General features: G+C 33.3%; 7 protein-coding genes, 1 long non-coding RNA gene and 1 pseudogene across 10 annotated transcripts; 6 read left to right on the forward strand and 3 right to left on the reverse strand.

Moving 5' to 3' along the window:
* Positions 1–2,630: 2,630 nt before the first annotated feature.
* Positions 2,631–4,131, forward strand: LOC146925868 (F-box/LRR-repeat protein 16-like). The gene is made up of 2 exons (XM_085703089.1): positions 2,631–3,208; positions 3,677–4,131. The coding sequence occupies exons 1-2, from the start codon at positions 2,631–2,633 to the stop codon at positions 4,107–4,109; spliced, it is 1,011 nt and encodes a 336-aa protein (XP_085559215.1). The 3' UTR covers positions 4,110–4,131.
* Positions 4,132–6,708: 2,577 nt separating this feature from the next.
* Positions 6,709–9,220, forward strand: LOC146925869 (F-box/LRR-repeat protein 16-like). Its single transcript, XM_085758296.1, has 2 exons — positions 6,709–8,246; positions 8,941–9,220. Exon 1 carries the CDS (start codon positions 6,762–6,764, stop codon positions 8,205–8,207), a length of 1,446 nt encoding a protein of 481 aa, XP_085614422.1. The 5' UTR covers positions 6,709–6,761; the 3' UTR covers positions 8,208–8,246; positions 8,941–9,220.
* A 3,471-nt stretch (positions 9,221–12,691) lies between these two features.
* Positions 12,692–16,381, forward strand: LOC146925870 (uncharacterized). Of its 2 annotated transcripts, XR_015033966.1 has the most exons (5): positions 13,730–13,910; positions 14,011–14,369; positions 14,454–14,599; positions 15,429–15,595; positions 16,146–16,381. It is a non-coding gene; the product is annotated as an uncharacterized LOC146925870 (long non-coding RNA). The 2 variants fall into 2 exon arrangements; XR_015033964.1 differs by having other exon boundaries at positions 12,692–14,369.
* Positions 16,382–21,132: 4,751 nt separating this feature from the next.
* Positions 21,133–26,325, forward strand: LOC146925871 (deSI-like protein At4g17486). 2 transcript variants are annotated; one of them, XR_015033963.1, is made up of 4 exons: positions 21,133–21,504; positions 22,255–22,542; positions 24,284–26,058; positions 26,141–26,325. XR_015033963.1 is itself a non-coding variant. In XM_085758298.1 (3 exons), the coding sequence occupies exons 1-3, from the start codon at positions 21,336–21,338 to the stop codon at positions 24,547–24,549; spliced, it is 723 nt and encodes a 240-aa protein (XP_085614424.1). In that variant the 5' UTR covers positions 21,133–21,335; the 3' UTR covers positions 24,550–26,325. The 2 variants fall into 2 exon arrangements, 1 of the variants encoding a protein (XP_085614424.1); XM_085758298.1 differs by having other exon boundaries at positions 24,284–26,325.
* Positions 26,326–28,947: 2,622 nt separating this feature from the next.
* Positions 28,948–33,681, reverse strand: LOC146925872 (defective in cullin neddylation protein (DUF298)). The gene is made up of 10 exons (XM_085758300.1): positions 33,520–33,681; positions 32,537–32,621; positions 31,105–31,179; positions 30,983–31,019; positions 30,439–30,522; positions 30,268–30,328; positions 30,062–30,168; positions 29,886–29,951; positions 29,484–29,623; positions 28,948–29,192 (listed from the first exon to the last, which is right to left on the reverse strand). Exons 1-9 carry the CDS (start codon positions 33,590–33,592, stop codon positions 29,525–29,527), a joined length of 687 nt encoding a protein of 228 aa, XP_085614426.1. The 5' UTR covers positions 33,593–33,681; the 3' UTR covers positions 28,948–29,192; positions 29,484–29,524.
* A 4,554-nt stretch (positions 33,682–38,235) lies between these two features.
* LOC146925873 (methyl-CpG-binding domain-containing protein 5-like) lies at positions 38,236–41,952 on the forward strand. The gene is made up of 6 exons (XM_085758297.1): positions 38,236–38,373; positions 39,059–39,181; positions 39,851–39,925; positions 40,850–40,972; positions 41,151–41,279; positions 41,633–41,952. Exons 1-6 carry the CDS (start codon positions 38,236–38,238, stop codon positions 41,846–41,848), a joined length of 804 nt encoding a protein of 267 aa, XP_085614423.1. The 3' UTR covers positions 41,849–41,952.
* A 2,489-nt stretch (positions 41,953–44,441) lies between these two features.
* LOC146925874 (F-box/LRR-repeat protein 16-like) lies at positions 44,442–46,193 on the reverse strand (annotated as a pseudogene).
* A 10,640-nt stretch (positions 46,194–56,833) lies between these two features.
* Positions 56,834–60,053, forward strand: LOC146925875 (methyl-CpG-binding domain-containing protein 7-like). The gene is made up of 6 exons (XM_085758299.1): positions 56,834–56,938; positions 57,755–57,877; positions 58,199–58,273; positions 58,637–58,759; positions 58,939–59,067; positions 59,429–60,053. The coding sequence occupies exons 1-6, from the start codon at positions 56,834–56,836 to the stop codon at positions 59,639–59,641; spliced, it is 768 nt and encodes a 255-aa protein (XP_085614425.1). The 3' UTR covers positions 59,642–60,053.
* A 1,590-nt stretch (positions 60,054–61,643) lies between these two features.
* LOC146925876 (F-box/LRR-repeat protein 16-like) lies at positions 61,644–63,506 on the reverse strand. The gene has a single exon (XM_085758295.1). The coding sequence runs from the start codon at positions 63,366–63,368 to the stop codon at positions 61,644–61,646; it is 1,725 nt and encodes a 574-aa protein (XP_085614421.1). The 5' UTR covers positions 63,369–63,506.
* Positions 63,507–71,601: the final 8,095 nt, after the last annotated feature.

Raw genomic sequence — 71,601 nt, forward strand, 5'->3', positions numbered from 1 at the left:
TGAAGCAGGGACACAAGATGAGTATATTGCTCTTGAGTTATACCAGCACTTGGAAAAGATGAAGAAGCCTCAGCACCATTGTTCACAGGCTTAACATCAGAAGCTTCATGAATGGAAGCATTTGCAGAAGGCTTGGGCTTGTTAAATGGAGGAAATCCATGCTTTTGGTAACAAGTCTCTACAGTGTGATTGGTACGATTGCAGAAAGTGCAATACCTTGAACCTTTGCCACCAAAATTATTCTTGCCACGCCCATAACTTCTGGAAGTATCAGTAGCATTCACCAAGATATTGGATTCATCAACAGAAGCAGGAGAAGTAACCTGAGTATTGTTACTTTCTTCCTGAACTACTAGAGAATAGACTTTATTGATAGAAGGAAGAGGATCCATCAATAATACTTGAGTTTTAACCACTGCAAATTGTTCATTCAATCCAGTTAAAAACTGAATGATTTGATCCTCCAAATGAAAATTACGTGCAGAACGCATAGCTTCACATCTGCATTGATGAATGCAAGTACATTGAAGCATAGGCCTATGCGAATTAAGCTCTTCCCATAGAGTTTTCATCTCTGTAAAGTAATCAAGAACTGATCTGGAACCTTGTTTGAGATTGTTGATAGAAGAACGCAACATAGAAACACGAATTCTATCAGCTTTGGAGAATCTATCCTTGAGTTCGTCCCACACATCAATTGCACGCACATGAAAAATAATAGTTTGAGCAATTTGTGGAGAAACCGAATTAAGGATCCAAGAGTGGATCAAATGATTACACCTTTCCCACGCATTCCTATTCAAATCATCTGCATCAGGTTCAGGAGTGGATCCATTAATGAAGGCAAGCTTGTTCTTGGCGCCAAGTGCTCGTTGCATGGATCTGCTCCAAGCAAGATAATTGGAACCGGTGAGAAGAGGCGTAATTGTTACTGTATTAGGACCTTCACTAGGATGAACGTAGAAAATTGATTCAGTATCAGCTTGTTGTTGATGAACCATGATGAATCAAGGAAGAACGAGAAAAACAGAGATGTTGAAGAATCTGGAAAAATTCCAGAAAATTGCACCAAAACTGAACGAAAATCAATGAATTCACAACGAATTCAAAGAAAAGATGATGAATTCACAATGAATTCAACGAAGAAACTATGAATTCACAACGAATTCAACAAGAAGGAGAAGAAAAATGCGCGAAAAACTCAAGAAAAACGCGCGAAAATGCAGCGGAAAAGGTAGTTATGGATCATAACAAACTCTCTTCAACCAGGCTCTGATACCATGTTATAAAACTGAAGAAAATGGAAAATGATTCTTATTACTTGAGAATGAAGTAAGTACAAGAGTATTTATACAAGCTAGAAACTGTACTACACTTAAGCTAATTGTACTGCACTCAAGCTACTTGTACTAAAGCTAGTTACTTGTACTCCAAGTAACTCTATGTTTCACTCTCTTTGGATAGCTTTTGCTCATGGTGTAATAATAATGAGTGAGAATCTTATACGATTGGTGATCAAGAGGAATTGTTTGGAGACTAAGGAGAGGCACATGAAGTAGACACGGTTGTTGCCGTGGCTATTGTCATCGTTGGATGGAAAGAACAAGTGTTCGTTCGGCCAGAGAAAACGCCAACAACACTTTTTCCCCTGGATTGTTACTTATAATTCTTTGAGGCTTCGGCCTTTGGTGTTTGACAATGGATATGTCACTAATGCACGTTGCACAAGTAATAAAACCATTTTATTTATTTCAAAATATATCCAAGTTAAATTTTAAAAATTATATAACAACTAAAATGTTTTTTGTCAAAAAAATATATCTAAGTTAAATTTAAAAATTTATATAACTACTAAAATGTTTTTTGTCAAAAAATAAGATTAAATAAAATGTTTATATTTTGAATTCGATTTCTACATTATTCAAGATCAACCTTTACTTTCTTCAAAAAAAAAAATCAACCTTTACTTATCTAACTGTTAAACTACTAATTACTAGGGCCCCTTCTCATGGGAATCAGAGAGTTAATACAAATAAAAATTACCAAACACCGAAGACACTAAAGACACTAGCTAGTAATATAGTTTAAGAGTTAGTTAAAGTGTAGATGAGTTGGCATAGAATGTAGTTGAGCTGGCATAGTTTGTTAGACAATTAGGTTAGTTCTTTTGTGTGTGTATATATAGAGGCTGTTAATTTATACACATCTAAAAATACCAAGGAGTAAATGAGCAAGCTGCACTAACTAAAATTATATATAGGATGCTGTTAATTTACACCCATTTAAAAACATCAACGAATAAATTAGCAAGCTACAAGAATTCTTTTACCCAGAGTACATTTTTCGTACAAGGGTTTTAAGTTTTAACCATATTATATTTTCAAAAATAAATTCAAACTCATACATTTTTTTGAATAAAAAAACTCATACATAAGTTAGAAAGGCAACAAACCCAACTTGCACAGTAATATTGTAATCCTTTTTTTTTTTTGGGCGTACGTCCCTCAAATCTAACCTATTTTTTCCACTGTATTTGTTAATCAAATTTAATAAACAAACCTAATATCCTAACCCCTGCTTGAAATAACAACCGACGTCACTGGAAGTTCAATCCAACACCGACATCAACAATGAAAAGGAAGAGAACAAACTCTCTCAAATCTTCACACCAACAATGGCTTTCTTCAAAAAGACCAACCACAGTCACTGATAGTTTATATTTACCTGACGAGTGTTGGGAATCTATCTTCAAATTCCTCATCATCGACGGCGACCACATCAACAACCGTCGCTACTTGAAGTCATTATCCCTTGTCTCCAAACAGTTCCTCTCCATCACCAACCGTCTCCGATTCTCTCTCAATGTTTGGAAGCCAACACGCCCTTTCCTTCGGCGCCTTTTCAAAAGGTTCTCCAACCTCAACTCGCTTGATTTTTCGTGCTACAAAGGTTCGCTTGACTTTCTTCTCTGGCAAACCTCTCGTTTCTCATCAAACCTCAAATCGCTCAAATCGCTCAATGTCTCCTATAGACGTGGAATTCCCATGATTGGGTTAAAAGAATTCTCCCAAAACATTACAACTTTGACATCTCTCACATGTTCCCACATTTCCCGTCCCCAAAGCATTGACATGTTGATCATTTCCAATTGTTTCCCTTTTCTGGAAGAACTCGACCTTAGTTACCCCTCATATTGCGAGAATAGGATGTTCGATAGGGTAAAGAATCTTTTATTGACACTTTCCAAACTTCGGAAGGTTAATCTCACTAAGCATTCCTACATCAACGATCAATTTCTTTTTCACTTGTTCAACAGTTGTAAGTGTCTTGAAGAAACCATCATATTTCGGTGTCCTGAAGTAACCAACGTTGGTATTGCTTCTGCTCTCGATGAGGCACTAACATTGAGGTCTTTATCCTTTACCAATTATTTTGAACCCCGAGAATGTTCAATGTTGCTTGACCTCATTAAGAACAATCCTTCACTTAGTGAGATCAGAATGGAATACAACTTTGAAAATAGTTTTGAGACTTCTAATTCTTTGATGGACCTTGTTGTAAGACCTCAATTAAAGTCACTCCGTTTGACTAACAATTCACGGTTAAGAGATGAAACCATCAAAATATTTTCTTTGATTTTTCCCAATTTGCAACTGCTTGATTTGAGTAATTGCAGTGGCATATCAGACGAAGGTATTTGTGAAGTTTTAAGATGTTGTAAGATTAGACAGTTGAACTTAGCTCGTAGTTTAAAAGTGAAGCTACTTGGACTGAACTTTGAAATTCCCAAACTGGAGGTGTTGAACTTGTCAGATACAAGTATTGATGATGAAACGCTCAGTGTGATCTCAAAGAGTTGTCGTGGGCTTTTGCAGTTGTTACTAAAACGTTGTAAAAATATCACAGAGAAGGGAGTGAAACATATAGAAGAAAACTGCTCGCAACTGAGAGAAATTAATTTAGAAGGTTGTTTTCAACTGCATGATGATGTTGTTGCTTCATTGGTATTTTCAAGACCATCATTGAGAAAGATAACAACTCCAGCTCTTATTCATTTTAGTGACACTGAGATGGAACTCTTCTCGCATCAAGGATGTCTTGTTTGCTAGTATTCTAAAACTACTCTTCTGAAGTTTGACCTCTAAAATGTACGTTTTTTGTTTCCATTTTTTCTTCTCTGAGAAATTACTTTTTTCTTTAATGTCAACTTACAAATGAGTATTTTTCATTAGTCCGTGCATGATATATAATTGCCTAAATAATTATGTCAGATTTTTTACATAATAATGTAAGTTGGGTGTTCTATGTTTTGTTACATTGTATTGTTTTTAATTGCTTTGCCTTGAATTATATTAATTGGATTACGCATATTTGTTGCAGCACACTTTTCTCCATTGATACTTTTCTTAGTTTTCTATGTGTCCTATCAACATTCAAAAACCAACTTTATCTTATGGAAAACTTTCCAACATTAATCTATATACTTTTAGTTTCTGATTTTTCCCTGTCATATTATAAGTAGTGGCCGCTATTAGCGGTTGAAAAGCGGCGCAATCGCGCTACCATAGCTGTCTTCTGCAGTCTGCTATACTGCTACAACATATTTTAGGTACAGACATACCCTTATTTTTTTATGCAAGAGAGTTTTATGATTGATTTATGTACTATATGTAAGAGATTCAGTGGTAGTCTGGATAGGCATATGATTTGAAATTTCATACATCGTTGTTCGAACTGAATTAATTGACCACTGAATTTTGTAAATATTACATACAATTTAGTTTAATTGTCAATCTTGATTTCTATTTGGATTACCTTGCAAGCTGTGAATATTTGCCATAGTTTGGTGTTTATTTTATTTTATTCTACAAATTATTGAACCATTGATTATCTGCATATAAAGTGCAAGTTTAATGACTTTAAAATTTGAAGATTTTGGTTTGAATCAATTGTGCCGGTGAATATAATCGGAGGGATTATGCCACATTTTTTAGGTTTTTGATAATATGTACTATGAACTGAATTGAGATTTATGACTCCTTTGACATATGGCAGGGATTCAAATTTACTAGAAGACATTTGAAGGAGTTAAAGGAAGTTAAAGATGTAAATGCAACTTTGGTTTGATTTTGCTGAATTGTGAGTCATGCTTCGATAGCGGAAGATTGTTGTCGGCAGGCAGCTAAATGAACATTTGTTGGTTCTAACTTTGATTCTCAGGATTTTTGAAGTTTCATTTGGCTATTTGACTTTTCAAGTCTTTTTTCCTCGCTACAAAATGTTCTATTACTTATTTTGAAAACGTAAACACTTAATACATCCCTTCCCAAGCCAAATTGCTCCAAAGGTATATATGAATAAGAAACTTGAACTAAAAGAGGCCATAAAAACCAACAATAACACTAAAGAACAATGATGAAACTTCAATCACTTATGCCTGAGCCAAGTATGGAAACGGCGAGGTAGTTCTAAAGTTGACACGTTGAGATTATATAAAACTGGCTAATGTATACATGTGTTGAATGAAGTGTGGCTAAATTATATATTGACATCTGCATTTAGAAAAAGAAAAAGTGGCATGCTTAAGAGGTATAAGAAATATAAAGGGTTCATGATGTTCTCGCCAAATACCTCTCGCGATATATAGCATCCCTCTATGACTCATTCTCCTAACTTAAGCCATAAATATAGGGAAAAAAAAACATTTTTTTTCTCCTCTCTTTTGCATTTATGTAAATAGTTGATTCTAATCTTTTTTTCAATCTCTTAATCTAACTAATTTACATATAAAATAAAATGAAATCAAAATATTCCGTGGAAACATTGTTATTGATGTTGATATCTTGAAAATAATACTGGTTTTCAAAATTTAATCATGTCATTTTATTTCTAAATTGCTATCGGTATTCAATAACTCAATTGAAGTCTTTTTTCTCCATTCTCTCCTTTCAAAACTCTAGCTATCACCACCGTTTTCTTCTTGTCGACCGAAAAGGGTGATTTAAGGTCAATGTTGATCTAAAATAACCCCTCTGAACTTATTTTCCTTCTTTTTTAGTTAAATAAGCGATTTCACATATTTTTGGTATTCTTTCATTTGTTTCTATGATTTCCTATCTTTGTACAAATTGTTTTTCCTTCTTTTTTAGTTAAATAAGGGATTTCCAAGTATTTTTAGTATTTTTTTGTTTGCTTTTGTGACTTCGTCGTCTTCGGATGATTTTGTTTCTTTTGAGTTCCAGTCTTTGTACTTGTACAACAACAAAAAATAAACTATGAGTTGCGGATAAGTTCCACCAGAAGGAAGGGAGGAGGTAGAAAAAGTATCATTCATTACCCCTTAAGTAACGAGTGTATTATTTTAAAGTCTTCATTTCTTGTTTTTCTTCACTTCTTTTTTCCCAAAGTGCATTTTTCTTAGAAGAGTTTTAACCATATTATATTATATTGTATTTTCAAAATTAAATCCAAACATATACATATTAAGTTCTGTCAAAAAAAAAAACTTATTAAGTTAGAAAAAAAAAATCAATGATTTTGAGGTACAAAAATTGATTTTGATTTGCATTTATCATATTTAAACATAGGCGTGGGCTAAAATTGATTTTGTTTGGCAGCAAGCCCAACTTTTACACAGTAATATTGTCAATCCAATTTAATAACCAAACCTAGGTGCTCCGTACCCTAACCCCTGCTTGACAACAAAAACCGACGGCACTCATCCCATTCACCAGAAGTCTGATCCAACACCGACATCCACAATGAAAAGGAAGAGTAGAAACTCTCTCGAATCTTCCAAAAGAACAACGATAGTCGCTGATGGTTTATTCTTACCTGATGAGTGTTGGGAATTTATCTTCAAATTTATCATCATTGATGGTGATGACATCAACAACCGTCCCTACTTGAAGTCTTTATCCCTTGTCTCCAAACAGTTCCTCTCCATCATCGACAGTCTCCGATTCTCTCTCAATGTTTCGAAGCCAACACGCCCTTTCCTCCGCCTCCTTTTCAAAAGGTTCTCCAACCTCAACTCCCTTGATTTTTCATGCTACAAAGACCGCCTTTGTTTTCTTCTCCGTCAAATCTCTCGTTTCTCATCGAACCTCAAATCGCTCAATGTCTCCAACAGACGCGGAATTCCCATGGATGGGTTAAAATATTTTTCCCAAAACATTACAACTTTGACCTCTCTCACATGTTCCCACATCTCCCGGCCCCACAGTCGTGACATGTTGATCATTGCAGATTGTTTCCCTTTTCTTGAAAAACTCGACCTTAGCTACCCCTCATATTGCGATGATATGATGTACGATAGGGTAAAGACTCTTTTATCGACACTTTCCAAACTCCGAAGGGTTGATCTGACTAAGCATTACTACATCAACGATCAATTTCTCTTTCACTTGTTCAAGAGTTGTAAGTGTCTTGAAGAAGCCATCATATTTCAGTGTCCCAAAGTAACCAACGCTGGTATTGTTTCTGCTCTCGGTGAGACACTAACATTCAGGTCTTTATCCTTTACCAATTATTTTGAAATCCAAGAATGTTCAATGTTGTTTGATCTTGTTAAGAACAATCCTTCACTTAGTGAGATTGGAATGGGATACAATTTGGAAAATAGTTTAGTGACTTCTAATTCTTTGATGGATCTTGTTGTAAGCCCTCAATTAAAGTCTCTCTGTTTGACTCACAATTCACGGTTAAGAGATGAAACCGTCAAAATATTTTCTTCCATTTTCCCCAATTTGCAACTGCTTGATTTGAGTGATTGCACCGGCGTATCAGACGAAGGTATTATTGAGGTTTTAAGATGTTGTGAGATTAGACATTTGAACTTAGCCCGTTGTTTTAAAGTGAAGCTACTTGGACTGAACTTTGAAATTCCCAAACTGGAGGTGTTGAATTTGTCACATACAAATATTAATGATGAAACACTCAATGTGATCTCAAAGCGTTGTCGTGGGCTTTTGCAGCTGTTACTAGAACAATGTTATGTCACTGAGATGGGAGTGAAGCACGTCGGAGAAAATTGTTTGCAACTGAGAGAGATCAATTTGAGAGGTTGTCTTAAAGTGGATCATGATGTTGTTGCTTCATTGGTATTTTCAAGGCCATCATTGAGAAAGATTACAGCTCCATCTCTTTATAATTTAAGTGACACTCAAAAGGAACTCTTCTCACGTCAAGGATGTCTTGTTTGCTAGTATTCCAAAACTACTCTTCTGAAGTTTGAACTTTATAATGTAAGTTATTTTTCCAGTTTTTATTCTCTGAGAAATTACTTTTTTTGTGTATTTTTCATTAGTCCATGCATGATATACAATTGACTAAATATTTATGTAAGATTTTTAATATAATAATGTAAGCGGTTGGGTGTTATATGTTTTTTACCTTTTTTTGTTTTTAATTGCTTTGCCTTGAATTATATTAATTGGATTATACATATTTTTTTAGCACACTTTTCTCTATTGATACTTTTCTTAGTTTTCCATGTCATGTCAACATTCAAAACCCAACTTTATGTTATGGATAAACTTTCAAATTATATATGCTTTTAGTTTCTGATTTTTCCATGTCATAATATAAGCTGCGGATTTTGCGTTCCGCTTTCGACCAAGCAACCAGGGGAATATTTACACCTTTGTTGTCAATAGTGCGCTATAGCGGTGTAGCATGATGGTACGGCCCTCCACTACTACGACATAGGCCCTTGAAGCCCCATTGAAAGTAGCAGCAATAGTGGCCGCTATTAGCAGTTGAAAAGCGGTGCAATCCCGCTACTATAGCGTTTTCTCTTTTATGATAACTTTGGAAACTGGAATTAAGTTGGTGCAGTCTTGTTGGTCGAAATATTATATGTTAGAAACATTTCGGAGGTTTTTTATAATCTGTACTATGAACTGAATTGAAATTTATAACTTCTTTGGCATGTGGCAGGGATTCACAATCCAGTAGAAGACATTTGAAGGAGTTAAAGGAAGTTAAAGATGTAAATGCAACTTTAGTTTGGTTTTGCTGAATTGTGAGTCATGCTTCGTTAGGGGAAGATTGTTAATGCGGATGTTAACGATTTCGGCAGACAGCTAAATGAACATTTGTTGGTTCTAACTTTGATTCTCAGGATTATTTAAGTTACATTTGGATATTTGACTTTTGAAGTCTTTTTTGTTGGTGCTTTTTAGTTTACATACTTCAAACTCCATGTACTTTATGTCTCTTATGAACTAGTATTTGAACCATATGTTTTTTACTTACTTTTGAAGTCTTTATGTCTGTTTATGCAAGTTTTCACATGATAGAAATTTTTTTTAAAATAATACTACCTAGTTAAAAAAAGTTCAAACTCATAACACCTGCACCATTGTAATTAACATTATTAAATTTAAAAAAGTGGTTATTCACTAAATTAAATTCCTGACATCATTTTGCTCTTGACAATTTCTTGTAGAAATTGTCCAAAAAAAAAAAAGAACAATTTCCTGTAGAGGGAAAAAAAAATTGCTAGTAAACTCCAGTTATTATAAGTATTAAACATGATTTTCATGAGCCCTAATTATTACAATGTCACAAGCATATAAAATGTTATTAGTATTAAACATAATCTATCTCACAACAAAACTTTATATTTCTTATTGCGGCAAGTTACATTCAAAAATAACATATCCTCCAAATACCTTGTTTATTTATGACTAGTCATTTCTTGATCAATAGGAAACCAAGCCTGCAGTAATAATGATGACCTCGAATCACCAAAATTTCAGAGACTCAAATATCTACCACTTATAACTAGGTGTAAAAGGAACATTTAGATAGCGTAAAACTTGGAAGCAATGATTCTATTCACCCGCATCCATCTAACCTTGGTCCTCATGTACCCCCTGAAGAATAAATTGAAAATATGAGGAAGATTATTATCCATCTTAAGGTTGAATTCCATACTTTAACTTTACTCTTTTTCCACTTAACCATATCTTCAAGTATTGTTGAGATAAAACTGATTTTTTTTTTTTCACTTGTCATGTTTAATTATCACAACAAAGTTTGACTAAACCTAGAGCAAGTCGAAGAATGAAGCAAATTAATCAAGGCAGAGCAAATGATTTGATATTTGTTTATATGAATTGAATTGAATAGATGTCATATTTTTACGTTGTTAAAGAATACTTGTTTCTTGCTATAAATATAATAGATGTGTTTTGCTCTTTTCTTTTGTAGAGGAAGATATTGCTTTGAGGAAGCTTGTCCTCCAGGGTTGCATCGTTTAGCTATAGTTATTATTGAAATGTTAGTATATTTTTATTAAAAACATTAGTATATTAATTGTTATATTAGTATTTTCTTTTCTAGATTGTTTTGTTTCAGGTGGTTTTGCTTCTGCGATCCACGGCAAGCTAACAGTTTTTCATTACCTTATATGAGTTGTTCTCTTCTATTGTAAAGGGAGGTCTTACTTTGACGAACCTTGACCTCCAAGTTTTGCTTCAACCGTAAAGCTTATGGAAACAACTAAGGAAATGTTCATATGTTTAATTTACTTTCATAAGCTCTCTATTATAGCTTACGAAAACAGCTTATAGCTTTTATAAAAATTATTTACCATTATTTATTCTTAATATATTTTTTTCAGTTTCTATGAATTATTAATTTATGATTTTCTTGGGACCGAAAATTATAAAGGGATCTTCCAAAAAATTATTATCTTATTATTTTATCGAGTTTTTCAATTTTTTACATTGGCCCAAGTCGGGACCGGACAAATTTATTATTTTAGAGAGTTTATTAATTTACCGAATATTAAATTAAATTTTATCGACGTTGCAAATAATGTTTATGTGTCGTTCCTCGATGTTGAGTCAGAAAGTTAGAGGGACCAAAACCAAAAAAATAAAGTGCGTAGAGGGACCAAAATCAAAAAAAAATCCATAAAACTCTTCATCTTCTTCTATTTCTTCTTCATCATCTTTAACACCACATTCGTCAACATTCATAAAAATCCACAAAAAATTTCAAAAACAACAACCATCGACAACATCACCATCATCTAATCACTATATCACCTTCAACAGCAACACATAATTAATCATTCAAAAACACAACATGCATAAAATCATTCAAAAAACTTTTAATCCAACACTTAAAATCCTAATTTCAGGAGTAAAATTCAAATTACTCTTAAAATCCTAATTTCAGGAGTAAAATTCAAATTACTCCTAGAACCAAAGCAAAAGCAACAAAGTAGAATGTCAAACACAAACAACCAAAGCAAAACAACTATTTGTCACCCTCCTTCACCTATCATCATCTTCAATGTCACCTCCATTTGAAACTCAATTGTTTCGATTCATTTGTTGATTTTAAGGTAGCAATTTTTGTTTTGTTTCAAAAAAATTATCAAACTTTTTTGTTCCCAAATTTTCGCAATCTGGGAAAATATTTTCTTATTTTTGGCCTTAGGGTTGTTGTTCAATTCGAAATACAAATGAACATTCATATATTAATATATTTGTTGATTTTTAAAGTTTGTTCTAGATTGTTTGTTGTTGTTGAATAGTGTCGCACGGAAGCATGAGCATCTAGTAACTAGAAAGCGTATTTGATTTTCTTTTCTTCAATTTTTTATTTTTGACTATCATATTTTTCTTCAATTTTTTATTATCAATTTTGACTATCATATTTTTGAAGGTGTAGGTAGAATTAGGGGGTTTGATGGTGGGGTAGTAAAAACGGGGTGAAGTTAGGTGTTGGAATAATGAGGGCTTCTTGAATGAATTTATTTATTTTGAATTTTTTATTGATTTTGATGATGAAATTAGGTGTTGTTGTTGATGGTTTTGAACTAATGAAATCTTCATCTGTTCGGTTTGGTTCGATTTTCACTCTTTTTAAAAAATAAAAAAAAAAAAAAAACAAACCAAACTATTCAGTTTGGATCGGCTCGGTTGATCGGTTTAACATATGCAACTAAGTATTTTATTTTTATTTTTTGTAAACCAAGATAACTACGAAGGCCAATCTTACAAGATATTTGAGATTCATTTACAAGTTGATTTCTTTCGATATATATGTTTTATACGACCACCAGTCACTGATTGAACCTCCGACCAAAATATTAATAGTGCAATTGAGTTTTTCTCACTTTCGCTCAAGTAATGACTTATATTGCCTACACAAGAATTCCATAAACGACGGGTCAAAAAAGTTGTTTGCAAAGGAAACATTTTGATGATATCACTTCAATAAAATTTTATCAAATAAAAAGACTATGAAATTAATCAAATAAAATGACTATGAAATTAATCAAGTAACATTTTGGTTACAAGCTAAGACCCGTTTTTTGGGTGAAATTTTTTCTCCCTGACTTTAATTATCTCTGGGACGAAATTCGTATTAGCAAGGAAGTCCTTCCCATGAGAACCAGAGGGTTATAACACCAAAAAAAAAAACTAAGACCCAAAAATTAACCGTGTATTTAAACGTTTATAGCAAGTATATCATATAAATGTTTCTGTATAAGTTATTTCAATAACAAAAAGTCAACCTTTTTTCTTTAAAAAAAAAAGTCAAACTTTCTATACAGGTTATAAGCAGTTTTTATAGACTATTTTAAAGAGATTTTGGAAATAATTTAAAAATAGTTTATGAAAATATCATAAAATGTTCCATAAGTTCTTTTAAATTGTCTCACAACTCACTACAAAAAAACTGGTAAATAGCGGCGGTTCTATTACGGCAGTTCCAAAAACCGCCACTATAAACAGTACATTGTGGCAGTTTTAAAAAACGCCGCTATGCACGGTACATTGCGGCAGTTTTACCCGCCCCTATAGACAAAATTGTATTTAACAATTCATAATGGGCATTCTGGCAGTTGTAGCCGCCGGTATTCTCAAAATTATTTTTGTATTCAAACTTTAACATTTCACTTTCCCTCTTCCCTTGTTTTAGTGAAATTATCCCTCTCTTTTCTTCCCTCGTTTTTTTCTTGAATTTATTCTTTATTATTAATTATTAATGTTTTTACCCTAAATTTTTCATAAACCCTCCAAATTGACAATTTCTTCTCTCTCTGAACAAACCCCTCAACTCTCACTCCCCCTTCTCACAAACCCTATCATCTCTCAAAAGATCAACCTCTCAAACCCTTTCATCTCTCAACCGATCAACCTCTCCACCGTTCTCTCAAACTGAAACCCTTGACCTCTCTTTCTCTGTTCACAGATCCAACCACCTCCCGCCGCCGATTTTTGTCTATTAAAACCCTTTCTCTTTTCCCTCACCGATTCTCTCTTAGATATGAAAAGCAAACTCTACTGAAATAGTTCGAAGCCCTTTGTAATTCATTCTTAGTCGCCGTTCTCGCTGTAGTGAGTGAGTGAGATAGGGTTTACCGAAATGAAGAGAAACGACCGTTGCAGAAGACGAAAGCGAACGGAGAAGAAGACGAATCCGCTGCCGTATCTTCCTCTCGAATTGATCATTCTAATTCTACTGAGGTTACCGGTGAAGTTTTATCTTCTGATTGTAAGGGATTCAGTTTCATGATTTTCATCGATTTATTTGTTAGATCTGAATTTGTGATAGCGTGTTTGATTTTCTTTCATTTGACTTTTTTTTTTTACCTTCAAGGCAGGGGCTTTAATGCTGGCACGAATCTGTCATAAAAAGCTGCTAAGGACCCAAACAATCCAGATAGACCTTCAACTGCTTTCTTTGTTTTCATGTAAGTTTCAGTGATGATAAAATTGTTTGAATGATAAGTGTTATCATTTATCTTTTACTAACCAATTGGTTGTGGTGAAGTTCGATTTGATTATAATTTGAGTTGCCTGTTTATTTTTGTTGATTTTTGGTCTGAGTTCTGAGAGAGGTTCAATAAGGAAAGTCATAGGAATAAATTTGTTATGCTGGTGAGTTTTGTTATCTAATGTTACTGTTCTTAATTATGGTTAATGAAATTTGAATGATGATTTGAGTTGTATTATGCTATTTTCTTTGAATTTCGAGTAGGTTGGCAAAGACGGTGGATAAGAATGGAAAGTGATATTTGATGCTATAAGTAATTCACGTTTGTTTCACTGAAGAGAATTTATCAAAATACTTAATCGTGTCTTGATTTTAATATAGATTTGTGATTATGTGGTGTTTAGGACAAGTTTTGTGATTTTGATATAGTCATATCTGTTTTGATTTTAATTTAGTGGTAAGAGTTGCAACTATATTGAATGTTCTTGTTTCTTTGGCCGGATCTTGTTTTGATTGAGGCGCTTTTCCGGCACACAATGCGCCTTTTCACAACTATATCCTCCATATCTGTTTTGATTGAGGCGCTTTTCCGGCACACAACGCGCCTTCTCACAAGTATTCAGGTGTGATTGTGGCGAGTTTGCTTTAGCACTTCCTTCCAGATCTATGTATAGTATTTGAATGTCTTATCACACTTTTTGCTGCAGGAATTCACAGCCCGGCCTGATATAGCAGATGATTGTTTTTTGTTGGCTTCAAGGTGTATTCGCTACTGTCCTCAGTTGTTTATCCCCTCGCCAGTTTTTCCTTCGTTAGTTGATTGCTCTATGATTGGGATCACAGTACAGCATAGGTATGGTCTCTCCCACACACATACAATTGCACAATGTTGAAAGCATCCTACACTATTCTAAAATGGTATCATTATCATGTGCATTCTCACACTTTTTTTGTGCTTATTTATTCTTGAGATATCAGGAATCCCATAATTATTTTTCATACAGTTCCATGTCTGATTTCCTCGCCTGCATAAATGTCTGCATTTTACTTTTATTTTAGGCTCACTGTCTATAAGTTAAGGCACCATCTGCATGGAAAGAGGGCATGTATGAAATTTTTTGTTTATTATAACATATATAGAGTTACTTAAGGAGTAGATGCTTATTGAAATTTACAAGTGAAATACTTCCCTCTTAAAATACCAGTTATTTTATAACAAGAGACAATATTGATTGATTTTTTTTTCTCTACCTTCAAACCTGTTTGTTTTACTTTTTAGTATGATTGCTGCATGTTAACTTTGAGTGCTTGTAACTCTTGACGAGACTATGCTATGTGAGTTGAATGAATATCTCAAAATTTTCAGCATTTTGTGGCATGTTTGTTTACCCTTTCCATGTATCGCCCACCATATATCGCCCAAATAGCTCTTCGCCTTTCGGGAGTCATTAGAAGAGTTCCTGAGAGAAAAAACCCAATATAACTAAATTGGAATTTAACTTGTAGCCAATTCGATTTGGTTATGCTCTATACCATCATGTACTAAGTTCATTTTCTAAGCTGATTATGACTGCTCCAACATAAATAAAAATCAATTTCCCTAATCAGATGTCAAATATACAAAGTTTTGAATGAGTCCTCTAAATTTCAGAAATTAGTGTCTAATACTACTGCTTTTTCAGTTTGGTGTAGGAGGACGGATGAACTTGTCGATGGCCCTAATGCTTCACATATTACAGCAATGGATAGGTGGGAATCAAGATTGGACGAACTTTTCCAAGGGCGTCCATTTGATATGTTTGATGCTGCTTTATCAGATACCGTCAACAGATTTCCTGTTGATATCCAGGTATTGATTAATTTTGTTCACCAAATTAGATATATACATGAAAACCATCATTAATGTTGTTTTCTACTTGAAAGGCAACAAGTGGTGAATGATTTTATGAACTTCCTGCAACCAGCCTAGGTTCTTTTTGTCCCCACATATAATGATTTTGTGGAACACGTAAATATGTTTTTTCTCTCATGGCTAGAAGATAGCAAAGTTAGGAAAAGAAACTAATTGTAAACATGGTTATTATTATTTCATCTAATTCTGTTTGGTGTAATGACTGAATCATCTCAGAGTCTAACTTTTCCAATTCCAAAAGAGCTGTTATTTGGTTACTTTCTTGACTATATCCTTCCATGTAGCTTCTAACCTTGCCATTCTTAACTGCTTTGGAAGTGTTAGCTCTACCAACGTGCCTACCTACTTCAGGACAATAGCACAAGATAAAGATTAAAGACATAAATATTTAGTTGTTGGACGTGTCATAGCATTCTATATTGTTTTTACTTTGGTTTTTTCTCCGTCTTCGCTATAGCATGCAGGCTGATTTGTTCTAATTATGCAGGATTTTGGTTCTATGTGAGGCTATGGTGTGAGATTTATATGGTGCGTGATGAACACAGACAGGGACTGGCAGCATCACTAACTCAAATTTATTGCCACTAGAATAATTTGTTGGACTATGAATGTTACACTATGTATGAAAAATAATTTATATTAGTACTTGTAATTGTTATTTTTGGTGAAATGTTAAAACTGGTGGTACTAGTATTTGTTATTAGTAATAGTAAATTTTTTTTTATAAATTAAATGATCATTACGGCGGTTAAAACTGCCACTATGCATATTTTTTTAAAAAAATAAAATGACAATTATGGCGGCTAAAACTGCCACTATCCGCAATTTTTTTTGCTGAACTATTGTACATTATGGCGTTTGAAACTGCCGCTATACGCAACAAACTAGCCGCCGTTTTCATCAACGTGTATTCTGGCGGTCTACATGGCGGTTTGCATTAAACTGCCATTTTATTCATTGTGGCAGCAAAAATTCCGGCAGTTTTGGAAACCGCCAGTTTAGGTAATAGTGGCGGCTAAAACCGCCGCAATAAGCTAAATTTAGCCGCCGGAATTATCGTGTTTTTTTGTAGTGACTGCTTATAATTAATAGATAAGTTAATCCAAACAAACTCTAAATCTTTGAAGTTTTTAATGTATTTTCATATTATGCAGACAAATCTTTTTTTGAAAAGGTATGACAAAGACAAATTGAAAAGGACATATAAAGATAGTCTACAAAGAAGAAATATATGTCTAGAAAACAACGAACACTCCTTCAATTTTGTAAACGACATCCGACTTCCACTCATGTTGCACTCACCTCACCTCTATAATTGGCTCTACTTGTACAAAACAAAGGGTGTATGATGTCATTTAAACAAACTTGATTGACAACAAATAATAGTGGCGAGTGCTAGTTTAAAAAATAGATGACACATTTTTTTGGTTACAAAGATAAATGACAGAGAGAAAAAGCAAAAACAGAAAAGACTAACTACTCCCGGAGAAAAAAAAAATGTCATCGGCATCTATTGAGAAGGTTGATAAGACCATCAAATGTGTCTCATGAAGAAGAAGATGAGCATTAGAACAAGAAGCTCTTAGCTTTACCATGAAGTATGCATATTGATTCCCCTCTTTAAGAGTGTGAGAAATCATCACATTGATTTGATTGAGCAATTGTTTTATGTCTTGGATAAGGATAACATAGATATGATACCTCTCAATGGGATCATTAATAAGATTATTACAAACCAGAGAATCAGAATAGCAAGCAAGCTCCACATAACCCGTATATTTTGCCATGGTTAGACCGTGATAGATAGCAGAAAGCTCAGCCAGCAAGATGTCCTCCGAACATGGAATGAAGCCAACGAAACCTGCAAGAAATAATCATGTGTCATTTCGCAGAACCCCTCCAAACCCGGTTTTAAAAGGTGAACCATGACAGCTATCATCCACGTTCAGAATTATACCCGAGATATCATTATTGTTCCATCTAGTCGTAGCAGCAGTAGCAGAAGGAGGATAACTGATTATTATGCTTTTTATCGAGTTCATAATGTTATAATCAAGTTGTTGCAAGGACCAAGTTTCTCCTCACAAACACATAAGATTCCGATGTCACCAAGACCACTAGACTCCAACATAAAAAATTGATAGCCTAAGAACCCTTAGCACCCCTTTTAAGCCATTAGTGAGCCTCGGTAGAAGAGAAAAAATCGTCATTAGTGAAGCCTAAATGATGACATAACCTTACTGAAGATGTACAGTCACGAATACAATCGAAGAAGGTCTCATTATGGAGGCCGTAGCGAGAGCAAATAGCAATACGAGCTATATTCATGTGGTTCAACAGAGATAAAGTTGGGACAACATTATGATAAGCCAACCAAAAAAGGAATTTATACTTTTTCGGAAGATAAAGTTTCCAAATCCAATACCAAGAGTGAGGAGGCAACATCTGACCAGCTGGATCAACATTTTCGAGGAGCCAATTGTATCCATTTAATCATAAATCATAAGATAACATTCCAATCTTTTTGTGAAAACTTTCCTCCCAAAAAAAAATTTGAGATAGCACAAAATAGAAGGTTTTTGTGTATATCCAAAATGCTACGGGGGTGTGGAAAATACTATGGGGGTATGGAAAGAATTTTCCAAAAACAAACTGAGATGGCACAAAATAGAAGGTTTTTTATGTGTATATCCAAAGTACTACGGGGTGTGGAAAGTATTTGCAAAAAAATGTGATGATTCAACCTACCTGTCAATTAACCTCAAGGATTAGCCCAAATAGATTGGACCAACCCAAATTAACAACTTCTTTGTTTATCACCCCTCTGATTTCTATTATAAAAGAAAGTTCATTTTTTAAATCATTCAATAAATAATGTATTTTTTTTTTTTGGATAATATAAATAATGTATTTAGTTTATATAGAGATTACATACATCATTTATTAGATAAACATAAAAAAAAATCTTATAATAGAGATCAAAGTAGTACTTTTTTGAGTTCAAGCAACAATTTCATTGTTAAACTACACGAATTTAAATTCTTGATTTTAGTAACATTTGATTTTAAAATGATAAATTTCATAGATTGGTCAATTGATTCTTTGAGGTCAATTGATTCCTTTGGGCTTAGCTCGGTTGGTTGAGACAATGTATAAAATATGCAAGGTCAGAGTTCAAACCCCGGGCACTACCAAAAAATTGATTCTTTGAGGGGATAGATTGGTCAATTGATGTTTTTTAATTTTGTTTGATGAATGATGATAAAAACGGGTACGAATAGGGCCTGGCTAACTCACTATACGAGGAAGGCAGCAATCTGTACTCCAATAACATAAAAAAAAAAATAAAAAAAAAAAAACTAAACTATGTTTCAATTTTAAAACTACATGTCTAACCTATTCAAAATTTGGTTTCTCTAAAGTAAAATGTCAATAAAATGAAAAAATTAATAGTTCATTTTGTAGTCACTTTACTTAAGGAGAATTATTCATTTCATAGGAGTCAAATTCCAACTCAATATACTCTCTTATAATAGGATACCATTGACTATAGAGTAAATTACACTCCCTCCCCTTAAAGATGTTTGAATTACACTCTCCTCCCCTCTTATGTTAAAATATTCACTCCCCTCCCTTGAAAGGTAAAATTTACACTCCCCTCCCCTATAAGATGCTTGAATTACAACCCCCCTCCCTTAATAATTAAATATGGACTACACTTTAATCTATTTTAACATAAATAAATATTTGTATAATATATATTAATTTTGAATCACCATTTAAAAAATATAAGTTCGTTTCTTTATAATCTAAAATGTCAATAACAATTAAATTTAAATATTTTCTTATTAATTTTATAATTTAGAGTATAAAATTCACTTTTAAATGACCATACTTAATCGACTTTAGTAATTTTTCACATATTTTAATTTTATTTTGGGTTGTTTCGTATTTTATAATAGGGTTTAAAACTATATGTTAATGAAATTGTGAATAAAAAATAGAGAAATATATGTATTCAAAATTTGATTATATTGAAATGAACCCGCAATACTATTTTTCTTTTAAGTGTTAGATTATTTTTTTGTTAGATTATTAGAAATAAAAATAAAATTGAGGGACTAAAGCGTAGATTTTAACATAAAAGAGGAGAGGAATGTAATTCAAGCTTCTCTCAAGGAAGGGGAGTGAAATATTTTCTAAAATGTTTTGAATAAGAGGGGAGAGAAGTGTATATTTTAACATAAGAGGGAAAGGGAGTGTAATTCAAGTATTTTTGAGGGGAGGGGAGTGTAATTTACTCTTGACTATAAGAATCATTGAAGTCTAACTTAAATAGTTGACATGCAGTTTATACTCCCTCCGTTTCTAATTATAAACAAATTTTACTTTTTAGGTTCATTTAATTAATGATGTTTGTGGTTTATAATATAGATCACATACATCATTAATTAAATGAATATAAAAAGTCAAATTTACTTATAATTAACAACGGATGGAAGTAAGTGTTTAACCGAATTCAATTCCTATTCATGAAAAAAAAAAAACATGAACATATATAAGAATCTAAAAGAGAATGCTAACCTTATTAATTATGTCTTCATTTTTGTATTCAAATTGAAATACTATAAATTAATTTTTGAAATAGAATAAAATGATTCCAATCGGATGTGGACTAGGTCACTAGGATATGAAAACCTCTATGGCCTCAAAACTGATTGTGGAATATTTTATTTTTTTATTTTGTTTAAAAATTGGTATCACCAATCTCAACCACATATTAGAATTTGTTCTTGTCATTATTTACCATACCCACGTGAGGGTAAGGTTAAAGTCTTATCATGATATGAATGATTAATATCACCCATAACAAACAACAGCAACAACACAATGGAATGGTAAATGAAACCTAATTATCTACTTTCTTAATTTGAGGTCAAAGTCATAATCTTTTCATTCTTTCTTCACTTGACTTTGGGTAGAAGGGTAGATTCTAAAAAAATATATAAAACATATAAATTAACACTGTCACAATCCTAATTCAATTCTTTAACCCCAAAACATATAAGTAATTAACTAACCAAACACATTATCCTATGATTAGAAATTAGACCCACTCTAATCCCCCAAAAAAACCAATCATAACCCTCTAACTTATCTTCACTTTTAAGATCAAAACTCCACTAAACAAAATCCATATAACAATAACAACAAAATAAACCCCACCCAACTCATCCACCATAATTATTAGCAACAAAACGTTACTTTTTTAGTCCTAAGAAAGTTTCCTTTTTGAATTTAAATTTTTCAAAAAATTAATAAATATCAAAGATCCTAGTACATCTTACACCAGCTCATTTTTAGAGACAAAACCGTAATTTCACACCAAATCAAAGGTTATTATTATTCAATTTACATTATTAAATTTATAAATTCAGTTACTACTTATAATGTTGATGTAACACATTACACATAACATAACACAAAACTTTACACCGGCAAAACCCGCCGCCGGTGGAATCCAAAAAAAAAACTTCACATTCAAATTTTCATGCCCATCATTTTTTTATTGGAAATTCAGATACCCAATTGAGAAAAGTGAAGAACTTTGAAGAAATTTTGAAGAAAAAAAGCACTTTTTGTTATCATTATTATGAAGAAATAGTGCAGTTGAATTATGGAAGAGAAGAAAAAACATCGTCGGAGAATGTTACTATGTGGAAAAGTTTCACGAAACGGTGTCGTATCGGGATCGGTGCCGGTGTATCTTAACGTGTACGATCTGACACAATTCAACGGTTATGCTTACTGGTTTGGTCTTGGTGTTTATCATTCTGGTGTTCAAGGTTCGTCATTTTCTCAGAAAAACATAGTAACCTTAATTCTTAATTTTTCCGAACTTGCTTTAGATCTAGGATCTATGTGGAAAATTTTCATGATGAGTTTCTCTCTCTTTCTAAAAGTGTGGTAATTGTAGAATTTACTCAACGTTGAATTTACGGTGAATTTTTGTGAAATTACAGTGTGCATTGTTGTTTAAGCAAATCTTAATTTTGAAGCTTTATTATATTCACTTTTCAAACTCACAGTGATTTCAAATACACGTCTTGCTAACGAGTGTCTGGGGCAATCTTTAAAGATTTCAAATACACAGAAAGTTGACGTACTTGTTCTAAAATTTGAATCAAATACATCGGATTTTTTGTGACCAATTTTTACTTATATTTAAGACCGGATAACCAAATGGTGATGAATTCTAGCTAAAGGTGAATCATTGGAAATCTAAGTTTGAATTTTGACTCGAAACAATTTTTTGTTGGACTTTATTACTTAGATTAGTAGGGTCCATTTCGTTTAGAAATCGAAATCATGACTTACTAAATTTATTTGTTTTATAGAAATTATTTAATGAAAGACTAATTTGATTGATATTTGAAATTTTGAGGCAATAAATTAGTGTTATATAATATTTGTTAAAGACTAAATTTTCTATTTCGAGTCTTATTCTTTTTTATTAAAAAAATTCTTTTTTATTAAAAAATGGGTTTTTCTTTTTTGTGTGATTTAATTTTGATGATTTTTTATTTGTTTTTCAGTTCATGGTGTTGAATATGCATTTGGTGCACATGAGTATGCATCAACCGGTATATTTGAAGGAGAACCAAAGAAATGTGAAGGGTTCAGATTTAGAAAGACAGTAATGATTGGAAAAACAGATATGGAAATTGGTGAAGTGAGAAGTGTGATGGAAGAACTTGCTGCTGAGTACAAAGGAAATGCTTACAATCTCATTACAAAAAATTGTAACCATTTTTGCAATGATGCTTGTGTTAAGCTCACTGGAAATTCTATACCTAGTTGGGTTAATCGTCTTGCTAGAATTGGTAAGTATCTCACTCCTACTAGTTGTTACTCAATGCTTTTTCTTCCTTTTTTTCCTGTTTTGGATATTGATCATGTGGTTTACAATCCAAGAAACAAATAAATTGAAATAATTAGTTAGGTGAAAGTGGGAGCAACATGTAAGCGGTGATGGTACATCGGAGGTTGTTGCCCACTTGGGTCGAGATCAGACGGTCCAAATTGGTTAGTGTTTCATTTAAAACAAAATATTATAATATGCGGACCAATCTCGACCAATCTCGATCCAACGACTATGATATCTCTGATTGCGTGAATGTGTGAATTGTTGACTAAAACAAATACAAGTTAGTGAAAGTGACTAATGAGTTTCTTTTTGACTAGGAATATTGAATTCAATTCATAGTTGAAACAATCTTTTGATAAATTTTAGGCTGAATTTTGGCATATAAGCCCCTTTTCTCGGAATAGGAAAGTTGAAATAACAAACTATAGAAAAGAAATTGGAGAAAAAAATTACTAGTATCTACGAAACAAAAATTGAAAATTGAAACATTTAGCCGTTGTGAAGAAGATTTGGGTCAAGTTATTGTTATTTACATTTGCTATAAATGTGTAGTGATAGCGAGATTATAGTTGATAATGATGGCAATTTTTATAAGATCAAGTCAAATTTTTTATTGGAATTTTTTTTTATTCGATTTTACTTGTCAAAAAATGTATTTTTTCTTGGGTTACTATGATAATAGTACAAAGTTTCTATTGCTGTTTAAAAATTACTAATCTACGTTGGAGACTCATATTTTTTTTTTCTTTTCTGTACGCACGAGCCCAAAACCCCTGATCACGTGTTTAAGGATTATAAGTCTTTCACCATTTGGACCAATCCATTGTTGGTTGTATTATTTTAAATTTAAATGAGTTGTTTTATTTATAAAAAAATTGTAAAGAGTGCTTTTAATTTTTTAATTCTTAATCAAAATCCTCAAGACCATTGGAGACTATTTGCCTAATGCTACACGTTGAATTTGTTAGGTAGATGATTGAAGAAAATGTGAATAGATGATGTGGGAGAGTTACTTTAGAATTAGGTCAGTATACTAGTATACGCAATTAAATGACATTGGTCATCTACCTAATACGTAAAATACTTTTGAAATACAGCTCATTTTTAATATGTTTAATAAAGTTAAATTGTTTTACATTTAATTTAAAGAAAGGCATTCACTTTTCTGTATTAATTTTAAAATGCAATTATAAAGATAAGGTAGTGTGTCAAAATCGTAAACTTTTATTAGATTTAGTGTATAGTATTACTTGTTTTGAGTCATTGACAATGCATGTTCTTTATATGCATTTAAATATATGGATTCTTTCAAAAAAAAAATTACATATGTAGATTCTTTGTGAAAATGATTGATGTAAAAAATGTTTAGAATTTTTAATTTCCCATGTATAAAAAAATGTGGGAAGAGTGTCTTGTACGTACAAATTATATGGTACAAAATTGCAAGAACATTTGTCATGCGTGACGTAGGTTTGAACTTGCAATTTTTCATTTCTTAGCAGTTGATATGTGTGGCGTATTTTGAACTAGACTCTTTGTAAAAAAAAAAATAGGAATAGTAAAAAATTGTATAATAAAAGTAGGAGATAAGTACTTTTCTTCTAATAATTAATTTATTGCGTGAACTTTTATGCTAAACTTCCGGAATTAAGATATCTATCACCTTATTGAGATAAACATTGCTTATATTATTGCAGGATTTATGTGCAATTGTGTTCTTCCCGTGACATTGAACTCAACAAAAGTTAGACATCATCATCATAGAATAGAAGACAAACAATGTGACGCTGATAAACAACTCAAACAAGCATTAACAAGTGAACCAAACAAGGTTAATGTTTCAAGTTCAACACCATCGAGAGCATCTTCACCAGCTTCTTCTAGCTCTGGATTAAGAAGGGGAAGGAGCAGGACAAGACGTCCTCCACCTTCACCTTTGATTATTGCCTCCCCTTCATCTTGATGTTTAAAATCTTAAATTTTTTATTATTTTCTTTTTGTTTTGTCCAATTTTACAATAGTTGCTATCAACAAACCAAGAAAGGCAACATATTGGATTTTTAATTGAAAATTGTTATGATTCATTCTTTATTACATCTAATGAGATAGTGACTTTATAAAGATATCAAAAAACAAGCAAGGAATCATGGACTAATATTGCTTTATTAATTTGTTCAAGAGATGGGGTCCACCTTTAACTATTAAATGAGAAAAGTTCAAAAGAAATTAGACATCACAGGAGAAAAAGAAGAGAAATTATTTAGTAAAAGGGGGCAAGTGTTAGTGACTTGTGAGTAGACTCATATTGCTTTTTCTATTTTTATCAAGAAATGGCCCACCTCTAACTCTAAGTAGATTATAGAAAAGGAAAGAAAAGAAATAGAAAAAGTTCACGAGGAAATTACACATCAAAAAGGAGAAAGAAGTGGAAAAAGAAATAGAATCTATTTCTTTTTTTTTTTTTCCTCCTCAAAAGCAGTGATTTATTAAAATAGTATTTGTTAAAATAGTGATAATATAGTCTCTTGTAAATTTGATACATCTCACTCATTCACTTTAAAAATTAAATTTTTAGTTATTATAATAATTGATCAAAAAAAATAGTGATAATTTATCTATGAACTATTTGTTATTTATATTCATAAAACAAAAAGACTATTTCTCATTTATTCAAATAAAAGTTTCAAAAATTCATCAACTTTATCCAATCATCCATCAATATCTTGAAATGAGAAATAATACATTTATTAAATTCTAACGGTGACTTTGTCCTCCACACCACCTCCTTGTCCGCCAGGGTGGTTTATCTTTCTGGGGGTTGTGTAGCTAACGGTGACTTTCTGGTGAACGTTGCAACTTTCAAACTGTTCCTTCCAACGACCACCTCTGTACCAGCACAATCAACCCTCCTCCAGCGGATATGATGATTTGATTGTTGTAGGTTCTTTTCTCTGCAGGTTTTTATCAAGCTTAGTTTTGCCTCTGCTAGGTTTTGAGACTGTTACGAATCGGGTCACCGTTTTAAAACGGCCTCGTTGTTGTTGTTGTGGAGGTTGTTTGTTTTTGTGCTTCTTTGTATGTTTGGCAGCTGTTGGCCCGCTTTGTTCTTTGTTTTTGTGTTGTTGTATGTTTTTGTTGTTGTCGTTGTATTTTGTTGTTGTTCATAGATTGGATGAGATCGGGTTTGACCTTTTTGCAGTGGATTGTTTCGTAAACCAAAAAGGGTCTGTTGTGTGATTCAAAAACCGAAAGGGTATGGTTATTTTATCCTGATAGGGTCTGGTTACTGACGTATTGGACTCATCCCTCGATTTGAGTTCTTACGCGTTTGTTTGAAACTGTTGTGTTTGGTGGTATGATTTTTTTATTCTCTGATATTCCAGATTTGTTGAGGTTTGCAGGTTTCGAGAGGTCATGTCTACTTCCACTCTGGTATGGCTCGAAAGAGTTTTTTATGCTTGTTGTTGATCAGGTAGTTGTTGGCATTTGGATTTTGTTACTGTGTTAGCGGTCGATCTATTCGCCATATTTTAAACTCTAAATGTTCTCTGCAGATGTTCACTTGTCATATTTTTTTAAAATCTGGTTTCGCGCTCGTACGCGGGTTCGCTTGATTGCGTTTATGATTAGTGAATTTTTGTTATGATAGATTAAAATATATCACCTGGATTGTTTTATCACGTTGTATTCATATTTGGGTTATTCTTGGGTCATGTCTAATATCTCCCCAGTCTTTATATCCCTCTCTTTTTATTTAATATAATTTCTATTTTGCTTACAAAAAATCTAATAAATTAGAGAAAATAATTTAGAATCAAGGCAAGTGATTTCAGTTTTTATGTCAGAAATAAAAATCATTTCCAATTTAACCAACGCCTTAAAAAAATTTAATTATGTGTTTGAAATTGTTAATATTGTACTTTTTTTTTTTGTACAAAGTTAATTTCGTAATTGAAAATTAGATTATGTTTAATAAAAAAACGTGTTTTTCATGCTGAAAGTGAACCACTAGACGTGCAACATCTACTAAGTATTGATTGCATAGACTTAGCCTATATAAAGTGTTACCTGTAGGCTTTAGGTTTGGTATGTTAGTTTTTTTGGGGTGAAACTTTGGTATATTAGATTTACTTAAGATGATGGTAGGAATAGGTGAAAAGCAATTAAAGAATCACCTTAGGCTGGTATTTTAGGCTTTATTTTGTCTCCAAGTGAAGAGATCATGCTATAATTGTCTATGTCAATAATTAAATTGTCCATATAAAATATACATTGACAAAAAAAAAAAAAAAATTATGACCATTAATATATAATGTTTGAGGTATGTATATGATCTTGGATAACACTATAGTAAACAAGCAAATTAGAGGTGTAGAGATCAGCAAAGGTTACATGGAAACACTTGAGGGAGATTTAGAATATATGGTCAAGTTTAAACTTCATATGTAATAAGACTTCAGTTCTTTTTTATTCAGTAAAATGACTTCATATTGTTAACTAATTCATGCAACATGCCTTATTCAATGAGTAAAAAGCTTGTTATTATGTCATCGTAAGTTTAGCTCTGTTAGCAAGGACAATGCATAATATATGCAGGGGTCGGGGTTCGAACCCTGAAGACCCCATTTATCTAGGAATTGTATCTTCTCCCGCCTTTTTTGTCCAGCCATCCCTCCCTTTCCTAATTCAATGGTTTATTGATTGAATGGTTGAGATTAGTGCAGCACCAACATGAGAGAAATGGCATGACATTTCTAGCCATGTTATTATCGTTTTTATCGTTTCTAGCCATTTCTAGTCATTTCCGCATGAGAGGATCCAAATCCGAATTTCTAGCCATGTTATTATCGTTTTTAAATCTTTTTGGTATCCAAAGTAAGAAACAAAAATGTTAGTAATACACTTTTAAAGTAATAGTGTATTATTGGCAAAGAGGTTTATATGTGGTATGTTTGGTATATGTTATAAACTGTGACTTTTCTCACTCTACAACAGTTAAAAAAAAAATTGCTTAAATCGTGTTCAAAATGGAGATTAAATATATACAACAGAATATGAACTAAATGAGTCTATTTCCAAACAGACATTATGTTTTGTTATTCTGTCCAAGTCATAAATGGTTAACATTAAATGACAATCTCCCTGTTTCATCTTCTGTTCTGTTCTGTTGCACTCATGCTTTTAGATACATAGCAATAAAACATCTCAATGCTATTATTATTTCCAAACACATGGACTAAAGAAAATTGGTGCTGTCATTTTCTGTCTGTGTCCTTGCAGTTCATTTTCTTTTTAGGGTATAATGACTTTAACTATTTGGACTATGCACTTTTTCCTCCTTCAGCTCTATTGGGGTCAACAAAGCTAGATGTTATAGAACAACTACTTTTGACTCACAATAATTGTCACTAATGAAATGAAACAAGAAAGAATCCATGTTTACTCTATGTTTTGATCTTTTTGGCTTTTATAGCCACATGTTAATCTCCTCCAAAAAAATCCGACTGATTTTCTTTAGAAAAGTCTCTTCTCACCACATTTTTTTTCCATGCATAAGACATAAGTTTGAGACATTGTTTAAGTCTTAAGAGATATGAATCCATGTTACTCTTTGTTTTGATCTTTTTAGCTTTTATAGCTACAGACATTTTTTAAGAGATTTGAATTCGCTTTGCTAAAAAAAAAATAGAGATTTGAATTCAATCCCCTACATAACTTTGGCATTCTTTTTGGTTTCGCAAAACTTCGCAGCTTAAGTAAAAAAAAATTTGTGGCACCGTAATTTTGATGAAATTTCAAAGCGTAACTTTTGTCAAAATCGTGGTGGCTCACCATGATTTTGTCAATCACTGGATCCAAACATATATTGAAGAGATAAAAAATACAATTTTGCCCATAATCCTTGCCCCTTATAGCCCCACCATGATGCATAAATAAAAGAGAGCTCATTTTATCTCTATTATATATGATCATAAAATTTATGATAGTCGTGTGGCCAGAAATTAAACCAATTTCAAGCAAGTAAAGATGTGGATTTTAAATTGGCATGCATAATGTCAATAGTTCCAGCTTATGTGTTGATAATTTGGTTTAGCCGGATTAAACATTAAACAAAGTTTTGTGAAGCGGTATGGCAAGTACTTTAAGATCAATTATTGCTTTCACCAAGAACTTAAACTTACTTAAGACGTTAAGGTAGGAAAGAAGTTACTCATGTATGGTATGGAGTATGGACAATTCACACTCCATTATGAGTAGTAAAAAATATAAGTTATCCATAATTACCATTTACTTAAGACTAGTCTCAATTTTCTTCCCATTTACTTCTCAAACTACTAGAAGCACAACTGCATTAAAAATCTTAGGTGAATGATATGAATAGAATATATGATTGGCATTGGTAATGATTACAGAGTACAAGTTTGTATCTAACCTCAACTGCATCTATAAGATGAAACTTTTTTTAAAAATAGAGTTTATATTTAGAATTCACATTAAGAAACTGAGCCAACAGAAGAACAGTATATCTTGTTGAGTACAATAAACGAGCCACACAAGGCACCCATCTAATTTGGTAATTCAAAAGTTCTCTTGCTCAAAGAAGTGCTGCCAATAAATCAATTAGTGTAAGTTAAAGTTAGAACAGATTTAAAAAACCACAAAAATAATAAATAAATTGTTCAGAGAAAAACGAACATGCACTTTTAGTGTAAACTAGTTTGGCACTGACATCAATTGAAAACCAGTATTTTGCTATTATTTTTAAATCGAAGATACAAAATGGGCTTACGTGTCAATATCACGAGTTCTTTATTGGATTTCAGTGCAAAATTATTTTATAAACTGAATATTTCTCCATAAAACTAAATGGTTAAAGCATTTAATGAATTCACATACCAGAGACTGCACGGTGCAGAGAATCAGATGGCTGAAAGATATCAGATTTTTTTCTTTTCTCGCAACCATTCAACGAAATTATCCAGGATTAAAGGCCACGCAAGTTCGGGATCATAGTCACTAAGCGACGGAAAACTTATCTGTTAAAAATAGTTATAAATTGAAATGAAGTGGTTAACAATTTATCGGAAATAAAAGAAAAACAGTAAAGAATACAACATGTGTGTTCATCTTCTTATGTGCTTCTGTAAAAAGCAAACAGTGCCATAAGAGATGAATGCATAGGTAGCCAGAGATTAATTAAACAAGATATGAATACTACGGATTAATATATATCACTTCATTGATTCTATAAGTATCATCATAAAAGCAATCTATAAGTAGCAGAAAAAGATTGTTTACCTCGTTGCAAAACCGGAAAAATCCCATCCACTGATCCATGTTTACGACCTTGTAATCATTTTGATTCTGACATAAATAATCAAAACATATAAGAATCATCAATAAGAACTAATACATTAATTCTTTTAAAAGAAAAAAAAAAAAACTAAAACAATGATGTGATATCCATTATTCACCTTCAAATATTCCACAAATAAGCTGACTTGAGCTGGAAATGTTGAACCCAAAACAAGAGAAAGTAATTCACAAATGCTCTCTATATCAATGCTTTTCTGTTTCTCCTCTGGTAAAATTGGAAAAAAATTAGGATATAGTTTAATGAATGAGAAAAAGAAAAGTTGATTGTTAAAATCAATTTACACAAAATCACATCAAAGTTTACCGGTTAGACAATATTGGAAAGCATAAGAATAGAAATCTGAAAAATTTGACGGCCTCCGGACCTTCACATTAGATGTCAAAGTTAAAAAAAAAAAAAAAGTTAGCAAGTAATAAAATATTTCCTCATAAATAATAATTTCCATCTTGAAGAGTATCACTTAAGTAATCATACCTCCTTTTCTAGGTCTGGTAGTGCCTTCTTCAATTTACTTACTGTATCAGCCCTTAGTGCTTTTAAGCCTCTCCTCCACTCGTCCTATAAAATATATAGGTGATAAAAGTTATTCAGTATAAGGATGGGAAAGAAATATGGTACCAAAACTGCATGATTGCATAGCGAACATAAACAACACTTATTTCCAAATATTTGAGCCTTTAATGTATAAAAGCTTGTATTATAAATAGGGCAGAACATAAGTTAAGTTCCATAGGTCCTAACCTTGCTGTCCTCCAACCACAACACGACACATATATTATTAAAATAAAAAAAAGGAAGAAAGAAATATAAAAACTGAACAGTGCTGCATTTCACACTCTTGGCAACAATTAAGGTATTCTTTTGCCTTCACCAAACAGTGAGATAAATAATGAGTCATGCATTGTGGTCGGAGAACCTTCCGTACAGGACCTATGGAACTGTACTTAGTTCCAAACTTCTAAAATTTAAATAATTGCAAGAGAAATGTTAAGAACAATGAACATGATAATTTACGTACCACGGTAAAATATCCTTGCTCCTCAGATTTCATTTTCCTGTTACATTTAGGCTTGATTAACTTAAGATAAAGATATACGAATACAATGTTAAAGGACAATTAAGTGAACAACTGTAGCTTACCACGCAAGCATCAAAATCCTCAAATCAGTATGATCCACCTCCATATCAGCACAAAGTGCTTCAATTCCTTCTGGGCTGTAACAAAATTATAAAAAAAAATGAGAATCTACTTTAAAATGTATTTAATATGTTTATATAAAAAAATAAAACTCCACCTACATACCAAGTAATTTTCAAAACTAGTAGAATAAAAAATTATCCTGTTATATTATGATGACACTATCCTCTGCCTCAGCCACCACAACCTTAAGTCTCTCCCAAACACATGAAAAACATTGAACCAACACCAAGCTTCTGCTCACTTATACACATATCAACCAAATGTTCAAATCCTATCTAAAAAAGACCAATTTCGACCAAACAATTTCTAACAGGCATTATGATAGGGTGCTGGACATATGCCCTGTTGTTGGGTCTAATGGAAATGCTTTAGTGGGCTTTATTCAGAACTTTCTTTTTTCAATCCATCTATTTCTTTTTTCTATCACATTATAAAGTCACATTAATCAGCATGCAATTCCCTCAATAAGAAGTGCAAAACAAAATAAATATTAAAATAGGTCTTAAATATCCTCATTTAATTAAAGAAACCGCCACCCATGGGATGGACAGGAAAATGATGATTATTAGGCAGCAAAGAAGATGAGAAGCGGGCATTGCAAGAGACGGGAGCCAGAGCACCATCATAGGGTGTTTCCTTCACACAATGCGGCTGTTGATGGACTTCACAAAATCCAGATGAGTGTCCATTGCCAACCCCATGATAGAGAAGACATATGAAGGTGGCTGTCAAACCGGAACATATGTGGCTGTCTGTCAACAGAACCTAATAAAATTGTTTGATCAGGAACAGTGTCGTCATATAGCAGCTATAGCAGTGCTACAGCTTTACTCCCTCCGGTCTCGAATATAACAAAAAAAAAAAAATCAAACAAAGTAGATTTATCTGGTTCAAATTTTTAACCCAATACATAAACTTTGTTTGACTTTTTTTGTTTATATTTGAGACCGGAATAGTATAACGTAGTGGAACTTGAACAAACCACTATATTGTTCTGCCATGCACTATTTAATACAAAGTGTTGTCAAATAGAAGTTATAGCGGCGCGCTGTAGCATAGCAGAATTTAAACAAACTGATATTTTCTGTGAAAACACTGATCACGACAAGGACTGTTTGGGGGGTAGGGCAAAAAGAAACTGAAGGCATCAATCTGTGGGAAGTGAGGGGAATACATGGCAAGGAATTACGTGAGCTATAACATATCATTTAAAGTAGTAACTATTAAACACTCACTAATTGAATGCTATTAATCCCTATACATCAATGTCCAAGATTTAAAAATTAAACTGAGAAAACATCAATGGCATAATATTATTTGATTTTTGTAACTAAAATTACATAAAGGAATGCTTTCTTGAAGCAAACTTACTCAATCAACCCGGAAGATCCATTGGCATATGAATAAAATAGACTATCAATTCTCTCCAGTTCCTTTGAGTTTGCTTTACTCGAAGCTGAAAAATCATTATACCGATACAATTAGAACATCCAACAGTTAAATACCACTCCAAAAGTACCTTGCAGATACTAGTCCAATATCGTTTGACCAGCAGCATAAACATGATACCACAATAAACCAACAAAAAAGAGGCAAAAATAAACAGGTAATTATAAACATGTACCAACACATATGCTTCAAAATACATATAAGCAACTCGATTATTGATATTGCAAACATATGCGGTTGACATGGCCTCAATTGCGGTCACGATGCTTTCACATATGCCTCATAAACCTCGAGGTTACGGCCGCAATTGAGGTTGATCAAACGCAATTTAAAATCTTGCATGCAAGCAGATTAATAGACAAGCAATTCCATCTTCAATATTGATAACTATTTTATTTTTCGAACAAATCTAACTCTTGATCACTAATCAATGAGCCTCTTTTTTTTCATTAAATTGTATTTTTTTGTTTGAAAACTTGGTATCTCGCTCAAAGACCGACTAATCAGATGAACCAATCCACCATCCATAGTCTGGTTTCCTTCATTAAATTGTGTTAATTAATCAAACTATAAATTCTAGATTTATTTCACTAAGCATAACTATTACTACACTTCTTCCATCTCTCACCAATTACCCCCCAATTTTCAAACCTAACAGAATTATAACAGAAATTTGTAATCAAAAAAAGAATTATAACAGAAATTAAACTTCAAAAAATTGAAGAACAAAAAAGGTTGACCTGACAAAAAAAATCAACTTTAACATGACCATGATAATTAAGAACCCTTAATTTGAATTTAACATTAAAACAATGAACAATTATCATAATTAAAGGATAATTAAATAAGAGAAACATGAATAAGAGCAAAATTAACCAAGGAGGTTTAACAGAATCGAAGAGTACCGGAGCGGAAGAGATCAGCGGCGGAGGGATTGGAATTGGATTGACCCGTTTTCTTTGAAGCAGCGCGTCGCATCTTCAATAACAAATCCAGAGAGAGAGAGAGAGCAGAGAGAGAGAGAGATTTTCTTTTCTGTGTTTTGAGGGAAAGAGGTTGAAGAGGATGATGACGTGTACCGCAGAGTGTGGCTTTATCGCATATGAATCATGATGATGATATCAGATTTGTTTCCCTTTCTTCTATTTTCAATTTAGATTGACTTTCAATTTAATTTCTTTTTTTTTCTTTTTTTTTATTTTTTCTTCTCTATTAAGCAACGAGTCATTCCTTTTTTTAACTCGTTGTTTTAAAAAGGATAAACTCTAAAATAGATAATAATCACTGTCCAATGTTGAAAAATAATTTGTTGTCGTTTTAAAATTCTTTACAGCCGTTAAATCATTTTTTAAACCGGTTTAACCAATTTAAAAATTGGTGCAATGTTAATTAATTACCGCTCAGCCTATTTTATATGTCTATGACCAATTAATAGGTGTCTAAAGAGCGATCTTCTTTAAATGGTTGGGAGTTTTGAACTTAGCCTTTTAACTTGATTCACCGTGTTTAATTTGTTGAAAAAGAAGGGTATGGCGGGCCGACTCGTGAGTTAATTTAAAAATATTGTCAATATTTTGTTATTTTTTATTGAAAAATTACTTGAATTAGGAGTTTGTCTTTATTCCATTACTCTTGCTTCATTTACCGTCTATTTATGAGACACATAGACACAGGAGATAGATTGATGTAAAATCTATCTCTCGCGTATATCTATCGCATAGATGGATAATAAATAGAGCAAACTCACAACATTCGGGTTCAAAGTATACAACGACAGAATATTTACAAATGTGACAAAGTTAGAGTTGTTGGAATATTCACACATTCAGATTTGTAGTGTTCAAGACATCAAAGTCATTGTTTAGTTTGCAATGTATCGAAGCAAATATATCAATTTAACCAAGCAAAAATCGCAATAAAACGGAAAATCAAAATAATCACGCACAAAGAATATTTTTAACCATGAACATCAATAAAAATCTTCGAAACTCTCTTCTCCAAAACTTCGCTCTTTCAAGGATTCTTGCTATACACGCCGACTCAAAAACATGAGTTTGAGCTATCATTGTGATAAACATAAACACTTCTTTTCATCTTATTTGACTTTTTCCTCTTCTTTTCATCTTCATTGAGTCTTTCCTCACTTTTTTACTCACTTTTGATTCAACCAACTTCTTTTGTACTAATTTCAATTGAGGTTATTTGATTTTTCCTATTACCATTTCAGCATGATTATACTACTTTCTTCCTCACCCAAATTCCAAATCCGTCGCGGCCATCATATAGATCAAATGGATGGTGGTGCGATGAGGGTCTCTGTCCTCCACACCACCGTACCTTTCTGACGTGCAGTTGCTCTCTCTCATTCGATGGCAGTAGATCTAGGCGTTTAATCCTCTCTCGCAGCCTTTCCTTTGGATCGTCGTTGTTTACGGGGTTGTGGTGGTTTTCGCTGTCTAAGATTAGTTTTCATTCGCATCGGTGGTGAAGGAGCGTGTTGCTGTTGTCGTCAAGGTTGGTTTGTGTTTTTGGTGTTTTTTTTTTGTTTCATTTGGTTGGGACGTTGGTGGGGTTTCGTGGTGTGTTGCTGGATGCTTGCGGTGGTTGTTTGGTTTTCGTGGGTCTCAGACTATTTGATCCGTTTTTCTATCTTGGTTGTGGTGGAGGTTATGTTTGCTCGCAACATAGGTGGTGATGGATCGGTCACGATGGTGGTGATGGATCATATCTGGGTTAGCTTATGAATTGTTATGGTTTCAATGGATCTTTGGTTGTGTTAGTTTGTAGTACTTCATGGTGGTGCTGATTTTGGATCTTTTGTGGCGGTGCTCGTGGTGGTTTTTGGTGGTGATGCGCGTGGTGGTTGGTGTTACTTTTTGGTGAGGGTTAATGATGGTTTTTGTGGTGGTTAATGGTAGTTTTCGTGACGGTGGTGGTTGTGGTGTTGATTTTTGTGGTGGCTAGTGGTGGTCAGTGATGGTTATGTTTTTTCCTTGATGTATGATGGTACAAGAGTTTTTGGTTGGCTTTTGCGGCTCTTTGTGAGGTGTGTTTTGGGTGAAGGTGCTTGGGAGAGCTAACAGTGGTGTTTGGGTGTTTTATTCCCGACTGTTTTTCAAAGGTTGTTGGTCGTTGTGTGTGTTTTTAAGTTGGTGTTCGGGGGTTTTGTGCGAGCAGCGGAATGTGGGTGGTGGAAGTTGTTTTTGTGGTAGTTGTGACGATGTTTGAAGATTTTGGTACAACTTTTGTTTATGTTGTTTCGTTGATAGTGGTGTTAGCTTTGTTTTGGTGTTTTTATTTATTGGTTTCGGAGATAACCCTTTGTTAGAAGGCGTTTCCTATAGGTTTTTTGGATTTTTTTTCTTTGATTCACGGGTGTATATAATAAAGGTTAGAATTTACGATCACTTTATATTTTTAACATATATATATATAATGCATAATATATAATAAAGGTTAGAATTTACGATCACTTTATATTTTTAACATATATATAATGCATTCTCTTATGATACATGACACCAAGAATCATATTTAATAGGTTAAAATATGGTATTGGTCCCTGCAAAATAGGTCAGTTTTGGTTTTAGTCCCTGCAAATTTTTTTTATAGTTTTTGGTCCTTGCAAAAATAGGTCAGTTTTGGTTTTAGTCCCTGCAAATTTTTTTTTTTATAGTTTTTGGTCCCTGCAAAAATAGGCCAGTTTTGGTTTTAGTCCCTGCAATTTTTTTTTTATAGTTTTTGGTCCCTGCAAAATTTTTGTTTTTGGAAATAGTCCCCGACTCCAATTATGTGATGATTTGTCACTTTTGTGCATATGTGGCATATGTGCTTACTTAATAAAAAGAATATTATTTTTTATAATTTATATAGCAATAATTATTTTTTAATTAAAAAATAATAATAAAACAGATACAATAATTATTTTTTAATTTATAAAAGTGACAAATCATCACATAACACGAGTCAGGGCCTATTTCCAAAAACAAAATTTTTTGCAGGGACCAAAAACTATAAAAAAAAATTGCAGGGACTAAAACCAAAACTGGCCTATTTTTGCAGGGACCAAAAACTATAAAAAAAATTTGCAGGGACTAAAACCAAAACTGGCCTATTTTACAGGGACCAATACCATATTTTAGCCTATTTAATATATGAGAAATATAAAAATATGTTTGAAAATTGAAATTTGGGGTCAATTTGTAAATTTTAAATTTTTTTGAGGGGTCAAATTATAATTTTTGAAAAATTTGAGAACCAAAATGCAAAATTTGAAAAATTATAACAATGAAGAATTTTTAAATTCTTAACTTGTAGGTGTCATTTGAAATTGCCTAAATTTAACTTGAACAAAATGTTTTATAAATTTCCATCATTTTGAAAATTCTTCCAATTATTATCCAAACAATTCACTTCAAAGTATTTGAATTCCTTCAAAACACAACATTCCCTCAAAAAGTGTGTTTGGATGGGGGAATATTTCGAGGGAATGTAATTTTATGAGGGAATTCAAATACTTTGAGGTGAATTCAATTGTTTGGATAATAATTTGAAGAATTTTCAAAATGATAGAAATTTATGAAGTATTTTGTTCAAGTCAAATTTAGAGAATTTCAAATGACACCTAAAAGTTAAGAATTTCAAATTTCTTCATTATTATAAATTTTCAAATTTTGCATTTTGACCCCTCCAAACGGGGTTTCTTCCATGGATTAATTATGATGAGATCTTCCACAACAAAGCATCTTCTTCATCAATCTGTCGTATCAATGTGAGTATTATTATCTTCCTCATGGTAACATCGTTCTAGGACGAAACAGAAGGTAAGTAAGCATTTTTTTTAAGAACATATGTTTCAAACATAATCAATCATTTTTATTTCTATATAATATTAATTTCTAACATATTTTATTTTAAATTTTCTATCAAACCTATTATTTTATTGTGTTTATGTAATATCGATATTAATAATAAAAATTAAAACTGTATTTTGGATATAAAATCCGATCTAAATAAAACTGCATTAAAAGATCAAATCAATTTTTTTGAAAGTTTCATACTAACCGAAATGCACAAATTTTTATTTTTAATTAGATAATTTAACTCAAAGTCGATTCATACCGAATTGTAAACACTTACATAAAGAATATAAATGGGTTAATTTCTTTTTCTTTTTTTTTTAGTGATATTGAGAAATTGGTTTCCATAATGATTTGGATAAGGCTTAAATTTTTATTTTAGGCAAAATTGCATTTTTGGTCCCTTAACTATTTAGGTAGTATCACTTTGGTCCCTTAATTAAAATTCGATTTATTTTGGTCCTTTAACTTCTCTCCGTTACTACCTAAATAGTTAAGGACCAAAAAAGCAATTTAGCCTTTATTTTATCATCAACAGCTATGAGTAAGGATAGAACTAATACTACAATTTTTCTTTTAAGCTTACATCTAAGCCTATAAGATTAAATTATTGTTGATCCTACATAACTGCATAATTAATCAATATGGACCACCGAAACCGAATACATTTTCTAAGAATATGTGACACTTGTTAATTTGTTGTGACTGTGAAGTGAGTAAGTCTCAAGTAACAACAGCAACAACATATAAATCATCATTTTCATGTCCTTAAGGAGAGTAAGCATGGATTCTGAAATTGAACATAATCTCAATCTGATGAACATCTCACCGTCTAAGGTTCCCGATGGTTGGTTGGTTGAGCAACGACCTCGTCTCTCTAACCCCAACCATATTGACAAGGTAACACTTCTTTTCTATTCTAGTTAATTTAATGTTTCATGCATGCATGCATCTTTTCACTTCATAGTATTAGCAAATATTACACCGTCAATAGATCATAATCGTTATTTCTAAAGTCATGCATGTGATTGGTTGTAATTTGCTGATAGTGTAAAACAATTTACACCAACAGTGTTTGACAATCAAGAATTTATGGGGCATTAGGATACATGACAAAAAAGAAGTACACTATCACTAGGCTTAATTTGTTCCCCTTTTAAATTTTTACGAGGGAGAGCTTTGACACAACGGTAAAATTGTTGTCACGTGATTGAAATGTCACATGTTTAAGTCTTAGAAACAATCTCTTGTGTAAAAAACAGAGTAAGGTTGCGTACAATACACCAAAAATCAAGAATTTGAAAGTATGAACAAATTTGTGAGAACATTTGAAAACATATATAAGATAGAATTAATCCGAATTGAGAAAAAATAGCTAAAGTTACATTTGATTCAACTAACAAAAGCTAGCTAGGAAAGAAAGTTTTAATCCCTTACTATGCTTCATTTCTACAGTTAGCACATTTAGGCTTTGATTCTGTTATTATTTTTTGGTACATTTGACCCTTAGCAGTCCCAATTTCTCAGCTGATTGAATAAGAATTGGATTTGATTTGATTTTTTTTATAAATCTTATTATTTTCAGTATTACATAGAGCCGCGCACTGGACACAAGTTCCGTTCTTTGGCATCTGTTCAGAGATATCTAAATGCAGAAACAAGAGACTATCTTCCTACCGAGAGAATGATATCAGAAAACAAAAACACTGTGAGTTCTAATTTATTGTTTAGATCAGTTTCTCCTATTACCTATGGTCCTTCCACTATTATTGTTTGTTTTGCTTGATAGTGTTGTTTTTGCTTTAATTTATATGATGGTAATTAAGAGAATTGCAAATGGAAATGATTAATTGTGTTTTGTTTAATCGTAAATGAAAATGTTTTCTGATATAGGGTTGAATGTAACAAACTTGAAGCAATTAAGAAATGGGAAATGCTAACAAGTGCCCCTTAAGGGCACTTGATAAGAATTTTAAAGTAGAAATATTATCTTGGAATTTGTGTATTCAACACATTAAAACATCAAAAAACAACTTTATCTACATGAAAGTTATCAATTGTTTCTATTTTTGTTAGGGCACATGTTAGCAAAACCCTTAAGAAATTCATTTAATACTATTTCATTGCTTGTTTGTGAGTCTCTGTCAGATGGTGGAATGATAGTGGTAAGTAATGGGAAAATAGCAGAGCACCTTGCGTTGTTCAGTGATGGTGGAATGATAGTGGTGTTTGGAAATATCGTTGTATCCTGTTTTGCTCTAGAATCATGCTTGATTTAGGAAATGAATGAAGAGGACAACGTGTTATGTATCTGAGTTTTGGAAGTATTGATGTATTCTGTTTTGTTACGTATCTGATGCACTTTTTTGTGGTTTAGCTGTCATTCAAGCTTCCCGAAGGTTGGTTGGTTGAGCATCGGCCCCGTCCATCTAATCCTGACCATGTCGATAGGGTAACGTTCTTTCTCTTCTTCTCTCTTCCAGTTAATTTAATTATTTATGCATGCACCTTTGCGCTGCTTAGTATCATACGATCATATCGTGCATCCTATGCGTATACACATATATATAGTTTGTGTTTGCTGGGCACGTACAGTGTGACAATCGTGTAGGATTGCTAGGTTTGATTGTGTGCTGAGACCCTTTCTATAAATTAATTTTGAATTCAACACTTTGGGTTTGTAAGTATAAAAAGGGATATTCATCATCATTGTAGACTAGTTTTACACTGACTGTTCAAAAAATCAATTATTAGGCAAGTATAAAATAGGCTTATATGATAACATGATGAATTGTTATTCGATGTCGGTATAAAATAGTGCAGCTCCATTAAAGTCATATTATCATACATAAATAATTGGATAAATAACTGAAAGTGTGAACAAATATGCGAGAGTATGAAAATATGAAGTAAATTGAAGTTTGTATAAGAAATTTCTGATATGGGTTTAAAATGGCATTCAAAAAGTCTTTTCATTCTAAACACTATTAATCAAAATTTAGTGCTTCATTTGTAAAATTGACAAAAAAACATAAGAATTATGAACAAGAATCAATCAAAATTTAGCCTAAATAGCTAAACAACTCTGGATAATATAGTTTTCTTCAGTAGGCAAAGTTACAAATGATTCAGCCATGAAATAAAAATTAACAAACAGAAGCAAGGAAAGCAAGTGTGTAACCCCTTGTTATGTTTCATTTCTACAGTTGGCACACTTAGGCTTGGATTCTCTGTTATTATTTTTTGGTACATCATTGTATTGTTCTCATCTCATTTGTTGAAACTCCACTAGTAAATTCTAAAACCATTTGGAAATTCTTCCCCTCCTACATGGATTTGATTTGATTTTTTATAAATCTCATTTATTTTCTTCCAGTATTACATAGAGCCACGCACCGGACAGAAGTTCCGTTCTTTGGTATCTGTTCAGAGATATCTAAGCAAAGAAACAAGAGACAGTCTTCCTACTGACAGAGTGATATCAGAAAACAACGGCACCGTGAGTTCTAATTTCATGTTCACATCAGTTTCTAGTATTCGTATGCTCTCTTTTGTGTAGTTTCGTTTGGCAAATTTAAGTGACTATTTACTTCTCTTGATCCAAAACTCTCACGCACGCACGTTCGCATGTGACATGAAGTTCTTCAATGACCTGATCTGTACTATATTTTTTGCAGACTTCCAACAAGTCCGTGACTGCACAAAATTTTGTTTCCGCGAGAGTTTTCGAGCCACGGAAGTTTCCTTCTGCGAGAGATTTTGAGGGACCTTTAACAGGAGAAAATGCATGTAGAATAACACCCAAGGTGCCTAAAGCAAAAACTAAATATCAAAATTTACTTTCAATCTAACAACTAATTTTGGAGTTTAAAGACTATGTTTGACAGTGTAAACTTTTTTAATCGGTCATCCAATCAGATATCAACAATATGACATTGTTATAGTAGTTCATAAAACATCACAACAAATATGTATGCAGTAAGATCTGATTAGATGATTGTGTAAAAATGTTTACACTTTAAGTGCATAGTCTTTAAACTCTTATTAGTATGGATTGCCACTAGCTAGTTTGTGCTGCCTTTTTAGTTAGTTTTTAAATGTGGCTCTGGAAAGCATAGTGCTCCAAGTATAACATGTTACGAAAAAAAATGATTCTCAGAAGAAAATCAAAACGGGGGAAGACGATAGAGGTTCCATCCATAACATAACAAGACCACCAACAAAAGTAAGCTGGGTTTTATCCAGTCCAGATGGCCTCTGGAGCCCTTTCCTAGATGATTATATTGTACCAGCATCTGAAAAGAGGAAATGGTCCGAAGCATTTTCAATATCCATCAATGAATTCGAAGGAGCTACTAGTGGAGTTTATAGTTGAGGTAAGCTTAGACCACATTAAATATGTTTGAATATAATTCACTAATTTGATGCCTTCAGAAGCACTGATATCACTAGTTACTTGATTTCATCCATCTTTGCAGGATTTAACATGGAGAAGACATGACATATTGTTGATTATGTAGTTGTAGCATATATGTAAAGTTCGTTTTATTTCACCGATTATTGTAGTATATTTTGTGTCACACTGGTTCTAGGGACAATACATTGTTTTTTGGTTGCACAAACCTTCAAGTTTCAAAGGATTGAAGGTTTGAAGTTTCAACTCATTGTCAAATTTCAGTCTCAAAGACTAGACCGGTGCTGATTTAGCTTTGTTGTAGAGAGAGATAATCAAAATATCCTTAAGTGTCTTTTATTGCGTGGTTGGTGTTAATATGACTATGTTTCAAGTTGTCATCAGTGTCATGCTTAATATTCAAAACTTGGACTGTTTATGGTTCTTTTCAGGAGGAAAATCAAATTGAAATGGTGCAACAGTTTTATAAAACTGAACTGAACCGTTTAACTGTTTGCTCTGAACCGAATTGATATTAAGGTTCAAAGTAGGTTCTGTGGTTTCAAATCAAATAGGAACTATCTTTTCCAAAACTGAACTGTACTTTTTTCGATCTGAACCGATTCTTTGCTAACCCAACTGTGTAATGCAAGTGGAAACCAATTTGCAAGTACAGACTCGCAAGAGTGCATTGCCCTACTTATTTAGAGCTAATCTCACCCTTCTACTTTAAACAAACTTAAATTGAATTGTGCTATCAACACTCAATGTGAGTGTATTTATTTATTTTTTGACAAAAAAATAACACTAGTGTTTTTTTACTAGGCTTTGTTTTCTTTTACTTTTTTATTTTATTATAGTTTTTTATTTTATTTTAACGGCGGCATATATATTATTTTTTAATAAACAGCACAACTATAGCAAACCTGCTGTCCCCTAACTGAAAAAACAGCAAAACAAACACAGACCTGCTGCACCATAAAACAGCAAACAGCAGGTCGAACAAAACAAGAAAAAGACTCAAAGGCAGACACCATTCTCCGGAAAGCTCAAAACAGCAAGACACCTTAAATCAATCTCGATAAACATTCCTTAGGATTCCAGCTCCATTCATAGTACAAACACGGAGACATGAAGATTCTATCCAAAGACCAACGCCACGACAACACCTTGATATCATCCACAATCTCGCCTACATCCGTATTTCGATTATTAAAATAATCTATTATTCCTTGCTTTCCACAACACCCAAATCGTTGTATGCCAAATGAGTCTTAATCCGTTACGAATTCACTTGTTCCTCTCCCCTCCGCACCAACACTCCCATAGGACGAATAAGTTCGGAGGGATTATCAACATACTCTCCCACCACCCCATAACACCTTGCCAAACCCTTCCGGCAACCTCACAATGAAGAAAGAGGTGAATTGATGATTCATCCGCCCTTTCACATAAGGCGCAACACCTAAGGGCATCCGGTGGTAAGACATTCCTCACCGAAAGATTCGCCCTTGTTGGAATTCGGTCGTGGATAAGCTTCCAAGAAAACGCAACAACCTTCGATGATGCGGACTCTTCCATAATTTACTAAAGACTCTCCTTTTTCCTCCACACTCCACAAATCTTCCCTCAACATAAAACCCTCTAGTTTGCCATAGGTTGATTCAAGGGGTTTGAGTTTAGAAGGAATGGGTTGATGGTCTCTCATCTTCAATATGCCGTTTAATATTAGAGGATTCAAGTTTAGAAGGAATGGGGTTTCAAGAACTGAATTGAAATTTATACGACTTTTTTGACCATCAACCCTCTAATATTAGATTTTAATTAAGAATGTTTAGGAATTCTAGACCTGTTTTAAAGCTCTAAAGTCCCAATCAGAATCCCTCTAAAATGTTATCAAACCCACAATCTTACATTCCTTCAACTTAACTAAAAATCTTTGTTAGTAAACAATAAATCGTGTGCCAATCCAATGAAAACTAAATCTCATATCTCTTATTATACTATGACTACCTTCATAATTGAAGTCAAGAAAGGATTCAATAGGTATCTTGCATAACAAGTTAACACCTTTCACATAACAAAACACCTTGCTTCACATAATTATCAAAAAATCCGGTAGTAAAATTAGTTCAATCAAAAGAAAAAGGCTTCACAAAATTTGAGAGAATCAAATCACACCCTCCAGCAGAAGAAAAAATCAGGCTTCCATTCTCAAACTGCATTTCCATCTTCAACCTTCTTTAGTCCCTCAAATCTCTTGCAATAGAAAATCTCATAAATTTCAATTCAGTTCATGAAAGTTGTAACAGATTATGAAATTCCTCCAAAATGTGTCTATAAATGTGAATCCTTGATTATTAACCTACAATATGTGAGACCTTTCATTTATAATCCTCTTTCTCTTTCTTTCAAAATATGTTTGAAGGTTGATTAACCAAAGAAAACAAATCAACTTGACAATGATGAATTTGATAAGTATAACACAAGAATGAAAAACAATGCAAATTAAAACTTGCATTGTACAATAAACTAAGCAGTTATAATGCACGAACTGATGATCATCTTACATCATTAATTTCTCAACAGAAAAACGATCTTAATTTCCGAAGAAATTAAATCTCAGCAATAACTTAGACAATTACTACGCAGACTTATAAACGGTAAGTAATTTCTCAAAGAAGTAAATCTCAACAAAAAAGAAAAACTTACATTTCAGGGTTCACTCAAGAAGGATGGCCTTAAACGTACCATCGAGACAACAGCATCAGCACTCACTTTATGACAATGGTGCAAATTGATCTCTCCGATTTGACGGCAGTTTTTTACCACATGGATCACACCCTCTATTGTGATATTTTTACAATTTTGCAGTGACAATTGCAAAAGCCTAGGACACCTCTTTGAGATCACGTAGAGGTCTTCACTGCCAACACTTGTATACGACAAGTTCAACACCTCGAGCTGAACTTCAAAGTTCATTCCTAGGAGCTTCACTATTGAACAACGGGATAAGTTTAAGTGCCTAATCTTGGAACATCTCCTTAAAACATGACAGATACCTTCTTCAGATATGTCAAAGCAATTGCTCAAATCAAGCAGTTCCAAATTGGGAAAATTGGAAGCAAACATCATGATCTTTTTATTTTGTAACCTATCATTCTTAGCCAAACGGAGATACTTGAGTTGAGGGCTTACAACACAATTCCTTTCTATTCCATGTGCAATTCTTGTGCATGCCATTATGATTTCATTAAGTGAAGGACACTTCCTATTGAGTGCAAACAAGGATGATTCTGTGAGCAAACTACATCCACTAAGGTTTATAGAAACCAAATCACCAAGAAATGAAGACAAAAAGGCAACATGGCGATCTTTCAAAAAATCTGCTCTTTTAAGAACCAAATGTTGGATACGTTGACAATTGGATAACAAACTAACTACTCCAACATAACTATAGCCAGTGCAATATGCGAGGGCAAACCTCCTCAAAGGAAGATTTTCCTTTGCAATAGAGGAGAGCAACTGATCCGAGATACGCCAATAGGACAATTCAAGACAAGTCAAACCCTTCAAACTCACCAATGAGTCAATGAAATGATTAGTAATCAAAATCCCAGATGAAATGGATAAAGACCTCAATGATGGTCTCTCACGGAGAGCAGAAGCAACAACGTCAGCATCGGTTATTGGATGACATTTAAGCATGATGACCTCTTCAAGATGCTTGAAGTTGCTAAATCAATTTGTTGTTGATGTAACGGTAACCAGAGATATTAACCTTACGCAGATTGAAAAGTGTCAATGAAAGAGTCTCTACTCCAAGGAGGAAATTATTCCACTTTGCGGGATAACTAAGGTCCAGTTCTTGGAGCAAAGGAAAACAATCCACAATGAGGTTAATGTCTGTGCTATTGATAGAACCAATGTTGGAACAAGTGAGAGAAGTCAAAGTTGTAATCTTGTGGGAGAAAGCTCGTAAACCATTTGTAGGAATCACAGGTTGGTTGGAGAGATTGAGCGATGTGAGTTTTAATGGAAAATGCGATATTTGGAGGAGAAGCTTGTTGTGGTCACCGTAGTAAGAAGATATGTCAAGGGAGATGAGGTTGGTGAACCTTTGGAAGAGAAGAGGAAAGAAAGGAAGGGTTTGAATAGAAATAGTAAGAGAGTATCGGAAACGGTTGGTGATGGAAAGTAACTGTTTAGAGACGAGGGAGAGAGACTTCAAGTAGTAGCGATGGATGTCGTCATCGCCGTCAGTGAGAAATTGGCAGATATGTTCCCAGCAATCATCAGGTAAGAAAGCGACTGTTGTTACCGACATCGCAAGCGTGTGCTAAGTTTGGTTTGGAGGGACGTTTAGGTCAAAACTTCTCTTTATGAAAGAAAGGTTATGAGGACAAAGTTAAGCTATTTAAAATAAAATAAAATAAACGAGCTCTATCAAATACAAATCAAAATTATTTTTTTAAACAAATTCAAATCAAATTGATTTGTTTTTTCTTTATATGTTGTTTTCTTCTACTAACATAACAATATATCTACTAACATAACAATATATAAAAATCAAAGTCCATCTAAATTTCATAATCGTCCTTATTAATCCTCATGATCTCTTTAATTTTATGTGCATAATCGTCATTTTAAAAATTTAATTTATGTTTTCTAAAAAAATCAAATGCGGATAATGGTAAGCACAAGTGCAACATATTTCCATGGATAACTATGGAGCTAATTTATTTGTTTTTTTTAAAAATTAATTACGGTTAATGATGATATCTACTAATAATATATAAAAATCGTAGTCCAGCAAAAATTCATAATCATACTATTAAAACTCATGATCTTTTTAATTTTATAATCGTCCATCAAACATTGAATAATATTTTGCATATAAAATAAAAATTTATTTAATATAAACACTTAATTGATGTTAATATAAACACTGAATATTGTTCCCTTGCAGCAGCTACTTGTGAGCTCCAATGGCTTCTCTATCTTCTCAGAGACCTTCACATTGCTTGCATCAAACTATTTGTGCTATATTGTGATAATTGATGTAGTATCAAAAATAAGTATTTTTGTGTATCGTCTCCACAGGAACTGGTGCGATATTTAAGCCGTTCAACAATCAATATCGTTCTAAGCTATAGAATTATCAAGTGTTTTGTATTGTAAGCTAATAGACTATAAATTGTAAATAGGACAAGAGTTAACATGGAAATGATTATGCTGGGATTAAACTTCATCAACCTACTTATACGTATTCTCGGATTAGTGTTGCAGATTCTAATTATCAATCGATATTATCACATATTGTTCAGCAACATCATTTGTGTCCAAATGATGTCGTAAGTTCTATTGAGTCGTTCAATCGTCGATTTCCCAAACTACTAAACGATCCAATAGTCGATTGTATCGTTGTATAGCTGATTTCCCAAACTATTAAACGATACAAAAGCTTTGGGTTCCAATATTCAAAGTGATTATCAAAACCTAAATTCCATGTCTAGAACAAAAGCTTTGGTAGAGGATTATTCTAACCTAGATTCAAAAGGTATATTTCAATAACAATTAAAACCCATAAGATTGTAATGGAAAACAAGAATAACTCAACATCACAAGATAATTAAAATCAAACAACATCATAATCAAAGGGAATACATACTAATAAAGTTGATTACATTTAATCCCAACAAAAGACTTTAGTTACTCATTCTCATGGTAACCTTACAAGAAGAAGAAAAGAGATGGATGATACCAAGCCTTGATGTCTCAATGAATCTTGTGACTCCACCATCAATCCTTGTTAGCTTCTTGTTCTTTAATGCTCTCTCTAAGCTTTCCCATGTTTCACTCTCCTAAAATGTGATGTCCACACAAAAACGTGATTCTAAGATTTTTCTCCAAAAACTATCTATTGTCGTTCGTGTAGCTTCTATTCCTCTTATATTTCCTTCACATGAACCCCTGGCTAATTCTCTCTCGGGTCAACAACCCAACAACTTTTACTATGCATAGACCAATACCAAAGATACTTGCTATTATCTTTCTATTCACACCTCCTATTAATCCTCATGATCGCCCTTATTAATCCTCATGATCTCCTTAATTTTATGTCTATAATCGTCATTTTGAAAATTTAATTTATTTGTTTTTTAAAAAATCAAATACGGATAATGGTAATCACAAGTGTAACATATTTCCATGGATAACTGATCGTACATGATCAGAATGTGACTGTCAGTGCTTTGAATGCGGTGGTTTGAGTGGTGGTAGAACGCGTCAAGAGAGCTTCTTGGAATGGAGGGGGTGTGTACCTGCAGGCACTCTGACGCTCAAGTCAGTAGAGATCAAAGAGTGAGGGTTTAGAGAGAGAGAGAGAGAGAGAGAGAGAGAGAAGATTCTACCTTGGGGACTGTTAAGAGTCCCCCTATATATAGAGGTGGAGGGCTGCAGAGCCGTTGTAATGGCACACCTGGGTTCGACGGTTAGGAAATCGTGGGAAGTGTAACAACGAGAGAAATAATTGCGGGAATGTGGAAAGAGACGTTGTGGCTCGTTTGAACCAGTCATGCTTGCTCTGTACACTCCTTCGCGGAGAAGGGGTATGTCGCAAGTAATGTTGCCAAACGTGGTGTTTGGGCTTTGGATTATATTGGGCCTAAGTAAATGGGCCTAAGATCCTTTTGGTCGGTCCAGAACAATAACTATGGAGCTAATTTATTTGTTTTTTAAAAAATTAATTACGGATAATGATCATATCTACTAATAATATATAAAAATCGTAGTCCAGCAAAATTTCATAATTGTACTGTTAAAACTGATGATCTTTTTAATTTTATAATCGTCCAACAAACATTGAATGATATTTTGTGATAGATTTCTGGCAAGTGTACCAAAACGCTATCGAAGTAGTAAAATATCGATCCCACGAGGACTGTGTTAATCTCAATTTAGCAATTAGGTAAAATATTTAGGATGCGTAAAAGTTATTTTTGGTTTGCCACTAGGCAGTAGATTTGATTGCATAAAATTAAATAACATAAAATAAAGATTTGGTTAGAAAATAATAGAGAGATGAGATCAGGTCTTTCGAATCATCTATGTTCCCCTAATTGGTATACTGCACTTATTCTTATGAATGAATTTCTAGTTCCACGATAGTTAACAAAATAGTCCTAATCAATCCCTTGAGTTAGGACCCTCTTCTCAAACTACAGCCCCTAATTCCTTAGGTGGTCTAATAATATTTGAAGGTTTAAGCACGTTAACCTAACATCACTAACAAACGATTATCCATTCCTAGACTAACCATGTTTATTAGAACAATTCAATTAAGTCTAAGTCGAAAGCTATGGTCAGTAGTCATTCGTTCTCACTAAATCATGTTTATATTTGATCAGGATATAAAAAGCATTAAGAACAATTGAATTGAATAAAAACTAGATTGTCATTCACAATAAATAGAGTTTCACAGCAACATGGTTCAATTAGGGTTACAAAGAATCATCTCAGACCTAATCTCTAAGAGATTTAGCTACTCATAATTGAGTTTACAAATAGCATAATCAATGAAAGAATTAAAACATACATAAACTGGTAGAGAATGGAGGAAATCGCCCCGTTCTTCAGTCTCCAGGTCTGCAAATCGCACTTTCTCTCTCCAGAATTCGTAACCCTTGTTTTTGGAATAGACTTCAGCATAAATAGGCACAGAAAATCGCCCAAATCGTGTCACGTTTTAAGTGAATCGTGACACGTTTTTACCTTCTGGAGCAAGAAACTGAATTAGGGCTTCACCAAATCGTGTCACGTTTTACCAATCGTGACACGTTTTCATAATGTCGAACCAAACCTTTCTGAAGCTCTTAAATCGTGTCACGTTTCTGATAAATCGTGACACGTTTTCTTTCTTTGTATTTTCTTCAGTTTTTCTGCTCTTTTGCTGCATAAGTCTCCTTGTGAACTCCATTTTTGTGCTAAAATACATATAAAATTACGTAATGACAAGATGTCATCACAACCCCAAACTTAAACCATTCCTTGTCCTCAAGGAATTTACTTGCAAAGCTGACAATTGACAGTGAAATAACAATTACCTATTCAAGCAGTAGTACCCAAAAGTTCAACACCTTACTAGCTAATGATGAGCTAGTTTGACTTGTATGCATCCACCAATTCACAACTCCACGCAAATATTTGAAATAGGGTTCTACCAGTCGACATGCAGATCTACATATTACCATACGCTTGAAAAGTTTCTAAACATCAATCAAAGTCAATATCATTACACACTTTTGAGGTCTTTAGGGTTATAACGGGGCTTAGGTGAAAGGTGGGACATATTTGGATAAGTAGGCTACACAAAATTAGAGTTAGGCATTCCTACGGAAGTTAAAGAATAAATTCAATCCTACGATCATTCACCTTGTGGAATAACAATCAATGCAAAGGTACTAGAGAATATTTATAACTTTTAGGGACAATCGAGTTTGAAGTTACTCGCATGTTTCAAAGTTTGGTCCCTTTTTCATCATTCATTTCATCTTTTTTTTTTTCATACATCAATTTTTGAATGTATTTTTGCATTTTGCATGACAATTCTTTTTCTTTTTGTTCTCTTATTCTCTAGTACCCCCACCCTAAACTTAATTGGTTGCAAATTCCAATAGCAACCCCAAACTTAATTTTAAGCAACATTCTACAATGCCTAACTCAGAAAAACAATAAGGGACAAGTCCTAAAAGTCTCTAAGTTTGTAATGTAGTTTGTCACCGAACAAAAAGTTCTAATCCTACCGGCTCAAAGGGGCTAAGAAAAGGATAAAGTTTAACAATTATAGTCAGGGTAGGCTTCAAAAGGCTCACAGGATCAAGCACTTTTGCCTCAGTGTGTAATTAACAAAGACCAATCAATAATAGAGAAACAATGCAAGTTCTAGAAATGTAGTTGCATGGAAAACTAAGCTAAATATAAGTAAATTGAAAAACAAAATATGGCAATGAACCTTATGGCTGAGATTTCTGGGAGTATGTGACTACCTAGCAACGCCGTACACTTCGCCTTTGAAAACCAAGTCACTCCTCCTTTTGAACTTTTGGAATACCACTTGAACAACTATTTGTTATCAAACTGTAAAAAGTCAACTAAACAAACAAATTCATCAATAATAAACAAGTGCAGGAATAATTACATAAACGGGGGGAATAAAACCGAGTTAAACTTAATTAAAAGCAATTAAAATTGTTCGAACATAAAATTAAAGTTACATAACCAAAGTGCTGAAACAAAAACAGAAAAATAAAAATAGGTGGGCCATCAGTAGCCCACTCAATCCTGCATCTGGTCCTCCGGAATCCAAGTGTTGGGGTCCTCCTCTGCATAGGTATCCTCCCCAAAGTGCTGCCTAGACTGAGCTCCACCAGCAGCAAAGTCAGCTCGGATCTCCTGCTCTCTATCCTGAGCTCGACCTCTGGTGACATCAAAGTAGTGGTCCATAGCCTCCTCGGACCCATCAAAGCGCTCGAAAGACCCAGTCATCTTCCTCCTGTTGAGGCAGACCGCCTCAGTGAACTCCTGACCAAACCTCGGACGGTTCCAATACTCCTGATCTGACACCTCATTCATCCAGTTGGCATGGCCGAACATGTAGTCCAGCATCATAGGATGAATAGGTGCATAGGCACCCTGCTGGCTGCTCCCCTCTCCAGCAAAAGTCTGACTCTGAGGTGGTGGCTGTGGCTGTTGCGGTGGTGGCGGCTGTGGCTGTCCTGCTGCTGCTGTCTCGGCACCCATGATAGTCTGCATGCGGTCATGATAATCCTTGACAAAGCCATCCATGTAAGTGTCGGTGATGGGCTTCATCATTGCTGCACTCAAATCATTAGCAAACAAATCGCACTCCTCCTCCTCACAAAGCCAATTGATAAGGCTCAAATGTGGGAGTGCCTTCTTGGTACCTGAAGCAAACATATAGATATTGTCGGCAATTAACTCACCAACATTGATGGGTGCACCATCAAGAATAGCAGACAGCGTCAACAAGCGGGGCAGCGGAATCTCTGAAGTACAAGAGGTGCCCTCAATAGTTTGCACCACAAAAGATGCCCACGCCTTTGCATGGGGCTTGAAGTCAGCCCTCAACAGCATATGTGACCCTCCATGCCACTTAGCACCTTCAACACAAATCTGCATTAGCAACTCCTCCCACCTTTCATCATCCCAATTCTTGCACTCCTCCATCCTCCTCTTCACATCACAAATCTCCGGTGGCACAATCTCCAGCAACTGATTAATCCTTTCCGGGCTATAGTCTATCTCCTTCCCCCTCACATAGGACACATACTTCCTCCCCATATACCTAGCATTGGAATAGAATTCTATCCCAATAGTTTTGTTGGCCTGCTCGAAAATCATACTAACAAGGGACTCCCACCCTCTCTCAGTGATCACTTGATGGAATTCAGGGTTGGAGATGAGTTTGGTGAAATCAAAACCTCTCTCCGGGATCACCCTATAGCCTCGGATGTCCTTGAAACGGTCACGGGCAGCAGTATTATAAAACCGGTGGTTGATGGACGGTGGGGGTGCGGTGTTAGGGCTAGGTTTGACAGGTTGTTTGCGTTTGGGTGCTATTTTGGCCTTTTTGGCTGGTTGGGATGTGGCTTGTGACTTGCCTTTGTTGCGGGTCTCAACCATGGTTAGGGTTAGGATTTGGAGAAAAAAACTGGATATTAGGGTTAGGGTTAAGATGGAGATAATGGGTTTGGTTGTTTGTTGGTGATGATGAAGGTGTATGGTAATGGTTTGGTGATCAGAAGATGAAAAGATGAAGATTTTTGGTAGAAAAGGGTTAGAAAATCGTAGGTTAGGGTTCTGGGAAAATTTTCGCAGGGTTTGGCTACTTTTGGAAGTGAATGGAATGAAAATCGTGTTGGATATATTTATAGGCTGGGAAAATCGTGCCACGTTTGGCCAAAAACGTGTCACGATTTTGTTTTGTAACGGTTAAATTTTTGAAACTGCTAAAATCGTGTCACGTTTGGGCTAAACGTGTCACGATTGCTCTTTTTGAAAATTTTTCTTGCCCAGAAATCGTGTCACATTTTGGCCAACGTGTCACGATTTCCAATTGTCGAATTGCACCAGTTTGAGACTTAGAAAAATATCTGAGAGGAGCTTCAGAGGGGGGGCAAATCGTGTCACGTTTGGCCCAAAACGTGTCACGATTTGCACAGTATTGGAAAACAAAAAAAAAAATTTCTTCCTCTGTTCGTTTCAGCAAAAATCTTTTTGTATTTTTGAATATTTGAAAGCAATAAAAAGGAAATAAGAAATACTACCTGAAATCTAAATGTGGGTTGCCTCCCACCAAGCGCTTTCTTTTACGTCATTGAGCTTGACGCATCAACCAATGTTAGGGTGGCAAATATGTCAGAAAGAACACATCATCCTTCTTCTTCCTCTTGTTTGGTAGGAATTCCATGAATTTGTAACAAAGAAGTAGATGCTCCCATGATCTCACCGTTAAACCTTTAGAGTTTAAGCTCTCCCACCGTAGAGAAGGACGTGCATCCATCTGCACACGAGTGATTTCCTCAACCTCCGTTGGTTCAGACTTCGGGAAAATATCAACACTCCTCACTTTGGGTTTTTCTTCCACCTCAACCTTGTGACACTCACTCCTCATCTGAACCAGCTTCCTCTGAGACTCATGTGCTTTCTCAACAAGATCACCACACTGAACATCAAACTTCTCAAATGAAACTTGATTTGACACCAAGAAGTCATCTAAAATATTCTGAAGTTGAGTATTGTAATCGATGTTGATCACCTCTTTCTTCCCTTCACCATCACTACCTGGTTGATTCACCTCATAATGACCACAACTCGAGATTTTGTTGTCCAAAATTTTGATCTTAAAAGATAGCATATATTTTTCATACTGCAACTTAGCAATCTCTTCGGTGTCATAGAGGAATAACCTGTCTATCATAGCTGCAAAACTTGGATAAACTTTTCAGTAGCACAGTACAATGAGAAGAAAACAAAGAGCATAATATTTTTTTTTTATTTTTATAAATATATATACAAAAATATAAAAGACAGAAATCCTAAATAATAACGTAATTGCCTTGTTGAAATAATTCAACAGTCCCCGGCAACGGCGCCAAAAACTTGATAGATTTCTGGCAAGTGTACCAAAACGCTATCGAAGTAGTAAAATATCGATCCCACGAGGACTGTGTTAATCTCAATTTAGCAATTAGGTAAAATATTTAGGATGCGTAAAAGTTATTTTTGGTTTGCCACTAGGCAGTAGATTTGATTGCATAAAATTAAATAACATAAAATAAAGATTTGGTTAGAAAATAATAGAGAGATGAGATCAGGTCTTTCGAATCATCTATGTTCCCCTAATTGGTATACTGCACTTATTCTTATGAATGAATTTCTAGTTCCACGATAGTTAACAAAATAGTCCTAATCAATCCCTTGAGTTAGGACCCTCTTCTCAAACTACAGCCCCTAATTCCTTAGGTGGTCTAATAATATTTGAAGGTTTAAGCACGTTAACCTAACATCACTAACAAACGATTATCCATTCCTAGACTAACCATGTTTATTAGAACAATTCAATTAAGTCTAAGTCGAAAGCTATGGTCAGTAGTCATTCGTTCTCACTAAATCATGTTTATATTTGATCAGGATATAAAAAGCATTAAGAACAATTGAATTGAATAAAAACTAGATTGTCATTCACAATAAATAGAGTTTCACAGCAACATGGTTCAATTAGGGTTACAAAGAATCATCTCAGACCTAATCTCTAAGAGATTTAGCTACTCATAATTGAGTTTACAAATAGCATAATCAATGAAAGAATTAAAACATACATAAACTGGTAAAGAATGGAGGAAATCGCCCCGTTCTTCAGTCTCCAGGTCTGCAAATCGCACTTTCTCTCTCCAGAATTCGTAACCCTTGTTTTTGGAATAGACTTCAGCATAAATAGGCACAGAAAATCGCCCAAATCGTGTCACGTTTTAAGTGAATCGTGACACGTTTTTACCTTCTGGAGCAAGAAACTGAATTAGGGCTTCACCAAATCGTGTCACGTTTTACCAATCGTGACACGTTTTCATAATGTCGAACCAAACCTTTCTGAAGCTCTTAAATCGTGTCACGTTTCTGATAAATCGTGACACGTTTTCTTTCTTTGTATTTTCTTCAGTTTTTCTGCTCTTTTGCTGCATAAGTCTCCTTGTGAACTCCATTTTTGTGGTAAAATACATATAAAATTACGTAATGACAAGATGTCATCATTTTGCATATAAAATAAAAATTTATTTAATATAAACACTTAATTGATGTTTATATATTGAAAATAATCTTGAGTTTCTAATATTTTATCATATCAACTTTCTTAGGTAAATCTATGATCTCCTGGAGAACCAAAAAGCAACTTACAGTTTCTGGATCCTCATCAGAAGTTGAATATTGTTCCCTTGCAGCAGCTACATGTGAGTTTTGATGGCTTCTCTATCTTCTCAGAGACCTTTACATTGCTTGCATCAAACGATCTGTCCTATATTGTAATAATCAAAGTGCTCTTCATATTGCAGCAAACCCTGTGTTTCATGAGCATATTATGTACTTGGACATAGATTTCCACATTGTGAGAGAGAAACTGCAAGCTCAAGTCATGAAACTCCTCCCTGTTGCCTCCAAGGACCAAGTTGTTGATTTCTTCAGTAAGTCTCTACTTACTCACTTTCACATCTTATTATGGAAGTTGGGGATGATTGACATCTATCAACCTCCAACTTGATCGGGGGGATATTACACTATATCACTATCACATAGATTACTTGCGCAACAAGTAACTAGTTGACAATTTTGTTAGTTAGATAGTTAGAGTTTGTTGCAATTCAATGTAGGTTACTTACAATAAGCTAGCATAGAACTCAAGGTTGTGAAGTTGTACTTCCATAATTGAGTAATGAGAATCTATTTTTCCCTTTGTTTCTTTGTCTATAATATCTTGTAAAGTTGTAATTTACCAAAGATGCATTTCCTTATTCAACTTTCTTTAGTCCTTCAAATATCTTGTCATGTAATAGAAATAAGGGTTAATAAATCTTTACCCTCTGTAATAAAGGCCATTTCCGATTTTTCCCCTGTAAAATATTTTTTTGATTCACCCCCTTATAAAAAAAAATTATTTACCCCCCTAATAGGCCAAACAAAAACCAATTTTTTTTTCCAAGAAATTTTCATTTTTGTTTGGCCTATTAAGGGGTAAATCAAAAAAAAATTTTGCAGGGTGTGAAACCATAAATGACCTATATTACAGGGGGTAAAGACCTATTAACCTTAGAAATAACAGATATTTAACTAGTAGCACGAGTGATAGAATTCGCGCTTCCCTTGTGTCATAGAAGTCTTAAATTTTTTAATTCAGTTCATGAAAGTTGAAACAGATTATGAAATTTTTCTTTAATAATATTATTTGTTGGTGTCATTCAAAATGATAAGAGTTTACTTATGTTATATTAATGGTATCATTGAAAAATATAATTATATTTCGTTACAATATGAAAGTGTAAAATATTTAAACTTAAAATTTTAATCAAAAGCAAAATAATTGAAATCAAAATCAAAATCTAAACTTATAATTTTAATCAAAAGCAAAATCATTTTATTCAAAATCAAAATTGCATAAATACTACTATGTATAATTTATATGCATGAGCTCAATAAAAACTCATCTAAATACTAGTCTCAATATCTATTTCACCAATAATAAAGAATAATTTAGTAAAAATATCATTTTATCATTTTCTAAGAACATGTGACACTTGTTAATTTGCTGTGACTGTGTAGTGGGTGAGTCCTAAGTAACAGCAACAACATAAATATCAACATCAAAATCCTTAACAAGCATGAATGAATACAGAAATGGAACATAATCTCAATTTGATGAACATCTCACCGTCCAAGGTTCCCGATGGTTGGTTTGTTGCGCAAAGACCCCGTCTCTCTAACCCCAACCACATTGATAAGGTAACCCTTCTTTTCTATTCCAGTTTATTTAATGTTTCATGCATGCATGCATCTTTGCACTTCATACTACACCGTCAATAGATCATAATCGTTATTTCTAAAGTCATGCATGTGATTGGTTGTGATTTGATGATAGTGTAAAACATTTTACACTAACGGTGTATGACAATTAAGAATCTATGGGGTTACTAGGCTACATAAAAAAAAACGGTACACTATCATTTGCCTTGACACAACGGTAGAATTGTTGTCACGTGATTGAAAGGTCACAGGTTCAAGTCTTGGAAGTAAAGAAAGGGTCGTAGAGTTCAAAGAGTCATGAATATTGTGTTTACGAGAATCTCATTTGCCTTGATTTTTTCATCCAAAAAGGTTTAGCGGCACATCTGTTGCCCACTTGTCTTCTATTCACGTGTAATTAATCCTGATATATATATATATATATATATATATATATATATATATATGTATATAAAGTTATCATGAAAATCAAGTATTTAAAAGTATGAACATTTGAAAACATAAATAAGATAATTCAATAAGAGCTAGAATTAATCCAAATTGAGACTAAATGGCTAAAGTTACATTTGATTCAACTAACAAAAGCAAGTTTTAATCCCTTACTATGCTTCTTCATTTCTACAGTTAGCACATTTAGGCTTTGATTCTGTTATTATTTTTTGGTACATCATTATACTGTTCTCATCTAATTGGTTGAAACTCCACAAGTAATTTCTAAAACCACTTGGAAATTCTTCCCCTCCTGTATGGAAGTGATTCTTTTTTTTTTTTTTTTATAAATCTTATTATTTTCAGTATTACTTTGAGCCGCGCACCGGACTGAAGTTCCGTTCTTTGGCATCTGTTCAGAGATATCTAAATGCTGAAACAAGAGACTATCTTTCTACTGAGAGAATGATATCACAAAACAAAAACACTGTGAGTTCTAATTTTCTGTTTAGATCAGTTTCTGCTACTAACTATGTTCCTTCCGCTACTATAGATTGTTTTGCTTGATAGTGTTGTTTTTGCTTTAATTTATATGATACTAGTAATTAAGAGAATTGCAAATGGAAGTGATTAATTGCGTTTAGTTTAATCGCAAATCTAATGTTTTCTGACATAGAGTTGAATGTAACAAAAATTGAAGCAATTAAGAAATTCATTTAACACTATTTTATGTTTTTTATGCTGAGTGATCTTTGGAAGTATTGATGTATTCTGTTTGTTACGTATCTTATGCACTTTTTTGTGGTTTAGCTGTCGTTCAAGCTTCCCGATGGTTGGTTGGTTGAGCATCGGCCCCGTCCATCTAATCCTGACCAAGTCGACATGGTAACCTTCTTTCTCCTCTTTGCACTGCTTCGTATCATACGATCATATCATGCACCCCTATGCATGCACATATATATAGTTTGTGTTTGTTGGGAACATACAATGCGACAATTTTGTAGGATTACTGGGTTTGATTCAACACTTAAGTATAAAAAGGGATATGCATCATCAGTGTAAACTAGTTTTACACAGACGGTTAAAAAAATCAAGTATTTGACTGTTATTATTTTTGGTACATAATTGTATGGTTCTCATCTCATTTGTTGAAACTCCACAACTAATTTCAAAAACCATTTGGAAATTCTTACCATCCTGCATGGATTTGATTTGATTTTTTTATAAATCTCATTTATTTTCTTCCAGTATTACATTGAGCCACGCACAGGACAGAAGTTCCGTTCTTTGGTATCTGTGCAGAGATATCTAAATCAAGAAACAAGAGACTATCTTCCTACTGACAAAATGATATCAGAAAACAAAGACACCGTAAGTTCTAATTTCATGTTCACATCAGTTTCTAGTATTAGTATGCTCTCTTTTGTGTAGTTTCGTTTGGAAAATTTAAGTGACTATTTACTCCTCTTGATCCAAAACTCTCACACACACTCCCGTTCGCATGTGACGTGAAGTTCTTTTAATGACTATTTGTACTATATTTACTGCAGACTTCCATCAAGTCCGTGACTGCGCAAAATTTTGTTTCCGCGGGAGTTTTCGAGCCACGGAAGTTTCCTTCTGCGAGAGATTTTAAGGGACCTTTAACCGGAGAAAATGCATGTAGAGTAACACCCAAGGTACCTAAAGCAAAAACTAAATATCAAGATTTACCTTCTATCTAACAACTAAATTTGGAGTTTAAAGACTATGTACTTTACAGTGTAACCTTTTATTTACTCGGTCATCCAATCAGATTTCAACAATGATGACATTGTTATAGTAAGTCATAAAATATCACAACAAATATGTATGCAGTAAGATCCGATTGGATGATTGTGTAAAAATGTTTTACACTTTAAGTGCATACTCTTTAAACTCTTATTTGTATGGATTGACACTCTCTAATTTGTGCTTCCTTTTTAGTTAGTTTTAAAATGTGGCTCTGGAAAGCAAAGTTCTCCTAGTATGAAAAGTTACGAAAAAAATGATTCTCGAAAGAAAATCAAAACGGGGGAAGACAATAGAGGTTGCATCCATAACTTAACAAGACCACCAGCAAAAGTAAGCTGGGTTTTGTCTGGTCTAGAGGGCTTCTGGAACCCTTTCCTAGATGATTATATTGTACCATCATCTGAAAAGAGGAAATGGTCCGAAGCATTTTCAATATCCATCGATGAAGGAGTCAATGAAGCAGCTACTAGTGGAATTTAATTCACTAATTTGATGCCTTCAGAAGCACTGATATCACTTGTTACTTGATTTCATCCATCTTTGCAGGATTTAACATGGAGAAGAAATGACATATTGTTGACTATGTAGCTTAGGTTGTAGCATATATGTAAAGTTCGTTTTATTTCACGGGTTATTGTTGTGTATTTTGTGTCACACTGGTTCTAGGAACAATACATTAGTTTTTGGTTGCACAAACCTTCAAGAACCTTATAAGGGATAGGCAAGCTAGTGAAGGATTGAAGTTTCAACTCATAGACAAATTTCTGTCTCAAGAATAGACCAGTGCTGATTTAGCTTTGTTGGAAAAACTTTTGTAGAGAAAGAAACAAAATAACTTGTAGTTTCTTTTATTGTGTGGTTGGTGTTAATATGACTATGTTTCATGCTGTCATTGGTGTCATGCTTAATATCCGAAACTAGGACTGTTTACAGTTTGTTTCAGGAGGAAAATTAAATTGAAATGTTGCAACAGTTTTATATAACTGAACTGAACCGGTAAATTGTTTGCTCTGAACCGAATTGATATTAAGGTTCAATGTAGGTTCTGTGGTTTCAAATCGAATATGAACAATCTTTTCCAAAATCGAATTGTACTTTTTTCGATCTGAACTGATTCTTTGTTAACCCAACTTTGTAAATCTCCAATGCAACAAGAAATATTATTTACTATATATCTACACTTTCCTTGTGGTTATACTAATTTGTGGAGTGAGTTTAGCTATCAGTAAGGATAGAACTAAGAAAAAATTATGATTAATACATAACTGCATAAGGAATCAATATCAATAACAACAAATTACATGCATATGCAATATCACATATTTAATGTTTGAAGCACGACATTAATTACTCAATTTTAAGTAAAACTCCAGCTGAGGTATTTCTTCTATAGCATGTTGTTTTAACAATACAGAGGGAGCGTTTGTGCTAGTCCAGTTCGCGTGGAAATCAGCTCAACTAACGGTCCTTGAAGGTAAATATCCTTGAAGGTAAATCATTGGCGTCGCAAGAGGCAATTCAGGTGGACATTGATAAAGGGTGGAGTAAGGTGGTTATTGTGACGGATTTGTGTATTCCTGTGGATTGTATCTCTTCCCCCAGACGTGGTGCATCGAAGTTCTCTACTAGTAATATATTCCGACTTTGAGGTAAAGTTTAGGATTTCTAGACCTGTTTTATAGCTCTAAAGTCTCAATCACAATCCCTCTAAAATGTTATCAAACCCACAATCTTACATTCCTTCAACTTAACTAAAAATCTTTGTTAGTAAACAATAAATCGTGTCGTGTGCCAATCCAATGAAAACTAAATCTCATCTTATATTATACTTTGCATGTTTATTTCTATTTTGTACTCTTAAGCTACCTTCATAATTCAAGTCAAAAAATTAAGCTACCTTCATAATTCAAGTCAAGAAAGGATTCAATAGGTATCTTGCACAACAAGTTAACAACTTTCACATAACAAAACTTGCTTCACATAATTATCAAAATCCACTAGTAAAATTACTTCTAAGACTACTACTATTTCACTATTGAAAACATTATTTAAGAAACCAAAAGAAAAAGGCTTCACACAAATTGAGAGAACCAAATTACACCCTCCAGCAGAAGAAGAAATCAGGCTTCCATTCTCAGACTGCAGGAATATGACTAGCCTCACCAATCTCTTGTAAAGTTGTAATTTACCAAAGTTCCATTTCAATCTTCAACTTTCTTTAATTAGTCCCTCAAAGGTCTTGCAATAGAAATAACAGATATTTAACAAGTAGCACCATTGATAGAATTCATGCTTCCCCTGTGTCAAAGAAGCCTTATGTCTCAGCAATAACTTACGCAATTATTATGCACTTATAAACGGTAAGTAATTTCTCAAAGAAGTAAATCTCAACAAAATAAAGAAAATATTACATTTCAGGGTTCATTCAAGAAGGCATCCATAACACGAGAAGAGTTTCCTATTTTCGTCACTCAAAGGAAAATTAGGCGGAGCTGCTATCTTTCTCAAGGATGGCCTTAAACGTACCATCAACAATATTAGCATTCACTTTATCACAATGGTGCAAATTGATCTCTCGGAGTTGAGTGCAGTTTTTAACCACATGGATCACACCCTCTATTGTGATATTTTCACAATTTTGCAGTGAAAATTGCAAAAGCCTAGGACACCTCTTTGAGATCACATAGAGGTCTTCATCGCCAACACTTGTATATGACAAGTTCAACACCTCAAGCCGAGCTCCAAAGTTCATTCCTAGGAGCTTCACTATTGAACAACGGGATAAGTTTAAGTGCCTAATCTTAGAACATCTCCTTAAAACATGACAAATACCTTGTTCAGATATGTCAAAGCAATTGCTCAAATCAAGCAGTTCTAAATTGGGAAAATTGGAAGCAAACATCACGATCTTTTTATTTTGTAACTTATAATTGTTAGCCAAACCGAGATACTTGAGTTGAGAGCTTACAACACAATTCCTTTCTATTCCATATGGAATACGTGTGCATGCCATTATGATTTCTTTAAGTGAAGGACACTTCCTATTGAGTTCAAACAAGGACGATTCTGTAAGCATGCATTCACTAAGGTTTATAGAAACCAAATCACCAAGAAACAAAGACAACAAGGGAACATGGTGATCTTTCAAATCGGCTTTTTGAAGAAACAAATGTTGGATACGTTGACACTTGGATAACAAACTAACCAATCCATAATAACTATAGCCAGTGCAATATGCGAGGGCAAGCCTCTTCAAAGGAAGATTTTCCTTTGCAATAGAGGAGAGCAACTGATCCGAGATACGCCAATAGGACAATTCAAGACAAGTCAAACCCTTCAAATTCACCAATGAGTCAATGAAATTATAAGTAATCAAAATTCCATATTCTTGCAAACGAAAAATAGGTGAAAGGGATAAAGACCTCAATGTTGGTCTTTCACGAAGAGCAGAAGCAACAACGTCTGGGTTGGTTATTTGATAACAATCAAGCATGGCAGCTTCTTCAAGATGCTTGTAGTTCTTAAACAAGTCGTAAACTAAACTGTTGTTGATGTAATAATGACCAGAGAGATTAACCTTGCGGAGATTGAAAAGTGTCAAGGAAAGAGCCTCTACTCCAACAAGGAAATTGTTTGTGTGACTTATAAACTTTGTGGGGTAACTAAGGTCGAGTTCTTCCAGCAAAGGAAAACAGTCCGTAACGAGGTTGATGTCAGTGCTATAAATAGAACCAATGTTGGAACAAATGAGAGAGGTCAAAGTTGTAATCTTCTGGGAAAAAGCTCGTAAACCATTTGCAGGAATCACGGGTTGGTTGGAGAGATTGAGCAATGTGAGTTTTAATGGAAAACACGATATTTGGATGAGAAGCGTGTTGTGGTCACCGTAGTACGAAGATATATCCAGGGATGTGAGGTTGGTGAACCTTTGGAGGAGGCGGGGAAGGAAAGGGAGGGTTTGATTAGAGATAATGAGAGAGAATTTGTGACGGCTGGTGATGGAGAGTAACTGTTTTGAGAAGACGGATAGAGACTTCAAGTAGCTGTGGTTGTCGCTGTCGGTGAGGAATTGGAAGATAAGTTCCCAGCAATCATCCGGTAAATCAAAATCAGTGGAAGAAAGCCTCTGTTGTTGCGAAGAATTAGGCGAAGTTTTCTGCCTTTTCATTGTGGAGGACGTCGTTGTTACTGATGATATCGCATGCATGTGCCAAGCTAGGTTAGAAGTGGGGTTTTTGGTTTTAACTTCTTTTGAGTTATGAAAGGTTTTGAGGACAAATAACAAATCAAGTTGTTTTTCTTTTTTTTTTTTACTAGACCATTGACTCGTGCTATATCGAAGGTAATATTCGACGGTAACAAAATAGTTTAGTTGAAGGTCAAAATATTAAGAAGCATATACGTTGGTACTGTACCGTAACATAATATTTTCATAACATCGTCCTTGGTACTGTAACATAACATAATATTTTAGAAAGTAAATATTTGACATTAAATGCAAAAGTGTGGAGGGAAATTAGGCGAGAGAATTAATTAGGTTAAAATTAGGTTTAATTTTGCGAGACGGGTTAAGATTTATAAGTAAGAGAAAAAATAGGACTTAATTTTCGCATGAAATTAGAAATATAATTTGACTGTAAATAAATATTAAATGCAAAAGTGTGGAGAAAAATTAGGCGAGAGAATTAGGTTAAAATTAAGTTTAATTTTGCGAGACGGGTTAAGATTTATAAGTAAGAGAAAATTGTTAGTGGCTTAGTGGTGAAATTGTTGAGAATTGTTGAGAAGAAGTCATTAAGACTCAGGTTCGAATCCCTGCAAAGACTTTTTTCAATAAAGATTTTTTAGAATAATTGCGTGGAGAAATGAGGGAAATTTTGAGATTAAAATTAGGGTTTAATTAGGGTTAAGGATAGCTTGACGGGTTAACATTTATAAATAAGATTATTTGTCACGCTTCCGGTAACTAGATATTAGGTTTCTTTGGGCTCTTCTCAAGATCCTTTGAAATTCTTCAAGCAAAACTTCATGCCATCTATCAAAAACTTTTATTGGCTAAGCAGCTGAACTGCCATGAGGTGATTTGCACCACAAACTCTCTTTGGTGTGTTGACATCCTCAATGGTCAAACTTCACTATTCCACAAATTTACTACTTTTATAAAAAATGTGAAAGATCTTCTTAATCAAGATTGAAATGTCTGCATTGTCCATACTTTGTGAGATGGAAATAATTGTGTTGATTTTCTCGCTAAGCATGGTGCTTCCTCTATCATAGACTACACAGTCCATCCGCCTCCACCTCTCGAACTTTCTCAACACATACTTTATGGGAACTTGGTTCTGTAGAGTGTAGTTTCTTTTTCTTGTTTTTTTTTTTCACCCTCTTTTGTCTCTTTAGCCTTGTAACCAAAAAACCTTGTAACCAAAAAAATAACGTCGACGTAAAACACACATGAAGTAAATGTAAGCAAACAACAATCCAACATGACCCTTGATCATCCGCGAATCCAATCCAACTCGTAACGGCCCGATGACTAGTAACGCCCTTCAACGACCATCAGATCTTAAATGTTGGTGAGGTGTCGTTTGCAACTACCACTTCATTACTGTCCAATGACTCATGTCTGATGATGCTTATAAAAATCTTTCTTCAACACAATGCAAGGTACCTTTCCACTTGATATCTATCACTCTTTGATGTCATACTGACTCAATTGTCGGAGTGTTAATTTATAGGTACCACCCCAACATTCATCTCGACGGATGTTGTGCAATCTTAGGGAATCTATCTTTGATCAGATTAGATTAAGAACTATTACTAGTTTAAGTTTGAGTCTCAACATATCAAATATTTCACGCAATTTTGACTGTTGCACTTAAGGGAAAATTAAAAATAAATTAATAGTTTTTTTTATCACAAATGACTTTTAATGTCGGTTTATTTATCATAATATGATAGAAACAAAGTAGAATAAATAATTGCATAAGATCATAAGATAGGAACATGATAAACATGTTTCCTTTTTTTTTTTTGACCCAATAAACATGTTTCTTTTTTTTTGAAGGACAATAAACATGTTTCTTGTTACGTGTTTAATGCACAAATGATATATCACAAACAAGAAAATATTATTTTTTATCCTATCATTTTTTTTAACACTTATTTTATCATATCATGTTTTTTGCTGCACACCTCAAATGACAATGGAATGATATATGTTATACCAAAATCATAAGATTATCCTTATCAAACCAGGTGGGAGTGGAAGCTTCACTTATCACACTGTTATACAGTCCAATCAGCCTATAGTTACTTAACTGAAGTTGATATTGTTTCCAATGAAGGCTTTAGTCATGTGTTGTGGCTTAAAGCAGTTTCGCGAAAGGTGAATATTCTTCTGTACTGTTTGTTTCTGAATCGACTAGCAACGAAAGACAATTTATATGGGCATCATGTCTTGGAAAAAACTCAGTCTGTTTGTTTGCTTGACAATTTATACACGGAACATTTATTTTTCAAGTGTGATTTTTATGGTCGTCTCTGGCATTCGATCTCAGGTTGGTTAGGATTCTCAACGGTTTTCGATGGGAATCTTCTATCTCATTCTATTCAGTTCGGGGGTCTTGGTGATTGTTCTAAGAATTCTCGACTGGTTTTTAATATTATTTGGATTTCGGTGCTTTTTAATATTTGGAAAGACCGTAACAGGAGGATTTTTCGCAATCAGACGGAAAATCTTTTTTCCTAGAAGAAAAGGTTAAGCTCCAATCTTAATGGTGGTTGAAGTCGTACTTCATTCTTTTTGACTTTGACTATCCTTTTTGAAGGCTAAATCTGTTACGGTGTTTACTGACGATTATTATGTAATATTGTTTTAGGTTGTTTTTCTTTGTGGCTACGTCTGTAGCTAAAACTGTTGTATTGTATCTCTGGACTTTAGTTTCCTTCGGCACACCTTGTGCTTGAGGGACTACCTCCTTTTTAATATATTTATTAGTTTCTTCAACAAAAAACTGAAGCTATAATTTGTACCTTTTTATTCTAGAATTGATATTTATATATAAATTTATAGTTCAACTTACTTTTACACGAATGAATCCAAACACAAATCACTTTTAATCAAAATCACTTTTAACAAAAATCAATTATATCATAATCAATTGTCTCCACCACACAACCAAATACACACTAATTCTTCAAAAAGTAAAAAAAAAAAAAAACGCATACTAAGTTTTTATCATGAAACACATTAATATTTCTAAATAGTAACATCAAATTCAATTACATATGCATGGTCTAATTACCAAATTATCATGAAAACATATTCTACTCTAGATTACACATACTTCAATCAATTGGGAGGAATTGATTTCAATCATGATACATTGGGGTTGTAGACGTATCTTCATGAACTTGTAATAGAACTTATTGCAAGATTGCTGGTTTTATCAACGTTCAAATTTTATGCCGCTAGAAAACATTTATACTGCGTCAAAATGAGTTTTCTCAACCGCATCAATTAATTAATCAATGTTTTTATGCCACATGTCGCTTTCACGTTTATTTTTGATTTTTTATTAATTTTTATATAATTTTTAAAACCAATAATTTATTTAGCATAAGTATCTCGACATTCATATATTCATGTAAGTTTGATATTTTTTTTGTTGACAAAATATTAGTTAGTTTGATTTTATCAATTAAATTCTTTATATAAGTTGTTATTTAATTACTAATATTTAATGTAGCACAAATATTTCAAAAAACTACTTATTATTTAAAATTTTCTAATTTTATTATAACATAAATTTTTAATAAACTAATGTATTTTTCCAGTGTTGCTTAGGTTACATACATATTTTATATTTATGTTATATGTATAATATTTATTAAAAGTCTATATAACTCAATAATAAAAGAAAAAATTACTCATAATATAACATGTAATTTATTAAATAATCTATTAATTTATTAAATAATCTATTAATATTTTCCTAAGATATAAAAATAAATAAATCCTAACTATCTAAGTTGAAAAATTATCAATAATATTATTGTTTGCATGATATGCATTGTATTGATTGAAAATTCATATAACTGAGAAGTAATAAAAGAAAAAAGATTGTTCATATTATAACCCATAATTATTTGGTGGTTATATAATTCTTAATTTATTATTAGGAATTTATTTCTTTTATATCTTAGGTAGATATTAATAATAAATTAAGAATTTTTTTCCCTCAAAAAAAAATTCTTAATTTATTATTAATATCTACCTAAGATATAAAAGAAATAAATGATAGTTATCTAAGTTGAAAAATTATTAAGAGTATGTGTTTAGAATAAAAATAACGAGCACTTGTAAGTAAACAAAATTAATTCCATAAAAATATATAAAATTTGTTAAAATAAATAATTTAATCAAATAATTATCTAAAATTTTCTTTATCAATTTATTAATTAAAAAATGATTGAATTATCTGCTAAATTTAACAAAAGCTGTGCTAAATTAATATAGTCTAAAATGAAATTTAATGAAGGAGAAAACTGATAAACAAATAAATAGTTAGAATTGAGGATAAAATTCATGTGAAATATCTTATGTGTTTTTTGTATGTTTCTTAACTAAAAATGAATATTTTGTGGCTATAACAAACTTTGATAAAATTGTGAATTTGAGTAAAATCATGAGTAGTTTATTTAGAAACCATACAAAAGACCCCGTGAGTTTAGCTCAGTTGGTAAGCACAATGCATAATATATGCAAGGTCTGGGGTTCAAACCCCGTACACCACCAAAAAAAGAAACCATACAAAAAACACCTCATAAAATGCATCTAATTTTCTTTCTATAATTAAAATTAAAAAAAAAAACCTAAAACTTAGGTGCATTGAATTTCCTTAAATATTTTTCGTGTGGTCCTTCACATAAAATACTCGCAACTACTTATGATTTCTCAAATCCATAATTTCTCAAAGTTTGTTATAACCACAAAAAATTAATTTTCTGTGAAGAACCAACCATTAAGCATGTAAGGAAATACACGTACAATTTATCCTTAAAATAAATGATTTTTCTTTAACAACAAATGTTAGAAATTAGTTCGTTAAATAAATGTTAGAAATTAGTTGTTAAAATAAAAAAAAATATATAAATAAAAAATATCAAATGGTTATAATAGTAATTGTCGGCTTTCCTTAAAAAAAAGTAAGACTTAAATGCTCTTTTAGTCCATTAAGTATTTATTTGGTATCACTTTGGTCCCTTAACTAAAAAAAATAACGTTTGAGTACTTTATCTTTATCTCCGTTACCTGTTTTGGTCCCTTCCGTTAGGTTTCTGTTAGGTTTAATAAAAAACATTAATTGTTGTACACGTGTCGTTATGGCATTGGCTCTGGACATCATCTTCATCAAAACCTTCATCATTCATCAACAAAACCCAGAAGAAGGAAAAAAAACAGAAAAGCTAAAATCAAACCTTGAAATTGAAATTCATCATAAAATCAATCCTAATTTCAAAATCAAACCCTCCAAATTCCTAACCCTTTTCCCTAATTTCAATTTCAGTTTCCCCCAAATTTATTAAACCCCAATTCCATACCTATTGCCCCAAATAATGGACTTATGAAGAAGAAAAATAATAATAGTATAGTAGCGGTAGTTAGGGATAAAAAAAAATTATGTGTTATATCCACGGATGAAATCCATCATAAACACGAAGTGGATAGCTTAACCGATACACACATATAAAATAAAATGATATTTTAAATACTCTAAATTAATGGATGTAGATGCAAAAGTAATTTTAAAATGTGTAGTTTGTAGATATATTTATGCTACATAAATTATTTGTTTTATAATTATTTTTTTATGTGTTAGTCGTACATGACCATAATAAAAAAAAATTATAAAACAGTGATAACTATTAAACTCTATTTAAAAATTAGGATATAATGATACTCTTTTGAAATTTGCAAGTGACTGAAATTTGATGTAGTTTGTTGAGATATTTTTAGATAGATAAAAAAAATTGCAAAGATAAAAAATTATGGAAATTAATTTTTAATTAGTAGTAAATAATTAAATTTGTTGGAAAAAAATGTTAAAATGAAATTAAAAAAATCATAGATATGACCAAAATTTATATGTGTATTTTTAAAAACAATTCTGCTCCATAAAATATTAGAAATCAATTAAATAGTTAAATGAAATATTTAGTGGGTAGTATCAGATTAAAATATGCATTTTGAGAGTTTTTTCACGCATTGTGATCCTACCTGAATAGATAGATAAGTTTTTATAGTTACAGACCAAGAATTCCTTTTTTTAAGCGAAGGAAAAAATATTTAATAAAAAAGAAAGAGAAATAGAGATCGGGGGACATTAGACTTGACCCAGGTACAACCGAAAGAGAATACAAAGTGATGACCAAGTGGAACAACCATAAACTATCTTAACAAAAATTCACTCATCACGTGCCCAACCCAACAAACTCGTGTACTGGTGTAGGTCCTACTGGGTAAAGGTCCTACTGGTAATGGTAATGGCAAGAGTGGTTTTAGATTTTGCACCTTTTACAACCGTCATAATCACACTATTGAGTTTTGCTTTCAAAAGCCTGGACATCCTAATTTTAGCAAGGCAAGTTCATCTATTAATGTTGTTAATACCCAGGCTTCTGATGGTTCTTCTGATATGGGCAGGTTCCAGTTTCAGTTTAACTCAAGAGAAATATGATCATCTTTGGCTTCCATTCATCATTGGTTCATTCACTAGCTTGATGTTAAAAATGTCTTTTTGCATGGAGAATTACAAGAAGTGTATATGCAACTTCCTCCAAAAGTTACACCATCTAAACCTAATCAAGTTTGTAAACTAGTTAGATCTCTTTATGGATTAAAATAGGCAAGCATAAAGTGGTATGAGAAACTTACCTCATTACCAATGGCACAAGGTTTTAACCACACCAACTTAGATTATTCTCTATTCACCAAATCTTCCTCTTTTTCATTGACGATACTTCTTGTATATGTGGATGATATAATCCTTTCATGCAACTCCCTTTCCGAGTTTACACACATCAACTCCATTCTTCATGCTTATTTTAGTATCTAGGATCTTGGTCAACTTAAATACTTCCTTGGCTTGGAGGTGGCTCACTCTGAGAAAAGCATTCCCCTATGTCAAAGTAAATACTTCCTAGACTTGCTTTCATATTCAGGTCTCACATCTTCTAAACCTGCCTCCACACCATATGATCCTTCAATCAAATTGCATAATGATTCAAGCACACCATACGAAGATATATCTTCTTATAGAAGATTAGTTGGCAAGTTACTATATCTTAATATTACTAGACCTGATATCAACTTTGTTACTCAACAATTGAACCTGTTTCTTACCCACACCCACACCTGTGACGGATTTTATTCACGGGTACCTCCAGGCACAAGTTGTTTCGCCATCCCTACTTTTATCTAAATTGGGATTGGTTGACATTTACCAACCTCCAACTTGTGGTAGGCTATTGCATAATCTATACTATATAAAGAAAAGGGTTAAATATGTTTTTGGTCCCTACATTTTGTCCCCCTTTGAAGAATAGTCCTTACATTTTAATAAATATTTTTAAAGTCCCCACATTTTTACTCCATTAGTACAAATAGTCCCTGCCGTCAATTTCTACCCAATCCCCAAACGGAATGGTGAAGTGGCAATTGTTTTGTTTTTTTTTTTATAACTTTTTAATGGGTTGGGCTAACAAAATGGGTCAAATAAGACCCGACCCATGGATCCAAATTTCCCCTCCTTCCTTCTTTTGCGATCTCTCTTCTTTCCCAAAAACTCTTTACTCTTCTCTCTTCCAAACCCTTCCCTTCTCTTCCTCCCTTCTCTACTTTCACCATTTTCTTCTCTCTTCTCTCTAATCCTTCTATTCACTTCCTCCCTCTCTTCTCTCTTTGTTCTTTCTAACAACAATAACAAAGATAAATTCATTAACCCTACACCACCACAATCAAACATTTATCAATGTTTATTTTTGTTTCATTTCATTCATAATCATATAAAGAGCATCACAATTGTTGTTACTAGATCAAATTTTGAATGTCATGGTTTGTCAATTTGGTACTGAATATTTGGGGGAAATCATGGAGGAAGGAAGGGAACGAGTGTACTTGTGTTGATTTATGAATGTTTCATTTCAACCTATGAAGATGATGCTGCTTTATGAATGTTTGTTGTTGATGTGTTGTTATCGTTGTTGTGTTGTTGTTGCTGTGCTGTTGTTTTTGTGTTGATTATCAAGATGAACATGAGAGAAATATATGAAGAAGATGAAGAATTTTGTTGTTGTGTTGTTCTTGTTGCTGTGTTGTGTTATTGTTGCTGTTCTTGTATTCTTGTTCTTGATTCTAAAATGAAATTGTTGCTATG

Source organism: Medicago sativa, chromosome 4 (genome assembly GCF_051527215.1).
Source record: "Medicago sativa cultivar Bolivia chromosome 4, Bolivia_mono, whole genome shotgun sequence".
Classification (NCBI taxonomy): Eukaryota; Viridiplantae; Streptophyta; class Magnoliopsida; order Fabales; family Fabaceae; genus Medicago; species Medicago sativa.

Coding starts and splice junctions, on each gene's coding strand:
- LOC146925875 (XM_085758299.1), top strand. CDS start 56,834: ATGGAACATAATCTCAATTTGATGAACATCTCACCGTCCAAGGTTCCC. Junction 56,939..57,754: donor ACCCCAACCACATTGATAAG/GTAACCCTTCTT, acceptor TATTATTTTCAG/TATTACTTTGAGCCGCGCAC. Junction 58,760..58,938: donor TATCAGAAAACAAAGACACC/GTAAGTTCTAAT, acceptor TATTTACTGCAG/ACTTCCATCAAGTCCGTGAC.
- LOC146925873 (XM_085758297.1), top strand. CDS start 38,236: ATGTCCTTAAGGAGAGTAAGCATGGATTCTGAAATTGAACATAATCTC. Junction 38,374..39,058: donor ACCCCAACCATATTGACAAG/GTAACACTTCTT, acceptor TATTATTTTCAG/TATTACATAGAGCCGCGCAC. Junction 39,926..40,849: donor ATCCTGACCATGTCGATAGG/GTAACGTTCTTT, acceptor ATTTTCTTCCAG/TATTACATAGAGCCACGCAC.
- LOC146925876 (XM_085758295.1), bottom strand. CDS start 63,368: ATGCATGCGATATCATCAGTAACAACGACGTCCTCCACAATGAAAAGG.
- LOC146925871 (XM_085758298.1), top strand. CDS start 21,336: ATGGAAGAGAAGAAAAAACATCGTCGGAGAATGTTACTATGTGGAAAA. Junction 21,505..22,254: donor TTATCATTCTGGTGTTCAAG/GTTCGTCATTTT, acceptor TTTGTTTTTCAG/TTCATGGTGTTGAATATGCA. Junction 22,543..24,283: donor TAATCGTCTTGCTAGAATTG/GTAAGTATCTCA, acceptor ATATTATTGCAG/GATTTATGTGCAATTGTGTT.
- LOC146925869 (XM_085758296.1), top strand. CDS start 6,762: ATGAAAAGGAAGAGTAGAAACTCTCTCGAATCTTCCAAAAGAACAACG.
- LOC146925872 (XM_085758300.1), bottom strand. CDS start 33,592: ATGCGACGCGCTGCTTCAAAGAAAACGGGTCAATCCAATTCCAATCCC. Junction 30,523..30,982: donor AGCAAGGATATTTTACCGTG/GTACGTAAATTA, acceptor TATATTTTATAG/GACGAGTGGAGGAGAGGCTT. Junction 30,169..30,267: donor TTTCCAATATTGTCTAACCG/GTAAACTTTGAT, acceptor CAATTTTACCAG/AGGAGAAACAGAAAAGCATT.
- LOC146925868 (XM_085703089.1), top strand. CDS start 2,631: ATGAAAAGGAAGAGAACAAACTCTCTCAAATCTTCACACCAACAATGG. Junction 3,209..3,676: donor TCATATTGCGAGAATAGGAT/GTTCGATAGGGT, acceptor GAGTAATTGCAG/TGGCATATCAGACGAAGGTA.